The following is a 72,089-nucleotide window of genomic DNA, read 5'->3' as shown; positions in this document are numbered from 1 at the left end:
TGTCAGTGAGAAGTCCAAAATATTCTACATTTCCCTCAACAGGATTATTGTCCCTAGCACTAGCATAACTTGTAATTAAGGAATTAACAACTATTCCACAATTTTGCGTTCTCCTCAATCTCTCGCGATATTTTGTATGAAATCTGAATCCATTGATGAGGAATGCACTATATCTTTTAACCACTCGATTTGGACCTTGGGAAAGCCATTTAACTTCGTCGTTGACGTTCTTCCCACTCCAAACCTATTGAATGGAAAGTAAACTGAGTAATTAAAAATGTTATGAGAAAACATTATTATTTGTCGATGAAAGCTCCAATTGCATACCGTTTGGCTTAACCATTCATGAAAAGATTCTGTGAACAACTTATTGATATCTCGATGTTATGTTCTTCGAGAACGCGAACGAGATCTCAATATTTGTTTGTACTCACTATGTTAAATAATGTTCACTTTGTTAGAAGATAAACAATTTTTAATTTGATAAATATTTATCAAATTTGTAGAACTTACTTCCGTAAAGGTTCCATTGATTCGTGGTGAAACAGAACATATCGATGTGCTTGTACCCACGATAAATTATCTAATTCTGCAATTTCAACTTTGACGATTGGTTCTCCAAAACTTTGGAACAAATAAGTATCGACGAAGTTATGGTCCGTGAGTCTAGCATTTCTATTTGGTCTGTTCAACCTTGTTTCAACATCTTCCAAATATCTTGAGCAGAAGGTCATACATTCCTCTGCCAAGTAGCCTTCAACAATCGATCCTTCTGGATAACGCTTGTTGCGGCAGTAAGACTTTAATTTGGATAGGAACCTAAACACGATATACAACATTATCAAAAGTTGTAACTAAAGGCATAGAGGTGAATGAAGGAAAATTTTAAAAAATTTAATTAACACCTTTCTATGGGATACATCCATCGATAGAAAACGGGTCCGCCAAGAATTGCTTCATGCGGGAGATGGATTATCAAATGAACCATAATGGTGAAGAAGGAATGTGGGAAGATTTTCTCCATGTTGCATAAAGTCAAAGCAGCTCGATCCTGTACCTTCTAAAGTTCTTGAATATCCAAAACTTTTCCACAAATGGCTTTCATTATATTGGATAGTTCAATTATACAAGACGTCACCTTCTTAGACATACAACATTGTAGAGCAACTGGCAGTAAATCTTGCATCAAGATGTGATAGTCATGTGATTTTAGCGAATATAATCTTCGATCTTTAACACTAACACATCAAGATATATTTGATGCATACACATCTGGAACCTTTATATCCTTCAACACAGTGTAGAACACTTCTTTCTCTGTCTTCGACATTGAAAAAATAGAAGGCGGCAATCGATATTTCCCATTCAGAAGTGGATTGGGATGAAGATCAGGCCGAATTCTCATTTGGACTAAATCAATTCGACTCTGAAGATTGTCTTTTGATTTTCCGTCGACATTCAAAATTGTACCCACAATGTTCTCGCAGACATTTTTCTCAATGTGCATAACATCAAGATTGTGTCGTAAAAGGTGATGCTCCCAATAAGGCAACTCAAAAAAAATACTTTTTTTCCCACAAGTCGGCCTCATTAGGATCGTCCTCTTCATCAGAGTCATCATCAGCTTCATCATTTGATCTTCTATTTCTTTGCGTGTTTGGCGGTTGGTTCATCTTCCCATAAATGAAATTCATATCTTCCAACATGAACAAGATTTCAGAGCCAGTGGTTTGCGAAGGAGCTTCTCTGAACTCTTCAGTACTGTCAAATACAGAACTCTGAAATCTAAATCTATGATTTTTCGGTAACCACCGACGATGCCCCATGTAAGAGAACTTCTTCCCATTGTACAACCATTGCGAACATGTTTGTGCAGCAAAATAAGCACACACATAACAACCCTTGGTACTCCAACCGGATAAATTGGCATAAGCGAGGAAGTCTTTAATGGTCCACATCAAAGCTGCACGTAAATTAAAGTTCTCCTTTCTGAGCACATCGTATGTCTCGACACCAGCCCATAATTGTTTTAACTCTTCAATAAGTGGCTGTAAATAAATGTCGATATCATTCCCGGGCCCTTTCTCTCCAGGGATAATCATAGATAAGATAAGGGAAGATTGCTTCATGCAAATCCACGAAGGCAAATTGTAAGGAACAAGCACTACTGGCCAAGTACTGTACGCAGTGCTCATGATCTTGAAAGGATTAAATCCATCAGATGCTAGCCCAGGCCTCACACTCCTAGGATCGCTTCGAAAGCTTAGAAATTTATTGTCAAATGATTTCCAAGCTAAAGAGTCTGCCGGATGCCTTAATAATCCATCATCGGTTCATCCATCGTGGTGCCACGTCTTAGACTCCGCTGTCTTCGACGACATGAAAAGCCTTTAAAGCCTTGGTATCAGCGGAAAATACCGCAAAATCTTGACTGGCTTCTTTCTTGACTATGCATCATTTTCATCGTCGTTTCCATCTTCTGTGTTTCTACTTATCCAACGGGAGTTGCCGCATACATGACAACACTGTTGGTTTCTCCGATCGCCCCAATACAACATGCAGTCATTTGGGCAACTATGGATTTTGTTGTACCCAAGGCCTAAATCTTTTATCATTTTCTTCATATCTTTGCATGACTGAAGAATTTTTGCAAACGGAAACATTTCTCTCAAAAACTCTAACAGCATTGTCAACGAGTTTCCGGTCCACCCTCCCAAACATTTTAATTGAAAAAGACGAACACAGAAGGACATTTTTGAAAATTTTGATCCCTCATACAGTTCTTCATTCATGTCATTAAGTAGCGCGTAGAACTTCGCCGCTTCTCCATTCGGCTCTTCATAAGGTACACTACTTCCCAGTTTGATAAAAGCATTTCCACTAATATTACAATCATCAGATGCCACAAAGTCCGCTGGGAACGACTGGACACCATGATTGTGCATATTAAATGCATCCCGCAACATACCTTCCATGTCATCCCCTCTATCAGACTGATGGTAAGCAGTATCAGGATAAGATACATCCATCCTTGAAGAGGAAGTACAAGGCGGGCATTCTCCATGAAATAACCATTATTTATAACCCCGAACAAACCCATCAACAATTAGATGCTCATATACAACCTCACGATAATGCCAGTTAATGTTGACACAATTCTTACAGGGGCAAAGAATCATGTTCTCTTCGCTCGCATATTGAAATGCAAAATTTAGAAAACTCTGAACTCCATTTCGATAACTGTTGCTTACCCTTGACAAATTCATCCATGACCGGTCCATTTCTTAATTCTTGAAGTCTGATTTTCACCAGAAAATACAAGGGTACGTAAGTTCTTCACTTATATTTAAAATTAAATGAGTTATGTAAGTTATGATATGATATATATTTATGTATTAAGTAAATTATGTAAGTTATGTACTATATAAGTTATGTAGGCTATGTATTATGCAAGTTATTTAAGTTGTGTAAGTGTTGTATTATGTAAGTTATGTATTATATAAGTTTTATGTAAGATATGTAAGTTGTATTTTGTAAAAGTTATATAAGTTATGTAGGCTATGTATTATGCAAGTTATTTAAGTTGTGCAAGTGTTGTGTTATGTAAGTTATGTATTATATAAGTTTTATGTAAAATATGTAAGTTGTATTTTATGAAAGCTATATAAGTTATGTAGGCTATGTATTATGCAAGTTATTTAAGTTGTGCAAGTGCTGTATTATGTAAGTTATGTATTATGTAAGATATGTAAGTTTTATTTTATGTAAGTTCTGTATTATGTATGTTATGTAAGTTGTGTAGAATGTAAGCTATGTAAGTTATGTAAGTGGTGTATTATGTAAGTTATGTGAGTTATTATGTAAGTTATGCAAGCTTATATATAAGTTATGTATTATGTTATTATGTATTATGTAATTTATTATGTTACTATGTAAGTTATGCAAGTTTATATATAAGTTTCTATATAAGTTATGTAAGTTATTCTGGAATTAAGTTTTGTATTATGTAAGTTTAAATAAGTTATGTAAGTTATTATATAAGTTATGTAAGTTTATAACAAAAATTTATTTTTGTATTATGTAAGAAAATAATTGTGTAAGTTATGTATTATGTAAATTTATATATAAGTTATCATATAATATAATGGGATATAATATAATGCAAATATATTATGGATGCATTCTGCAATTTAAAACAAGAATAAGTACTAATTGGTAACACTGATTCTAGAACACATTGACCCATTTTCATTCGGCTAATTAAATTATAAATAGAAAGAAATGGGTTGGGTGAGAAGCATCAAATAATTTCAAAAACATCACTTCATGTTGATAAGATAAAATAATCAATAAGTTGAAAGAACATGTTTGGCATGCTATTCCTTGAATTATACTTGTATCCAACCCTGGTTTATTATTTCCTTTTTAATTAATTTAATGTCATAAGCAAATGTTAATTGCCTCTAAATCCCCGCCCTTACCAATAAATCCACAAAATTTAGTCTCTGAATTAAACAAAATTTCCTTGAATTTTAGTTTCTTTAATAATGTATCACTTTGATATTATCTCATTTCATCACTTATATATATATAAGACGGTAAATGACAGTTTCCAATCCAATCTACTTTATATAATCCAACATGACAACCAGAAAATGGATGAAAGACAATTATAACAAACAAACAAAGGGTATATATATCGAACTTAAAAATCATACTTAAAAACAACATGGCGTAATAGAAATAAACTTCAAAATCCAATTCATTACCTGGAAATGTATTCGGCTACACCACATGTAACAAAACATTCTTATAAATTAATAAATTAAACCCTAAACTACACATCAAATTTTCATACTAAAAAAAACAGTACCAGATGATTTCACTGACACCAACAGAGAATAAAAATTCACTTAACATTTAGTCCAAGCCATTTAACCCATTACAGTGATAATGAAAGCAATGATATTAAATGAAAGCATGAGTTCTGTACCTTCAGAACGATGAAGAAAACAGGCTGACCAAAGCAATGAAATGGATTGAAAAGAAAACCTATACAGAAACAACATAAAATCAGTTCCTAACCACTGAAACCATTCACAAAATAAATGAACAATCGAAGCAGTAAAGTACCTTCAGGAGGACTCACAAAATAGTAGAAGACCGAAAACCCTAAACACAGAGAATATTTTTTTTAATTCCAGTATCACCAACCAATAACAAAGCAGCATCAAATTAACAAATACCACAAAACCCAATGTATAAATACGCAGAATTGGACATTCGAACCTTAAATGATGTTCCTCGACGTTCTCCGTCTTCTTCGCCGCAAATAAAGTTAAAACGTACCAACAAATCGAATGTATGAAGCTTTTTTTATTGGTTTTTTGCAAGAAATCGAAAGAAACAAATAGAAATATGAAAGACATTGAGAAATTGGATGAGGGGAATTCGGAGACCATTCATGAAACACTTAGGAATTTGAGTGAAGAAGGGGATTTGGGGCTGGGTGCACGGATATACCCCAAAATTGATATACATACAAAACGACGCTGTTTAATTTTAATATTTTTTTGGTGCTTAAAGGAAAACGCCACTAATGTTACAGATTTTGCGGCGTTTTGAGAAAAAACGCCACTACCCAATAAACTCGTCAACGATACGGCGCCATTTTGCTCAAATTTAATTGTGTATTTGCGGCGTTTTGCGTAGAAACGCCACTAGATATTTTGATTTCTAATAGATTTTTAAATTGGATAAATGTTATGACATTATTTTAAATTTTAATATTTTATAATGAAATTATCCATTTTATTTCAATAATATTATTTTAAAATATGATACAGATTTAAGATATTATTTTTAATTATACAAATTTAATAAATTTCTAAATATTCAAATTTATAAATACTATCAATTTAAATACTATCAATATTCAAATTTATAAATATGTTTGCGGCGTTTATCTAAAAGCGCCACTAAAGCAATATACTGAAAGAAAAATGAGCTTTTTCGGCTAAGGGTTGGGATGAAATACAGGAATTAAAAAATCGACAGCGTCTTACCAGAATGCAAACTTGCAGCATTTTTACCCTAGCGCCAGTAATGCCGTTAATAGATAAGATAAAACGAAACCATTTTGTTTATACTAGAAAGAAACTTTGCGGCGCTTCTACCACAGCGCCGCTAATGCCTACCTTTAGTGGCGTTTTTAAAAAACGCCACAACTTATATATAAAAAACGGCACCATTTTATGTAAAGCTTAAAACATATTTGCGGCGTTTTAAGGAAAGAGCCACTATAGATAATGCCAAACGACGCAGTTTCTTAACTCATAATACACTTTTTTGCGGCGTTTACAAAAAAGCGCCAGCAAAAGCAAAGAACAAAATGGCCATGTTTTACTAACATTTGAATAAAATTTGTGGCATTTTTATAAAAACTCCGCTAATGCCTCACTTTTTGCGGCGTTTTCATATAAACGCCGCTAATGTTTATAATTTCTTTTAAATTAGAGAGAAAATAGTAACTAATAAGAATGAAGAGTAATGCATTTTTAAAAAATAATTACACATTTTAAAAAATAAATACATCAATATATTTTTATATTGAATAAATTTAAATATTTATGTATGCAATATAAATAAAAAATTATTTTAATTATATCAATATTTATGTTACTATTTTATAATATCTGGATCAAACTAATTAAAAGTTAATGTATACAATTGAACAATAAAACATTGTTCATGTGTGCTTTTGGGATTTAACCCATTTTGATATTTTTTTAAAATATTAATTTATATTTATATTTATATTTTTTACATGTATATTCTAAAATATCCAAGATTAAACACAAAGCTCCAAACCCTAAAGTGGAAACCCTAAAACCATCAACAATATAAAATACCAAACCATCAAACCCCAAAATCCAATCCCCACTATACTTAAGCCTTAACCGTAAATCTTAAACCCTAAACTATAAACCTTAAACCCCAAACCCCAAACTATAAACCCTAACATGTCAATTAACCATAAAACCCCAAACCACCAAACACCAAAATCCAATCCACACTATATCGTAAACATTAACCATAAATCTTAAACCCTAAACCATAAACATTAAACCCATAAACCATAAACAACAACCACCAAATCATAAACTCTAAACCCTAAAACTAGCCAAACCCTAAAGTCTAAACCGTAAATCATAAACCATAATCCTAAACCATATCTTCGGGAATTCGAGTGGCCAATGTTAGTTTAGTACAAAAAATATATTTTATATTCTTAATTATATTATAATAATATAGGTGTGCTACAAAGTGGCATGAATCCCAGTAAAATTCAAATGTTATTCTTTAATTAGTTTTCAAATAGTATCTTTAAACCTTGAACATCAAACCCTAAAACTCTATACCATTAACATTAATTCTTCAATTCTAAATCCTAAAATGGAAAAATAAATTAATTTTATTGCGGCGTTTTTACCTAAAACGCCACTGAAGTACTAAAAACGGCGCGGTTTTAGTTAACAATTTAGCGGCACTTTCCCTAAAGCGCCACTAAAAGTTGCTTTATAGCGGCGTTTTCAAATAAGCGCCGCTAATGCATCTAAAGGTCAAGCTGGAACGATGCGTTTTGGTCAAAACTTTTGTGGCGCTTCAGTAGAAGCACCACTAATAGTTTATATATAGCGGCGTTTTCTGGTAAGCGCCGCTAACGACGCTATAGCTCAAGACGAAACATTGCATTTCGGTTTAAAATTTTCTGGCGTTTTTTAGTTAATCGCCGCTAATTGCGGTAAATAGTGGCATTTTCAACAACCGCCGCTATTGGCTCTATACCTCAAGACCAAACGATGCGTTTTGGTTAAGATATTTTGCAGCGCTTTTTATAATGCGCCACTAGTTCTAATATACCTCAAGACCAAACGCTGCATTTTGGTTAAGATATTTTGTGGCGCTTTTTCTATTGCACCGTTAATGCTGTGCTTTAGCGGCGTTTTTTCATAAGCACCACTAATTCTAATATACCTCAAGACCATACGCTGCATTTTAGTTAAGATATTTTGCGGCGCTTTTTATAATGCGCTGCTAATTCTGTGCTTTAGCGGCGTTTTTCCATAAGCGCCACTAATTCTAATATACCTCAAGACCAAACGCTGCGTTTTGGTTAAGATATTTTGCGGCGCTTTTTATAATGCGCTGCTAATTCTGTGATTTAGCGGCGTGTTTTCATAAGCGCCACTAATTCTAATATACCTCAAGACCAAATGTTGCGTTTTGGTTAAGATATTTTGCGGCGCTTACAAATAAACACCGCTAATTGTGCTATTTAATGGTGTTTTTATAGTGCGCCGCTACTGCCGCTATTCCTAAAGATTAAACGATGCATTTTGTCAGCATTTTTACGGCGTTTTTGTTTAAAAACGCCACTAATGATGTTCTTTTACGGCGTTTTTTAAAAAACGCCACTACAGGCTCGACTTTTTGTTGCGTTTTACAAAGAGCGCCGCTAATGCTCGATTATTAGCGGCGTTTGTTGTTCAAATGCCACAAAAGATGCCGCTAAAAGCCTGTTTTGGTGTAGTGTAAGTACTATGAAGGAAGTGTTGCAAGTTGAAATGTGGCTTCTCTTATTCGTACCTTAATAGTTATAAAGGTGTGATGAGAAATATTGGTTAATAGTGGTTTAACTATTGATTGGAAGTCAAGTTGACTTTGTTCTGATAAATGAATAATATGTGGATATCATATGATAATACTGAGATCGAAGTAAAACGTAAGGATCCAAATTGAATATCGGTAAATGCATTTGTTTTTGAAGTGAATTACATATGTTCAATGATTACAGATTAAGATTGAGCCTTTCGGGAGACTCATAATGGATCTTATGCTAGGTGTCATAGAAGAAGTAAGGTGTATTAAGACTGAAAAGAGAGCCACCATTTGTCGTAAATTAATGAGAACATTATTGAGTTATATTAAGAGATTAGTTTGTCAATGGAAGTCAATGATATAAGAGACGTTGATGAGGCTTGCAATTCACAGTATACGAAGTCAATGATAAGAGTTCCATATGGATTTTAAACGGAAAATTCATCCAATTGTCATTGTTGTGGAAATTGAAAGTGTCATTGTGAAGAAAGACTCTCTACTTTGGCATTAAGGGAAACTAAACTCCAAATTCGTTAGACCATATTAAACTTAAGATAGACTAGATTATGCAATGTATTGTTTAAATGGGTAATCATAATTGAAGTGAATCCATAACGTCCTCTATGAGTAAGTGTTTTGAAGGAATAGATCTAATCTCTAGCTTGTTGTAATCACCAAAGTGATAATGTCATAATTTGAACTAGTATGTATAAAGTGGAACCGGTCAGAATTTTTTCTCGAGAAATAAGGGAAAGAGAATCAGAAGTATATAATTAGTTAAGAATTCCTTCGAAGGAACCATATTGTAGAGAATGCTACCTGGAGACTTAAGAAAGTTACTCGACTATGCTATTCTCAATTGTTTTACATAAGTACAAATTTCGAAGATGAAATCTTTCAAGAATTAGAGACTTGTAATATCTCAAATTTTTAGTATGGTAAGTGGTACTGAAAAAGTATAAAATATAATTTTTGGAAAATTGAGAAGATACTAAATAATTTCTTTTAAAGAATTTAAGGAAAAATTTGGAAAGGTAACTTGAGAACGAATGTGAATTTGTGATGAATTTGTTGTAATAGTTAATGGCATAATGATGATAAATGCAAAGTCAACTTTCATGTTTTAATGGAGACATCTTTATTGGTCTTCCTGGTCGAAGTGAAAAGACAATACATACTAACCATGAAGCCAAAATTAGTTGTATAACGGCCATAGAAACACTCAAAGAAAATGACAACACCACGGAAACGCCTACCACTGCTAATATTGGTGGGTTCAAATATATAATTGCCTCCCAAACTCTTTTTGCTGATTCTATAATTATTTTCGTGTAATAATGGCTTCGGCTATTTTCTTGTGTGTGGGCCTTCATTTGATGGTTGTCACAATTTTTAAATATAAATATGTGTTTAAAATAATATACAACGAATAATAAAATGTAAGATTTGAAATTAATAATAGCACACATGTAATATACGAAATTAAAAAAAATTGTGAGTAAAAGAAAATTGAAATTGATACATCATATTAATAATATTAAATGTACTCGAATTATTTTTTAGATATTTTTTTTCTATAGCAAGTCAAAAAATTCTCAAGCTAGTGAAAAAATTCAATATTAAAAAAATTAAATATCAAGTTTATACATAATCGGTAATTTTATACAGATACATAAATGGGTGAGAGAAAACATTTTATATTAAAATTTTACTTAAGAATTATTACCGATGTAATGGTAAAAAATTTGTTTATAAATCTATTAAACATGGGCATGTTAATTTTAGTTCTTTTATTTAAAAGCTATGTAAAAGCATGAAAAGACAAAAAAAATGTCATTAAAATAATAATTGTAATCATTTATTAAAAGAATATATTAGTGATTTTTTAACCGAGTTGTTGCTCGATTAACTCGTGACACCAATTCAGAAATTTTATCGATAATATAGATATTTTTAAATTTTAATAGTTGCATCATTAATTGATTAGATTAAATTTCATATTTAACTTTTTAATCCGTTGCACCAACTCAACCAATAATTTTATTAATAATATAGATATTTTTAAGTTTTAGGATTATATTTCGTATTTAATTTTTGACTTAAGGGTGTAAAAAGCCCTCAAACTTTTTCAAAAAGAAAAAGAAAAAATTAAGCTCCTATTTTTTTTTTGCACTCAATTGAGTACTTGAACTTTCAAAATGCATTAAAAAGATCCTCAAACTTTTAAAAAAGACAATTAAGTCCCTACTTTTTTTACACTCAAGGGATACTTCAATCGCCAAATTGCATCAAAAAGGCCCTTTGGCCGTTAAAATTAATTGCCCCTAAATTTTTTCAGTTAAAGCCACCACATGTCACAACCACGGCGTGACATGTGGCAAAAAAAAGATAAAAATAAAAATAAATAAAAGTTATAAAAATTATAAAAATTATTAAATTTTAATAAAATATATATTTAAATTTTATTTAGAATTAGAAAAAAAATATAAAACTCATAAAAAATTATAAAAAAAATTGTAAAATTTTATAAAAATCGTAAAAAATTATAAACTATATAGAAATATAGCAAAAATTATAAAATTTTATAAAGTTGTAAGAAAATTATAAAAAATGTAAAGAAATATAAAATTCGTAAAAAAAATATAAAAATTATTGTACCAAAAGAATCATTTTATATTTTTCGATAACTTTTATTGATTTTTATTTTTTATCATTTTTCTTCATATGTCACGTTGTGTTGTAACCGCCTCTCCCCCAATCAATGAGGGAGAGATAAAATCAACACTCGAGAATGAAAATAAAATATAATAATTGCGATTTTACTGCAAGTGTGACAAGTCAGTTGTAATATTTGTAGTGTTACAATGGAACATTAGAGTATTCCAAGGATCGAACCCAAGAGAATCGTGGATTGAACGATTTCTAAATAACGTGTGCGTAAAATAAAGAGTCAAACCAACTAATTGCAAAAGATTATATTACAGCAAATCATGAAGTCAAGAGAAATTAATCTAATTTACTATCTAGAAAGCAAGGACTAAATTGTAAAACGTGTAAAGTTATGAAATCAACAATTAAATAACAAACGGTGGTTGATTGACATTGATATGGTTCACTAATCCTCGAATTAGTGATCCAAATCGCTAAAACTCCCAAAATGACTCCATTTTACCTATCGGTCTCAACTCTACCAAGTTAGACAAATTAACCTAGATTATCTCTTGGTCTCACCGGTTAATCTCAATCTCACTTGCCTAGATGTTCCCTTATGGTCGTCAATCCTAAGTTTTTAGCTTCATTCAAATTAGTCCAATTTATTATGATCTGGTCCTTCATCCAAAAATTAGCTCACCACATCTCCATCAGTCAACCCCCCTTAAAGGTTTAGCTACTCATGCTTGAAATAAAGCTAACAACAATGAGAATGAAAAACATGGAAGCTATTAAAGAAAGCTTGAGAAAAATATAAAAGTTGAGATTTTTATGCAAGAAAACTTAAAAGGCAAGTAAAGAGAGAAATTCGACAATAAAATCTAAAGTAATAAACATAAAAAGAACAAACTTTAAAAAGTGCAAAGTAAAAGAAACTAAAACACATTAAACTAAATTTGAAAATGTCTTACAATCAAGGTACAGAAACTAAAAATGCAAATAACCCTAAGCTGCAATTATAGTTAACTTAACTAACACTAAGAACAACTAAAACAAGAAGAAAAGTTGCTAGGAAATGTAAAATCTACAACTAAGGAAATGAAAATAAGAAACCCTAAAGGAAGAGGAAGAAAAACTAAGAGAAAACCTAGAGAAAACTAAACCTAAACTAAGATAATGTGACCTTTTTTTTCCCTCTGAACTAAAATTTTGCTGATGTAGCAACTATTTTGACCCAATTCTTGCACCCAAAATACCTTTGAATGGGTCTTCTATGATTGATGCTTTGGGTGGACAAAGACTACCCTTTTCGTCAATTTTTGCCCCCTCAAAATTTCAGTATCGCGATACCAAAGAAGAGGATATTGCGATACCTCAGATAGTTTCAAACTTGGGGGTGCTTCTTGGCTGGTGAATATCGCAATACCACTGAAGGGTGGTCTCCAATCTCATGTCTGTTGGAGGTATCGTGATTTCAAGGTTTGGATATCGCAATACCCTCTCTTTTGGTGTCATTCTCACCCAATTTCAGCCTCCAACATATCCCTACATCACTCAACCATAGGTTAGGGCCCCTAATGACACTATTGGTCAAAGTGGGTCTCAAAATGAGTAAAAACAAGACATTTACACTTATTAAATTAAAACCTAAAAATTATGAAAATAACACTACTTTGCTTGAGAATAAGCTCCTTAAGTACATCGAAAAAGCCTAATTTGTCATATCAAATTACGACAAGTCATGTTGCGGCGCATGATGGATTTAACTGGAAATAAAACTAGAGTTGTTAACTTTAACCGTCAACGGTTAAAGTTAATGGTTAAAAGGTTTTTTTTATACATTTTATACTTTTTTATGATTTTTATAATTTTTTATAGTTTTTTTACGATTTTTATAATTTTTTTTCTAATTTTAATATTTTAATATTTTTATATTTTTTATTAAAATTTAATAATTTAATAATTTTTATTGATTTTTATTTTTTATCATTTTTTTGTAACATGTCATGTTATGGTTGTGACACAGGGTGGCTTTAACTAAAAAAAATTAGGGGCGATTAACTTTAACAATCAACTATTAAAGTTAACGGTTAAAGGGTTTTTTGATGCATTTTGACATTTTAAGTACCCAATCGAGTGCAAAAATAGGGGCTTAATTGCTTCTTCTTTTTTGTAATTTTTAGGGTCTTTTTGATGCATTTTGAAAGTTTAAGTACCCAATTGAGTGCAAAAAAAATAGAGGCTTAATTGCTTTTTTTGAAAAAGTTTGAGGGCCTTTTTGATATATTTTGAAAGTTCAAATACCCAATTGAATGTAAAAAAAAAATAAGAACTTAATTATTATTTTTTAAGTTTGAGGGCATTTTACACCCTTAATCCTTAATTTTTTGACAATTTTTTCTAGCCGTAGGGTGAGAATCCTAACCATATAAAGAAAAAAGAAAAAGAAAAACGATTGATAGTAAAGGATTTACGTGAAACAAGGAACAAATCTAAGCAACAAAAACTACATTAAGAAAAGTTTAATGCACATTTTAGTCCCTAAAGGAAACCGTTTCGAATTTTAATCTTTAATATTTTTCTTGATTTTAATGTTATCAAACGTTTTCAATTTAATTTTTTGAATGTTAAAAATTATCGAATAAGATAGTCAACCAATCATACGCTATAACATACCATATTGTGATGTCATCATGAATGACATCATTCGTGAAACCTTAAAAATATTTTAAAAAGTTGGAAAAATATAAAAATACAAAAATATAAAAAAGTTACTACAATTTTTTTTAAAATATTAGAAATTTTATAAATTTTCTAAACCACATTTAATAGAGCTTGAACATGAGATTTTTGTCTCTTGGAAGGATACTCATCTACGATAATTGTTGTATAATTCAATAAATCGAAATTTATAATTGGTAAATCTTTTTAAGTGACAAATTTAGATAAGTTTTTTTAAAAAATTATTTAAAAAATAAAAATAATGTTATTTATATTATTTAAATAATTTAAAAATTTGTCCAAATTTATAACCTAAAAATAACTATCAATTATAAATTTTGATTTATTGAATTTTAAAATAATTATTGTAAGTGGATATTCTTCCATGAGACAACAGTTTCATATTCAAGCTCTTGTAAATGTGATTTATAAAGTTTTATTTTATTTTTTAAAAAGATGTTAGTATTTTTTCTATTTTTAATAATTTTTTGTAAATTTTAAATATTTTGTATTTTTTATAATTATTTGTATTTTTTTCATTTTTAAAGATTGTAAAGGTTTTTTGGATGATGATGTCACAATGACATCATTGTATATCATGCGGTAACATATGATTGAATGGATATCCCAACAAGTGTTTTTTTTTTATGTGTAAAGGATTGAACTAGGAACGTCTGATAAAGTTAGGGACTAAACTGAAAATGTTTGATAACATTAGAGATTGAAGTGGACAAAAGAAATTAAGAACTAAATTGGAATAAGTGGTATACTTTGGGAACTGAAGTGTCCATTAAGCCTTAAAAAAATCCTAAACATCAACAAGTTTTAGTTGTAATGGTAATATACATTATACTCCTAACAAAAAGATCTAAGTTAAACTTAAAAGATGATATTATTGGAAGGGGCAACCAAAAACTTCGAAAAAAAGTAATTTGTATGGTAAAAAGACAAACAAAACAAATTGATTGCTTTGTAAATTGTAATATGTGGTTGATATATTTCATAAGTGAAGTTAAAACGTGACCATACGATCCCCTTTCCAACTGAAAAGAGCAAGCTATTATTGACTATCATCCCATGGCTACAGTGCAGGTCGATGCTTTAAGCCTTCAACTCACGGATGCCTTGCCAGCCACATTAGCCTTCAAGATTGAAATGGTAAAAGAAATACATACAGTTGAATACAAAAATGTCAACGAACAGTAATGTTTTGATTCGCCTTAATCATTGTCGATACGTACATACATACTCTTTTAACACGTTTCCATTAATCTTTAGAAATACATAAACTCGACTGTGTTTCGACCCACGGACACCTTGCCTTAAGTTGTTGTGCTTTTGTTCTTTTTGAAAGTTGTTGGTCATTGATTTTTTGTTGGAAGCTTGCAGCCTATTCTATAGGTGTTATATCAATTGACTATGGTTGTAGTTTAATATAATATCAAAAGTAATTACACATGTTAATAGGTTCAAGATATGGTCTGATTGATCGAATCCCAAAATATTATTTTACTAATTAGAATATAATTAAACATTAATATGTGAAATCATTCCTGCATTAATGTTTATATACTTTTATTATTAAATTTAAATAATGATTTTATTTATTAAAATTAGTTTGGCTCTATTTTCTCTCTCATTTTAGACTCAATTTTGATAAAATTATCTTCATTTAGGCTAAAAATTCAACAAAAGATCTAAGACTTTTAGTTGGGTTGGTCCATATCATCGTTAAGATGATATTAGATGTATTTGGATTCTTAACATTTTCAATCTTCCTTTTATGTGTAAGCTTTGATTTTCTTTGTCTCAAAATAATTCACAATTAAGGGTGAAGATACAAGATTTGAACTATGAAAAAATATGGATAATTATTAAATTAATAATTGATTTCTCTTTCATTTTCTCAAAGAGAATTCAAACAAGATGGCCTAGAGTAGGATTAGTGATGTGGTGGGAAGGGGAAGGGGTTTTATCTACCCTTTTACGTGTTTGAAGCAGGGTACCACTTTTCACATCCCTAGTTCGGTTGGAGTGTTGAATGATTTTGGTATTTCCCTTAGATAATTCCTGGTTCTAAGAAGAGAGCTCAAAGGTGGCCTCGCTTGAGAAGTAGAAGGAAAAATTGCAAAAGCAAGTCCCGGAGTTTGATGCAAAGTAGGGAAGATGGTGAGGGAACACCCCCCAAGAAAGTTATGTTGAAAAAATCAGTTTGAAAACAATTTTAAGGCACATCAAAAGTTTAAAAAATTTCAATAAAAATCGATTGGTTGTACTTGTGTTCTTAGATAAAGCGGAATTTATCGTTCTTGTCTTTCAACCTCATGATCTTCTCTGCTATTTTCAACCTCAATTTGTTAAAGTGTTGGTTCTATTCGCAAACCGATGAAAACTTTAGTGAAATTTATAAGAGTTAGAAACCGAAGATATGGACCATTACAAATGTCTATTACCATTACAACTAAAACTTGTTGATGTTTTGGATACTTAACAAAATTTCAAATTTTTTAACAAAATATATCATAATCATAATTAAAAGAAAATTTTATTCTGAGAGGAAATAATTTCAATTTTTCGGTCCCCCTACTTAAGATGAACAATGTCCTCATTGGTAGAAGTGAATAAATACTATACACCAGGTAGGATTCTAGAAAAGATGAGGTGAGTCAATTTGACTGCTTAAGTACCAAGCTCTCTCTAAATCCAATCCTAGACATGTATATATCTATTGCCACACTTTGTATTTTGCAACTTGTTCATTTTTATTTATGATTTTCACCTCTTGCTTTATTATGCGAAAAATAAAAATCCTAATAGAACCTAATCCTAAAACATTAAATAACCTAGGAAAGAAAAGAAAATAAAGTAAAGATCCCCCCCCTTTTTATTTATTTGCAGATCTCTTAGAATTTGACTCATCTTTTTCCTTCATTGACATTAAAGTCCATGGTTCGAGTATAAAGTCTGGAAATTCAGGCACAAAAACAAACGGGTTATGAAATATATATTTTTCAAATGTATCTCTGACTAATTCATCTCGCATATATTTGGTATCTCCAGTAAGCTTGTTGCTGCAACTGCATGTGTTGCAGCTTAGCCATTATATCAAACTGTTCACTTCGTGAAATGGTGCTAGATAAAAGGACTCTCAGCATAGAACTTAGGAAATCTGTTAAGAGTGGTTTCAGTTTTGGGCAGGTGGGTGAGTAGCTGGGGGTAAGGTTTAGAGTTGAAGAGGGTGGTAGTTTTAAGGATAGTTTAGGTGCGGTAGTTGGTGACTTCGAATGAAGATGTTTGGGGTGGTGATTCAGGAGTTAAGGGCTGCAACATCAAGGGGTTAAGTTAAATGCACTATTGGGCTACTTGGGAGTAGAGGTGGAGCAAGGTAAGGGCTATAGGTTTGTGCGGAAAGTGGTTGAATATTTCCCTTCCTAACAGTATCTTAAGCCTAATGGCAGCTCCTTTTTGGATCCTAAGCTCCTATATTGAAAGTAAACTAAAAAAAACTCAAAGAAATTAGTGCTTGGCTTCAAACTTAACCCTTTATTTAACAAAACAAATACTTAAATTCTTCAGTCTATTAAGAAAAATATATTTCAAAAAATTACATTAAATTAAACTCTCAGGAAAGATAGAAGGGGTCACAGATGGTCCCGCTTAAGTCCCAATCTCCTAAACAAATTTTTAATTAATGTAATGAACCAAAGAAAATTTTATCTAAGTCTACCATTTTATTTAAATGAGAAAAAAACTAAAAATATAAAATAACGATAGAGAAAGTGAAGAGAACTCCCTCTATTTTATTCAAGATCGTCATTGACCATGGTGGTGTCAAATGGCCATTTGTCATACCAACCATAACCATCTAGGAAGAAATCATATTATTTCCCATCAAATCTGTCTAACATCTTATTAGGGAAAGAAAACCTGGAATGATCTTTCTTGGTGGCCTTGTTTAACTTCTTGTAATTCCTACAAATCCTCCAACCTATGACACGAATATCTGCAATAATCCATCCAACATCCTTCTTGTGCTTTTCCAAAACAACAAATGACTCTTCTTCTTGATTCTTGGTGAACTCAACCGAAATCATGATAGGTAAAAATGAAGATAAACTCAAATAATCATATTTCAAATGAAGAGGCAAAGTTTTCAGTTCCAATTCGACTGGCTCTTCAATCAACACTTTTGGATGTGTGTACTCTCGAGATAATAACTCTAATGATTCTAGTGGAACTTCCTATGTGAATCCCTTCGTTTTAGCTTTTAACAAAGCCAAAAATTCCTCGTCTTCATCATCACTTGACGAATCCACTAGCAGAATACATTTTGATAGATCATCTACAGAATTGAGCTCTAGCTCTATAAAAGTCAGCCATTCCATCTTGGAAATAGTAGAATAGTCTTCAACTATATTTGGGGATTTAGCAGCATCGAAGTCACTAAAAGTCACCTCCTCATCAAAAATTTCTTTCAACTGAGTATCCCATTGCTGCTTCTAAAATCGTTGAGGATATGGAAATGGTGGAATCTTAACTTTAATCGGACAACTCTTCTGTGGAGATTTATCTGCATCCGACAAGAGTGTTAGATAATCAAAACTAATTGGTTTAGAGTTTACCTCATCAAGGATCACTAAATCTGACTTCTGTGATACAAGAATTTCAACACTTGGTTGAACTTCCTCTTTGTCTTGAGCTACAATAGGCTCATCTTGAACTTCAACCACCTTGGGCTCCAATGTCTTTCCACTTGGCAAAGAGGTTGCTTTGCAATGTTCTTTGCCTAAAATTCTTGGATTTTTTGTGTCACTCAGCCAAATACCTCGGGGTTTATTTCAAAGTTCATTGGTTAGCTGACCTATTTGATTCTCCAGATATCTTAAAATGGTATCATTTTTCGTTATGTATGCCTTCAACAGATTCTCAAGACCACTTGAAGATTCAGTTGGTGAGGGTTGTTGCACTTGTTGAGAATATTCCAACAGATAATTTGGTCAAAATGGCATAACAGAGTCGCTATGGTCTGCCCATTGATTACTTCATGGAGAAATTGGATGATTCTGCCATGAAGAGTTGTAAAAATTTGATTGCGAACCATTCCAATTCTGATTTCCCATGTAATAATTTGACTCTTGATTCGATGGACAATTTTCAAAGAAATGGCCATCTCTACAGTATTCACAAGAAATATTTTCGAACTGGTTCGGTTGCTAACCTGACAGATTACCATTGAAACCATTAACAATTATGTTCTTAAGCATAGAAGACATAGAGGATACCTGGGCTGCCAAAGAAGCAGGTGTGTCTGCTTCATGTACTCCTACTACTCGTCTTTCTGAGACTGCTCGGTTGGTTGGCCACTGATAGTTATTGTTTGCAATTCTTTCAATAATCTTGTAAACATCATTATAAGACTGAAAAAGAAGGGTTCCATTTGTCGAAGCATCCACCATCATTCTAGCATGAATATTGAGACCAATATAGAAAGTCTCCATTTGAACGCAACAAGGAATGTCGTGATGAGGGCACTTTCATAATAACTCCTTGAACCGCTCCCATGCCTCATATAAAGATTCTTCGTCAAGTTGCTGAAATGAAGTGATTTCATTTCAGATCTTGGCGGTTAAAGATGGAGGGAAATATTTCATTAAGAAACGTTCAACCAACTCTTGCCATGTAGTCATAGAACCGGGCTGTAGGGAGTCCAACCACGCTCATGCTCTATCTCTTAAGGAGTATGGAAATAATCTAGGTCTCAAGGCGTCCTCAGTCACCCCGACTAGTTTAAATGAGTCACACACTTCCATGAATGGTTGAAGATGATGATGTGGATCTTTAGTAGGAATCCCACTAAATTGACCCATATTTTGCGACATTTGGAACATGACCGGCTTCAGCTCGAAATGTTGTGCTTCGATTTCCTAATACTCAGATTGAGCTCGTTGAATAGAGGAATGGCATATTATTGAATGACACAGTTTCTGTCATCGGCAAGAATGATCGGATTGTGAGTATTATAAGCGAATGTTCTTCTTATATTTTGGTTTGGATTTTCAAAATTCATGTCTTCGGTCCTTCTTTAGTTCGCTTGTCTTCTCCTTTGTCAGAAAGTCCTTTCAATTTCAGGGTCTACGGGGAGTAAGTCAATAATTTGATCAATACTCATAAACACCCGAAACAAACACAAAAAAATGGAATTAAAATTTAACAGAAAATAGACCAAAATGCAAAATTAACAATTTCATAAATAATGTCTTTCAAAACAGTCCCTGGCAACGGCGCCAAAAACTTGGAACGACAGAAATGTGCAAGTGTACACAATCGCAACATGTAATAAAGTGACAAGTAAATGTCGAGTTATCATACCCATAGGGACTGTGAAAAGAATTATTTATGAATGAAATTTTAAAAACATTTTGGTGAAGAAAAATATTTTTATTTGAAGAGGCGATTAAAAACTAGGATTTAAAAAAAGTAAAATAAATAAAAATACAATAAAAACGATTTCAAAATATGATTTTAACCAAGATGACACAACTTTGTTAGATTAATTACATTTCTTAACTTAGAATTACTAAACTCATGTTTATGTTGTTACGAATAAATTCACAGCAACTCGGTATTTGCTAAATTATGAACATACTTACCTACCAAAATCCATTTATCTCTTGACTATATCTCTATGTCAATTCAACCGATTAAACAAATTTTAATAAGCAAATGTGTTGATGCACATACATACTTATGAAATTAAAATAATCTCTTATACATATCTCTATGCCAATTCAAACAATAATTCAATCTCATAAGCACACGAAAGATTACGTGAGGTAACAATTTATTTCTACCTTGAAAAAGTTTAATCACAATAATCTTGCAAGTTATGCAAGGCTAATGTATCGTTGGATACCGTTGCTAATTTAACCTTCACTTATTTTAGATGATTAAACATGCACTGATTAAAAATCATGTCAATTAATTATAATTTCAATCCGTTTAAATATTTAATTCATTAGTTACCTTACAATTGTTATGCAAGAATAACTTAGTCATGGTTTTACTTAATCAAACATCTTACCGATGCCTATAATAACACAAATACAATTTTAATAACTCAAGTAGATGAAATGCAATCAACCTAACACGAACTAAATTGAAGCCATATTAATTAAATTAAACATATCAACATCACAAATATTCATAGACATGTTCATAACAACAACAATAAATTTAAAAGGATAAGGAACAAGAATCAAATCCAGTGTTTCTCTGAGGCTTGACTAGTTTGCTCCACTCCTCCTTCCCCGCTTGTTCTTGTTGAGCCAAAACTTCCAAAAACACTTGAATGCTACTCCAAATGGTGGTTGAATGAATCTTTTTCAAGAGGTGAAATCGACAAGGGAATGAGAAAGAAAATGAAGAATAATGAAGAGAGAAAACTGAGAGAGAAGAGAAGCACGAATGGTTTTGAGATGTGTTTGAAGTGAGCAACCAATGGGGTATTTATAGGTTGAGAAGGCTGCTAAAAATAGCCAAAATCAGCATCCAAAGACTCCCCCCATGGCCGACCACACATGTGGCATGTTTGAAAATTTCAAACATGCTATTTTTAGGTAGGGGCAAATCTTGAAATACATGAATAGTGGAGGGGTTTAAATGCAAATTGAAGGAGTTTTCAAGGGCCATTTTGCAAGCCAAATAATCAGCCAAACAAGCTGATTGGGTCAGCATGTGGGATGGTTTTGGGCTGTCCAGTGCTCGGTTAGATCAGCTTTCTCGGTTCAGCTCAACTAGACCCCTTTTCATAATTAATTAATAATAATTTATTTAACTCAAATTAAATTGGATTAAAATTAAAATTAATTATATTATGAATTAATACACATAATTTGTACCGTCTTAGGCTAAAAATTTAATTCCCCTTGATGCTTCAAAATTGCTTCTCGATTTTGCGCTTCTAGCAGTGTCTGCCGAGCCTTTTTCGCCCTTTGTGAAAATTTGTCGAAAATAATCAAAGTTAATCAAAATTTGATATAAAATTAATTAAAATTCAACATGTTCATAATCTGAGTGCAATTTAATTTTTTTATAATTATTATATATTTTTCAACAAGAATTTGACCGAAACTACATGAATTTGAGTTAAAAATGGCATGAAAAAGTGTGTATATTTTCGTGTTTCTAGCTATGTCATGCAAAAGTCGTACACCCAGTGTACCAAATTCTGGCTCTATTACCAAATGAACTCAAACTATCAGTACATCAAAGTATATAACTCATGCACACATGAGTCATCACTTACTCAGGATTGAGATAAGTCACACTATGATCATCATTAGTAAAAAAAATCCTTAAATGGATCTAGTATTCATTCTACTTTAGTTATGTCCGATGTACTGTTAGTCCAAATAGTCGCACCTATCTATTTTCTGGGAGTCATCTACTCTGATACCTAAAATAATGTATCTCCCCATTTGGATTTGATAAATGAAATATTAGTCTTTTAATCGATTTGCTCAATCTCGATTAGACTAAGGATTTGTTTAGATTATCTACTAATACAAGTTATCTTCTCGCATTATGATTTAACCACATGATGCAATTTAGTATTAGTTAAACGTTAAATAATCAATGAGCTAGAATTTGCTTTCATTTTGTTTTTTATGCAAAAACCACTGAGGACAATGTAAAAAATATATTAATGATAATGATGGAGTTTTATTAAACCAATATGTTTGATAAATTACAAGTTCAAAGGTGTAAGTACTACACTAAGGGAACTAGATCTAAGTAGGTTAAAGAATTAGAAGAGTAGCTCACCAAAAATGTTGATGAGTACTTGAAGATTGTTGAGGGGGCTAAGGTGAAGGCTACTATTGATTTGGATGTCATGTTGGGTAAATTCTAGACTTAACAATGCTCGGTATCCAAGTAGCCCATGGCCCCTTGTATTTGCGAAATTAAAATATAAGTTTTGTTTTAATGTTCTTGAGAATTTCAATGCACATTATCCCACTAATGTTGAGTGGGAAGCTTTTAAAGAAAACTCTCAAGCACTCTATCCTCTACCCACAACTCATCATATTGTTAAAGAAAATGGCAAGGAGGAAAATGTTGTCATTAATGTTGTTGGCAATGAGGCTCCTCTTTACACTTCTATTAATCCTTTTTTATTGATAGTTCCTTCATTAATCCTTTTACGAGCAAGACCCCTTAAAATGTTTCTATTGAGATTTTCTAGTGTAAAACTTTGCAAGCAAACCTATTATATTTAGGGTGAAAATGGTGGTTGGTTGCTGTAAGTGGTTTGAGTTTGTAGGTGTATATGCACATGATCTTAATGAATGGGATCCTAAGGGTGTAAGTAATATAGATTACTATCGTCAAAGTTAGATTATTCACCATAATGGATGGGAAGAGGTTTAACTTGATAACTTTGGCTCAAAATCTCATGTTGATTGATCATTTAGGTTGGTGTTGGAAGAGTGACTAGATGGTGCTCTTGTTGTGTATTTCCTAAGATCTCTTGGTTGTGAAAGTTAGGGTTATTTTTGTTGGGTAGAGACATGGTTTTTTCTTCAGTTTTCCACAAATGACACTAATTGTTAATACAAAATTTTGAGGTGGTACACAAAGATGTGTTAAGAGCCACTATTAGAGGTTTGAAAAGTTGTAGAGAGTTGGGTAGAGTTCTAATAAGGTATTGAGTGCTTGCCCTCTTCTTAAAGATATATGGGGTTTAAATAAAGGAGATTGGTGTTGGCTCCCTCTGGATAGATATCCTAAGGTTTGGGGGGTTATAGAGTGGTACCAACAGAGCCTTGAAGTGCTCTACTAATATGTGATTGGATGAGACTTAACTCTATTCTTGTAGAGACAATGACAAACCCTAAATAAACTTTATGGGATGTGATTGGAGGAGTTTTTGAGTGGATCCTGATATGAGCTGGTGGCGGCCCACGTGAAGAGCACATGGAAATATGACAAGTGTCTCTATAAGAAAGCTTTCAATGGTCAAAGTGGTTGACTTGGCAATACCTATGAGGTGATTAAGTATAATAATATTGAAAATTGAATTTATATTAATATTTTTATATATGTAAAAAAAATTAACTTGGGAACTTTTTTTATTTTATAATAAAAATTATATATTGGTTGCGTATATTATTATGTTATGTTAAATCCCCAAATTCAACTTTTGAAATTGTCATGAAGGTGAGTTTAACTGGTTAAGTTGTAAAAGCAAAACATTAATTTGTTTATTATATTCTCAGGTTTATATTTATAAAAGAATATTGTTTAAGTGTATTCTTATTAGAGGTGGGTCGGGCCAAGTTCGGGCTAGACCCAGAAAAAATTTTGGCCCGTGTTTTAGGCTCGGGCCCAGCCCGGCCCGAAATATGGGCTTGAAATTTTGTCCAAGGCCGGCCCAGGAAAAAATTCCTAAGCCCGAGCCTGACCCGACCCGGCCTATTTTTTTAATAAACACCAAAAAATATTTTAAAATAAAAAAAATAAAAAAAAAGTATTTTAAAAATATTTTAAAAATAAATAATATATATTTATTATATATTCAGGTCGGGCCGGGCTGGGCCCGGGCCAAAAAAGTAGTGCCCGAGGCTCGGCCTATTTTCTAAACGGGCTTTGTTTTTTTGCCCAAACTCATATTTCGGGTTTATATTTTTATCCGAATCCTCCCATATTTTGAGCAGGCTGTCGGGCCGGGCCGGAACGCCCGGCACATGAACACCTCTAATTCTTATCAGTTCACTAAAAGACTTTTCAAACTCAAGAAGCCATGCCTAATTCACTTCAACCTTATTATACCTTTTCTTATTTGACAAATACTTAATTAGAGGCACATCACTCACTTTTATCATGTTTATTTTGAGATATTCATTTCTATCCTTACTTTTTAAAATTATTTCATATAATTTAAACATTTCAGTGTCATTTAAATCTGCATGTCATACCACATAAGAAACAAATATAATCTTTACCTATGGGATTAAATAAAATAATATATATTTAAAATCTTTGGAACAATTTTATCAGTTAATAGTTAATCACAAAATTGTTCCTCCAATTTCACTCTCCATATCACTAAAGCTGAAAATAAAAGCAGCAGGCAAATGTACCATCGATTACCCAAATAAATATTCACAAAAAATTATTGATCTACCACTGCTACATTGCTTAAGCCTAAATTTAAAAATTCGATCTAAATACTTTATATGAGATTAATTTGACTCATAAACACCTCTAACTATATTTGAATAATTTTTATGATAAATGTAATTAAAATTTAATGTTAATACTTAATACTAAATATAAAATATTTTTAATAAAATTTTAAAAAAATAGCAACAAAAGTGGCAGCTCCTGTGACTCGTCAACGCGAAGCATGCGTAAACAGGCCGCCGCACTTAGCTTAGCTAGTCATTGGTCAGTCACTTACCAAATTGCTATTTTATTCCTAATAAAGCATGATGTGGCAAAACAGAAACGTGTAAACAATACACTTTGACACTCCATCATAATATTTACTGCAGCCTTGAAACCTCACATTTAGTCGCATTTCAATACGGATAAAGTCATAATAAATTTTGAGGGTTGGAATAAAATTTTAATTTTTTATAGTTTATATTTTTATAATTTTTAAAGTATTAAATTAAATTTTTATAATTTTAAAAGTTTAAAGTGTTATTTTATTTTTATTAATTTAAAATTTTAAAAAATTTAAAAAGTTTAAATAACAATTTTTTATTTTAAGAAGGTCGAAGTCAATACCAGCCCTTTAAAATCGCCTTTTGAGCCCCAATATAAAATTTGAGCCAATACATAAAATAAAATTTCGTCGTGATTTTTACATACCACCCTTTGATTATAGAAATTTAGTAAAAAAAAAAGTCATAAATTTATTTATTTTTGTACTACTTCTATCAACAAAACTTTTGCATTGAATTTTCATTTTCATAAAATGGAATAAGATAAAGTTATAAAAAGAAATAAAGGAATTTCTTTTAACATCTGTTTTAGTATTGATATTTGGAATGTTTGAATATTTATACATGGTAGGAGTGGTGCAGGTGACAACATCTTCCTTCAAAGCCTTACGCCAGCTTAATGTTGATTAGTAAGGAGTAAGGTGTCGTAAACATTTTATGCAATGATTCACATTTTAGTACTTACCGGTTTTAGAACACTTGCGATCAATTATTCCCAAGTCCTTTATTAATTTTCACAAATTTTAAGAAATATGTAACATTAAACTTCTTTAATATTTCAAACCTTTTAATCGCAAATTAAAAAGAAAACAAAGTGTTTAGAATGAATATATATTAAATAAGAATTTATATTTGATGTACTCAAAACAATATAATTTTATAAAAAAGTATTATTATTTGAAGACAATGAATGCAAAGAAAGTCAATTTACGCTATGTGCATCCATAGTCCGTGACATTTACAAGCTTAGAACAGTATAACCCAGCATGCTCAGCTCCCTGCTATAAATCCCCGCTTTCCTCTCTTCATCTTTCATTCCTTCCACACCATTACTGCATGTGATCAACAAATTAAATTGACCCAAAGTTATCCCCCCCCCCCCAAAAAAGAAAATGGGTGTTAACGTGACCTCCATTAAGACCTCATCAAATGGAGCTTGGCAAGGTGATAACCCTCTCGATTTTGCCTTCCCATTGTTAATAGTTCAAACCACTTTGATTCTTGTCCTTAGCCGTTTCCTTGCTTTTCTTCTCAAACCCCTCCGCCAACCCAAAGTCATTGCTGAAATTGTTGTACGTATCTGGATTCTATGTTTCTTTATATTAGTATTAAACTTGATGATTATGATGATGAATATTGATTCTATGTTTTCAGGGGGGGATTCTGCTTGGGCCCTCAGCTTTTGGTCGAAACAAAGACTACTTGCATCGGATATTTCCATCATGGAGTATGCCCATACTGGAAACCGTGGCAAGCATTGGTCTTCTTTTCTTCCTTTTCCTTGTAGGTCTCGAGTTGGATTTAAGCTCTATTCGTCGAACCGGCAAGAGAGCCTTCGGCATAGCACTTTCCGGGATATCCCTTCCATTCATCTGCGGCATAGGCGTTGCCTTTGTTATTAGAAAAACCGTTGAAGGAGCTGACAAAGTCGGCTTCGGCCAGTTTCTTGTTTTCATGGGAGTCGCGCTCTCCATCACCGCTTTCCCCGTTCTCGCCCGAATATTAGCTGAGCTCAAATTGTTAACAACGCAATTGGGAGAAATCGCCATGGCAGCCGCCGCATTCAACGATGTCGCTGCATGGATTTTATTAGCTTTAGCTGTTGCTCTTGCTGGCGATGGCCCTGGTGAACAGAAAAGCCCCTTAATATCAGTATGGGTCCTCCTCTCGGGTGTTGCTTTTGTCGTTTTTATGATGATCGTAATCCGACCCGCCATGAAATGGGTCGCTCGCCGATGCTCACCCGAAAGAGATGTCGTCGATGAGGCATATATTTGTTTAACATTAGCTGGTGTAATGGTATCCGGATTCATGACCGACCTGATCGGGATCCATTCCATCTTTGGTGCCTTTATTTTCGGACTAACGATTCCTAAAGAAGGAGAATTTGCAGAGAGATTGATAGAGAGGATTGAAGATTTCGTGTCAGGTCTGCTCCTTCCGCTGTACTTCGCGTCCAGCGGGTTGAAAACCGACGTCGCTAAAATCAGCGGTGGGAGGGCTTGGGGACTACTGATGCTGGTTATATCGACGGCTTGCGCGGGCAAAATTATAGGGACATTCGCGGTGGCTCTGATGTTTAAAATGGCGGTGAGAGAGTCGTTGGCGCTTGGCGTTTTGATGAATACAAAAGGCTTGGTTGAACTCATCGTCCTCAACATCGGCAAGGAGAAGCAGGTGAGTGCGCATTATTCTTTATTTAATAATATTTTTATGACTTTTTTTTTTCATTTTTAACTAATAATCATATTTATTTATTAAAAAATGAATAAATAATAAATTTAAATTTAGTAATCAAAACAAATTTTAGGACTTAAATTTATAACTTTATATGTTTAGAATCCGCAATGAGAGAAGACTTTGATTTGAATATTAGAAATGATATTATTAAGATCAACAGTAATAAGCTCTGAAAGAATTAATCTTTATAAACTGTAAAATGGACATAGAAAATATTTTGATTCCACTAAAGTTGATGAATAAATTACATATAAATTAATTTAATTTGTGTATAATTAAAAATTAATCTTTTTAATTAACAATTTTCAAATATTAAAGATAACATTATTAAGAACGAAAATCAAGAAGTCTTAATAATTAATCAATATTAATCATAAAAGTAATTTTTTTGTCAATAAAAAGTTATGCTTTTTAAAAAAATAATTTAAATTAACTTTTAAAATTTTATTTTGACAATTTTTCTTTTTTTGCCCTGATTATGATATATTTTCATCACATTGAAGAACCTGAATCTAAAGCTTTGCCGATCCTCTAAATTCGGAACCAGACACACTATGTCATGATGTCATGTTTTTCTTTTACATAATGTATAAGCACACGTAAGCGGGACTTGTATTACAAAGTTGAGATTTTTGAGTTACCCTTTGCCTCCTTCTTGACAACCTTGTGTCGGCCATTGCCATTTTAGACTAACACTCTACAGCGCTGAAATTTCAAATTTTGATGGTAAATAATTCTCCTACACGTCAAAGACAAGTTATATATAGACTTCATTAGAGTTTGATTAATTTAAGATATATTGGACATAACGTGAAGTTTAATTCAACTAGTTGATATCATAATATTAATAAAAAAATGAGGTTAAAATAAAATTTTCCATTCCCACGACCAAGGAGGCTTTAGGACAAAATGGGACCCATTTTATACTACAATTTCTTTAGAAATATTAATGGTGTTGGACTTTGCAGGTACTTAATGATGAGGTTTTTGCTATACTAATTCTAATGGCACTCGTCACCACCTTTATCACAACCCCAACCGTTATGGCTATTTACAAACCGGCTCGTGGTTCGTCCGCCCTTACTCACCGGAAATTACGTGACTTGACCAACACCGATGAGTCAAAAGACGAGCTTAGGATCTTGGCTTGCCTCCATGGCCTTGGCAACGTACCCTCCATCATCACCCTCATTGAGTCAACACGAAGTACCAAAAAATCCCAACTCAAACTTTTTATTATGCACCTTGTGGAACTCACCGAACGTTCTTCTTCAATCATCTTGGTCCATCGTGCTCGGAGGAATGGACTTCCTTTCGTTAACAGACTTCGAAGGGGTGTGTGGCACGACCGAGTTACTGGAGCTTTCCAAGCCTACAGTCAACTGGGTCGAGTCTCGGTCAGACCCACAACAGCCATCTCTGCATTGTCTACCATTCACGAGGATATTTGCCATGTGGCCGAGACCAAAAGGGTGACGATGATCGTCTTGCCTTTCCACAAACAACAATGGAGGGGAGAAGGTGATGAGCAGACGGTAGAAAATGTGGGCCACGGGTGGAGACTGGTTAACCAAAGGGTGCTAAAGAACGCACCATGTTCGGTTGCAGTGCTCGTGGACCGTGGGTTCGGGAACGGAGCCCTGACCCCTGGGCCCACTGCCACTACTACAGCTCAAAGTGTTTGCATTTTGTTTTTTGGTGGAGCTGATGATCGTGAGGCTTTGGAGTTAGGTGGTAGAATGGCTGAGCACCCAGCAGTGAAAGTGACCATTGTAAGGTTCGTCGAAAACGAAGGATCGGAAAGAAATGGTGTATTGTTGAGACCTTCAGCAAGCAAGTCGAATGAAAAGAATTATAGCTTCTGCACTGCCAAATTGAACCCTGAAAAAGAACAGGCAAGTCCTTTTAACTATTTTTATTAGATTGTTTTGACCTACGTCGGCTCTTCCGAGGGTCCTAGAGATTCAAAATCAAGACATACTTGAGTACTGTCTCCTAACAAATTTATAGAATAGAATCGTCTCGAGTGATAGCTCTACTGGTAACACACTCCTTATCAATAATATATATTCCGTCTATTTAAGCATTTTAAAATGTTATAATTTTGTGAATTCGTTAGAGTTCTCAGCAGAGATACAACTCTGACAGAAGATAATATTAAATTTGTTGAGCGTTTTAACATCTTGTAATGCCGCTAATTGGGTTATGCTAAGAAATGTTTTTTTTTTTGGTTAAAACAGGAATTAGATGAGGCTGTAATAGCAGAATTCAAAAGTAAATGGGATGGAATGGTGGGGTATACAGAGAAGACAGCATGTAACATCATTGATGATGTGTTAGGACTGGGACAATGTGGGGATTACGATCTCGTAGTCGTCGGGAAAGGGAGGTTTCCATCACCTATGGTGGCAAAATTAGCAGACCACCAAGTCGAGCATCCGGAATTAGGACCTGTAGGAGACTTGTTGGCCTCATCGAGTCACCGTGTTTTATCGTCGGTGCTGGTAATTCAACAGCACGATCCGACACATACTGAGGAGACACCAGCAACCAAAGTAGCTCAAGATGACGATGACGAGCTTAAAGGCGAAGTAACATCAGGTGTGGGAGAAATTTCAAAGGTCGTGTAAATTACAAATTTATAATGATATGGTAATGGTATATGTTTGAGATGTGTGACCCAAATTTTAAGAGATTATTTACAAGTCAAGTTAAATAAAATATATTTTCTTTCTAGAAAATTTAGTATTTATTAGTATAATATATTTAGCATTTATTAGCATAGTTTATTTGACCTACTAATTTAGCCTATAAATAGGTTCTTTTACAACCTTAAAAAATACACCATTAGAAATTAAAACTCATAACACATTTAAAGAATTTTGTGTTTATGTTTTGATAGTTCTTTGTTTTTCAGGTTTTTCGGGGTTTAGTTTTTTATCTCTATCTTTTGTACTCTTCGTTCTTTTGCCATTATAGTAAAATTATCATTACCTGCGGTTTTTTTATCCTCTTTGGAAGGGTTTTTCCACATTAAATTTGTGTGTTCAATTTCTAAATTTATTCCGCTATTTTTTTGTTACTTATTGTTTAATCGGGTCAATCCTAACAGTATATGCAACAAATGTATAATATTCTTATTAAAAATAATAAGTAAAACCATCAATGTTTGGGTGCAGAAAGGCTTGCATTCTTTAATAATACGTAAGTTCAAACCTTAGAAACGATGTTATTGAGAGGAACAACAATAAATATTAAATACAAATTGTAAAATCAATATGAAAAAAATATATAAGTAAAAATTTATATTAAATTAGGCATTTATGCCATTTTTTTAAAATTAAGGAAATATGTCGTTTTTGGATAGAGAGTATGAAAGCACACCCAACCAACAAGATTTGGTTGCAATAAGGCACATTGCATTCTTTAAGAATACATAAGTTCGGATATTAGAAACGATGTTATTGAGAGGAATGACCATAAACATTAAATACAAATTGTAAAATCAACATGAAGAATAAAAAAATATAAGTAAAATTTAGGTTAAATTAGGCATTTATGTCTTTTTTTTTAATTGGGGAAATAGGTTATTTTTGGAGAGTGTGTGAAAGCACGCCCAGCTGGACGAGCTTTCCTCCAAATGTCATTTCCCCAGTGGCTTTTTGAATGTTGGTAACGGTAAAATAAGGGCCAATGGTAAATTTTTTCCCTATAAATACCAAGCCATTTTTTATTCTTTTCACTCAAATCCAACTCTCTCTATTCTTTCTAAACTCTCAACTCTCTCAATTTTCTCAAGCTTTGTTCTAAATTTTCCGATACACTTGTTTAAAAATATTATAGTTTTATTTAATTATTTCGTATGTTATTCGTTTCGATTAAATTTTCAAGAAATGACAAGCTCTCTAATTCGTTTCAACGATAAACACATTTCCGCCGCTTAAGCGATAATGGTAAGACAAAATTCTAAATTTCGTTAGTTTCAATTAAGTTAAATTTAATTTTTTTAATTTTTTAAAATATTTTAAATTAATTTATTTTTCGATGTAAATAGGCGGATGATTGTGCTTTGGAAGGGTTCATACATAACTTGTCAAAGAGCCTAGACACCAAAATTCGTGGTTACTTGCAAGACGCAGGATTCTTGCATGCGTCTCGTATGCTCGTGGGATGCAAATTTGATCCTACACTCATCAGCGCGTTAGTGGAAAGATGGAGACTCGATACACACATTTTTCATCTTCCATGTGACGAGTGTACAATCAAACTCGAGGACGTAGCTTTACAACTTGGTTTACCAATGGATGGGTCAGTCGTTCCCAATAAAGAGGACCTTTGCGAGGCACTTTTGGGGAAGGTGCCGAATAAGTTTCAAGGTGGTTGGATAGATATGAAGTGGTTGGAAACCAATTTCAAAGATCTTTCTCTGAATGTTCCCAACAACTGTAAAGAACAATACACCCGAGCATTTATTCTGAGGTTAATTGGGGACATTCTAATGTCTGATAAAACTCGAAATATGGTAGACATAATGTGGCTACTACACCTAGCTGACTTCAAAGAATGTGGACGACTGAGTTGGGAATCAACCGTGTTGGCCATATTGTATCGAGAGTTGTATCGGGTGACGAAACTGGATAAGATGTCAATCGGTGGTTGCCTGCTCCTGCTGCAGTCATGGGCGTGATGGCGACTACCATTTCTACGTCCCCGAGTGAATGACTCATATACGATCCTATTGGTGACAAAGTAAAATTTATTTGATAATAATATGTAGTTAGTATAATAAATGTTGTTTATTTATTATATGTTTGAATTAACATATCGCTGAAGTGGAACTATGGGTCGAGTTACGTGTAACTATCGGAGCAGCTCAAAGATATTTGGCTACTGTTAGATCAACGCTCGAAAGCCAAAGTTAGCTACTATTTTTTTCAAACCTATAATAATTACGCAATTATTTGTAATTTAAAATTCCGTACATAACATAAATTACAATTGTGCACTGTAGTTTGAATAGATGCCATATGCCGATCCAAATATCGTAGAATGCATCCCGCCAGAATTTTTGGCCATTTAGAGCATGTGAGACGTGAAGGTTCCATTGATAGTGTACGTGACGGTGGAGATGCACGACTCAAATTGAGTGATGCGATAGTTCGGGTGGAGGAAAAAAAATTTGTTGCCATCGCGAGACATGTGAGTACTACATAAGCTGGATCTACAGGGAAAGACCGACAAGAATTGGCAAGATTACCACAAGGAGTACATCGATATTTGGGATCGTAGGATGAAATTCTTACCCATCCGCGAACCCTTTTTCTCATCGAACACGACGGCCTGTTTGGAGTAAATACCCTGGTTAAGAGTCCTCAACAAACTATATCTGCTATCGATGGAGACAAGGAGTAGGCAACTTTGTTAGAAGATGCGACAACGACTGTCCTAACAACGTAGACATAGGAGGTGACACGATGGGTTCATCTCTGTCTCCGGCCAAACAAGCGCCACTGATGTCCATGTCATATCTTGGTCAGTTTACTTCACTTATTCCTATTCATTTCGCTAACCCCGTGTTTTTTCTCAAGCACTACACTATGCACCACCGTAACATTTTATATCTACACCTCCCGTAGGTACGTTTTTTGGAGCACCTCCATCCCCAACATTCTACATCCTCATGCCGACGTCAATACTGACGTAAATGCTGACACAGATGTCGACGCATGTAGTGACACCAATGGCGACACTAATATCGTCATCAATGCAAGTATTGATACCCAGGTCAATGCAAACGTATCTGGATTTTGCAACATTATATGGTTATTCATTGATAGTGTCATAAACACCCACCAAGTCATTATTTTATCGAGGTGGGTCATTGATGCAACCACCTTTTCGTGGAGTGGAGGACACAATGAGAGGCTAGGATGACACCACACTCAAGCATAAAGGAAGGAAATGGAGACGAAGATGAAGATGACGATTGAAATAAAGATGAAAATGAAGACGACGGTTGAGGTGAAGATAAGTCCGAGGGTAGAGGTGAAGACGAAGAAAATGAGGATAATGATCACGACCAAGAGAAGGAGTCGACACTAGTAGTTGTGCACAGAAATCATATATGAACCGACCAGCCACCGCCTTGTGGCACACATTTGGCCCAATGACGTCGATGATGTATTTCTCATTTACTTATTGTGTTGTAAATATAACTGACATCAATAAAAAAATGATCAATTTTTTTATATATTTATATAGCAACTTATATTTGTATTTTTTAAATTCTAATGTAAATTATACAAAATTTTCCAAGTATAATATTTTATATGAAGTATGTAACTTTGGATAGGTACCTTTATCGAACTAGCGATTAATAAAGGTACAGAGACTAAATAGTAAAAATGGTAAAAGTTCAATCGCCAGAGAAATTGTAATTGATATTTGAAGTAACGTTTAAAGTAATAATTTTCCACTATATAAATATTAGTAAATTGTGGCAAATACAATTGAAATACAAAAAAAAAAGAGAATTGATTATGTCTTTTACACAAAAAAATAAGCATTTTAATTGATTTTTAGGTCTAATAAAAATGAATGCTAATGACGTTGAGGTCTCAATGTATCCCTAAATACATATTGGGAAATCGGACAACCTTTTGGGACGCGATGCAACTTTATGTTTGGGACCAACTCGAACGGGACGCTAGACACTGGTGGCCACATACTCTCATCTGGGATGGGTGGGAATTCAGGTCTTCATACATTAATTTGTACATTCACACGTGTGACAATTACATATGCACATGAGAATTGAAATACCTAGGATCTTCTACAATCGCAAGTCCCTTCTGGTAGGTCGACATGGTATGATGCCCTTGATTGGGCCTAATGTACTCCGTGACCCAAAATCTCAGATTTGGATGCGAGTGAAACAATACATACATAATATGCACTCTCACTATTTTTCGTCTAATTTCTTTCATAACATTCTCGCACCAAACGTGATCGTCCGCTATTTGCCCAGCATATGTCACTGTTTTCTTTAGAAATAAGGCAACTAGGCGAAAGTATATTTCTTTGACAATTGAGGTTATCAGCAAATGACTTGTTCCCTTCAGCATAGAGTTGATGCATTCAGCTAGGTTCGTTGTCATGTGCTTATACTATAGACCCCCGTCATACAATTACATCTACTGTTCACAGGGTATGATGGTGAGGTAGTCTAAAACGATGATGTTGATGGAGCGTAAGTTATCCAACATTTCATGAAAACGATGTTGGACGAGCTCGTACCCTTTTAAGAAAAGTATATCAATAAATGCAAAAAATACACGATGATATGTAGTTTAGCATGATTACAAATAAAGGGGAAACTACGTACCCATGTCAATGTATTGGTCTCGCTCACTTTTTGAAGGCAATTTTGAGTGGTAGTTGAAGCCAACATGCCTTATACAGTATCTAGGTGGGTGAGATCCCAAAGGTTACCCTGCCGCTCTATAGCAGACAAGATTTCAATCCCTTGTCAGATATGACACATATGTTGGGCTGCAGGCAAACGCAACAACACAATCGGCTAAGGAAGAAATCTCAATCATTTGCTTTTTCGGATGCAATTGTTTCAAACACTACCGGCAGAATCCTCCGATTACCATATTGGGCAATGACCATCAATAATTGATGTTGATATCTCCCATACAGCCATGTGTCGTTAATTTGCACCAAAGGCTTGTAGTGCCAGAAAACTTTCTTACATTGATCGAAAGTCCAAAAGAATCAGTAAAATACTCTTTTCTCAAGGACCAAATGATCGTCGAAGTACGTTGGATGCATTTCTAGATTGGTTACGGAACTTGGTATGTGCCAATACAGTACCTGACACCATTTCCGTAAATCGTTGTACGACCTGTCCCAACCGTGATGCAACTTATCCATAGCCTTTTGTTTTGCCACTCATGTTTTGTAGTACGATGGTGTGTAATCGTACTGGCTACGAATGTTGGAAATCAACATCCGGACGAGAATCTTAATACTCACTTTCACCATAGGTAGAATAATATTAGATATCATATCAGAGTATAGCTTCGGATGATTCTAACTTACACCTGTAAATTACGAGTTATACTTACGTTATTGAAGAAAACAAAAACCCCGAAGGTCACATTACGTCAGAAAATCAGGTGATTGCATCACGCAACTGCTGCAACACAAGTATGTGGATTGGAATACTTCTTTATCATCCACAAGCCCATCTTCTTCTAAATGTGATGATTTTTCATTTGCACCTTTCGTCGTGCATTGCGCACTTTCCTTCGAATTTCTTCAAACGAGATTTTGTGATGTAATAGTTCACGCCATTCTTAAAGTTGTATCACTTTAGTGTAGCAAGAAAAACATTTTTGTTGGGGTATTCCAAGCCAACTTCCAATACTCGGGCATTTGACAATGAGCTTACATGGCCAGGTGTTCTATGCAGTAGCTGCGGAACTTTAAACCACCCTCAACAAAGAGGTTGATGTTGACCATATGGGGCAGAGGTTCATATTCCCTGAATCGAGAATCTAGATTCGGAGCATTGTTCGAACCGTCATCGTTAGAATCGTAAGGTTCTGAACCTACTCTGATTCAGAAAAAAAGTGCTGCTTTCGAACCATCCGGGCTAGATTACTAAATTGGATCGAGGTTTAACTTTGATATGTCAACTGCATCTGCTGCCTCTTCTTCCTCAGCTGCATCTTCTTCCTTATCTGTGTCTTCATTGTCAACTTCAACCAAAGCGTTCGATGTACCATTGCAAGACCTAATCTTAGGGAGTAAGTCATCAGTTCTTCTATACCCGCAGTGCCTGACAAAAGTTGCATTGAATTGCCACTCGATGTAGGTTGATGCCCCCAATATAAGTGCTTTCGCCCCAATACATCGATTCGCTGAAGTTGAAATCGTACACACTGATTGAATGTCGTGTCCAGTGTCTTGGTTCGGGTTGTGCTCATACGCAACTGATAGTGGTCATCCAAGTTAAATCGGTGCCAGGAATAGAAAAATGTCTACCTATTGATGCTTTGGAAACATCATAATAGGAGCTTTGTAGCAAACCAGTCAACCTATTGCACAACCGTGTAGTAGGACTTTCTGCTTCAGTTTCGGTTCTAACATTAGCCGTAACGGTGGCTAAAGATGGATCAGCTCCATCAACCTCAACAAACTCGACATATAACTCCATTACAATATTTTCGCTTGAGTAGTACGATGATATGACCACTTCCAGCTTGAGCTCACCTTTTACTTCAAATAGCTCATACTTAAAGGGGTCAACCGATGCAAGATATCTACATTACAAGCTCGAAATTCTTCCCTGGCTCGAACCCCCAACTTTCCTCCTGATTCTAGTCTATAGCTCATGTAATTGAATGGTACAGTTGAAAGCCAATTCCACAGACTGGGCTCCTGCAAATACTACCTTAACTTCCGTATTACAGATTTGACCATTGTAGTAAATGACGGATTTCACTCGTCGACTTATTTAAATTTAAAACGAATTGGATATTTAGAACAAAAAAATCTTTAGATGGTTATCCACAGAAATGTAGACGACACTCGCAACTCAACTCTTCAATGTTTGATATGAATTTTTTGTGTGTCTAAGTTCCGAATATTTTGGTACTTTAATAGAAAAGTAAAATAAGGAGAGATAAAATGTGTGCTTCAAAATCCATTTTTGAAGACGCACTTTCGTCGAATAATAATAATGAAACATTCTTCGGTGCTAAAAAATACATGTCACAAATTAAATAATTTCATCAAATACGTGCTTCAGAATATATTCAATGCCTCAAAACGTATATATCTAATTTAAAAAATGACCTATATATCTAATTTAGTCAAAATTTTATGAAGAATCATATTATATTCTTGTCAGAATGATGATCATCAAAGCCCTAGCCTAATATACTCTTTTTATTATTAAAAGTTGTTGTTAAATCATATCATATTTGCCTAGATTGAATTCAAATTATCTGATATTCACTATCTTCATTAGTTAAATGAACAAACAAAAGCGACAAACAAGCATGAAAGCAATCATTTCCTACTCACAATAGCTTCAGTAATAAAAAAAGAAGAAAGCAGTGCAGTGCTAGTGTAAGCTTGCCCTCCATATATTTTGGTATTTCTCCCATTCATATAAACATGTGTATATATGTACACAAATTATATTATATATATAAAAAAATACAACCATTCTGAAGGAAAAACTGTCAGAGGAATAAAATATATTATCTCCAATGAGCAGTGTATATGGCCCAAATTAGCATCTTCAACAGAGAAAGTCCAAATACTTCAAAGAAAAAAAGACCTCCTTAATCTATACACGAACAATGGCAACTTGATTATAAAACTACAACATATCAACGTTTTTCTAAACTCGGGGAGGAGAGCAACTTTATAGTGCCCCCATTAAGTGCTATTAACTAAAATCCCGTTTCCCAATAACTGATAAGAACGAACAATAAAAACAGGGAAATATTCATCCATATTCACCTGACTCACCTCTATAAAAACACTACATTTAGTCTAACTTAGCTACAAATTTTCAAATTGGCCAAGTTTTTACATGCTTAGCATTGTATCAGGTTTCACTGCTCGTACTATAACATCAGCCATGCAACTAAACACGAGTACTATAAAAACCTCGTCCGATGGAGCCTGGCAAGGCGAGAATCCTCTAAACTACACTTTCCCATTATTGATCGTTCAAATCACCTTGGTCCTCTTCACCAGCCGCTTCCTGCCTTTCTTTTCAAACCTCTACATCAGCCTAAAGTCGTTGCCTTAATATATTTGTACATTACAATACCATTTTTTTATTAACTTGTTAGTCCTATTTTGTTAGTCCTATTTTACTTTGATGTTAAATTCGCTGATATGCCATTTTGAAATTACAAAAAAAAAATTCACTTAGAGCCATGTAACAAAAAGAAAACATTAAAATGGACTAATCAATGACAATGTAAAAGTTAAGGTATCAAATTGTAATAGGCCCAATTTGCCCGGGCCCAAAAGCACAAAAAAACCAAAAATAAAATAAATAAAACCAATAGAAATTTAAATTTAAAAGTCCAATTAACAACAGTCCAATAGCAGTCCATTTACAATAGCCAATCAACCCAATAAGGCCCAAATAGTCACTAAACCCAAACACCAGCCCAATGCCCAACCCAAATCAGCCCAAAACACAAAACGACACATGGAAACCCTAACAGCAAGGGTTCCCAGCGCCGCATCAGTGACGTCCCTTCACTCTCCCTCCGCACGTGACGAGCCCTCGTACGCGCACGCCTTCACCTCCGTACCTCCACATCGACTTCTGCCCCCGTACACCTGCAAATGGGACGCAAACAACGCAACAGAAAACAGAAAATTTGTATTTTTTTCATTTTTCATTTTTGTTTTACTTTTTTTTCCGGCATATAAAACAAAAGCCGGAGCCTTTGTAAAGGTAGACGAGGCGGAAATACAAAAAAAGTAAAGCAAAAGCAATCAAAAAAAATTGCAAAAGGTGATTCTTTTTTTTTCTCTTTTCTGTTCGTTTACTGTTGTTGATAGTTCTAAAATAAAAGAGGGGAGGTTCTTACCTTCGTGTAGACGCCGCTGAAGCCTCGTTTGCTCCGCCCAAGTTGGAGTCTGATGAGGTTTCGGGTTTGAAGGCGGCGAAGGACAACGAGAGGACCTAGTTTTTTTTCTAATGGTTTACAAGAATGATCTAAGTATTAGGGATTTTAGGGTTTGGACTTGGTTTATACGGGATATAAGGAACAACACCATTTAGGGCCTGTTTTAATGGCTCTAAAACGGTGCCGTATTGGCACCGACCCGATGACCCGACCCAGAAGCGGCTGAGATCCGCGCGCTGTGGCCTTGGTAGGGTTATTTGCACATCCGGTCCCCCTCCTTCGTGGTGTGTTCATATTAGTTCTTTTTCTTTATTTATGAATTTGCACTTGATTTTGGTTTTGTTTCATTTTGGCCCAGGTTGTACGCCGCGTTTTGGAGGGACGGGATTATTTCCCATTTGGTCCCCTGAGTCATCCGCGTGCTACATTTGGCCACCCCTCCTTTGTTTTATTTTATTTTTATTTTCATTTATTCCCTTCAATTCTATCTTATTTTAATTTAATCCATACTTGTTTGATTTGATGCTCTTGATTTTCATTTTGTTTAAAAATTATTATTCTGTTTTAAATGTATATATGTGTATGTTTAATTTAAATCTAGCATTATTTTAATATTTAAGCTTAAATATTGTTTTAAAGTTTATCATTAGAATTATAAAATATAACATATTATTATTTTTAAATTGCTATTATCTAAATTTACTATACATATATCATTGTAAAATCTTCTTTCCGTTTTGTATGTATTGTTTATTTAAATTAGCATACGTATATATACTTTGAGTTTCTTTTCATGTAATATTTATTTGAAAATTCATTTATACATTATTATTTCCTATAGCATTCATTTCTAATCTTTTGATATACTTCTACATTCATTTTACTTTTTTTGAAAACTTATTACACTTTAATTGTGTTATTTCGCTTAGCTCTTCGTCTAAAATCGACGATTAACCCATTTAGTTGTTGCATGTTAATATTGGTATTTGTACGATGTGTTTTAGATATTATTGCCCTCGTATGTATTATGTTATTCATTAGTATTTGTTGGTTATTGATGATTATTAGTATATATTTTAGTTTATTAATTATCGCTCCGTGTTGTACATTAACATCCCATCGCTTTCTAATCTTAAGTACTTGGTTTCATTAAAGCACTAAAACTATTTTGTGCAAAGATTTTCAAAATAACGCAATACTCGAAATTTGGAATCCTCGAGAGAATTGAGCCCTAATGTATTGGGTTCAATTTTTATCGTCGAATCTAAATAATCGAAAATTTTCTTTAATCAAAACACATAAATAAAAACTCATTCTCGGGAATTCGATACGTCGTATCCTAATGTATTAGATGTGACATGTCATTTTCTCGAAATGAAGATTTAAAAAATAATAAGGGTCATATTCAATGCTAGGAATTTTGAGAAATTGTGCCCTAACGTATTGAGTTTCAAATTTTTTCATTTGACTTAAAGCAATTGAATATCCTTTTTAACTTCACAGCAAGGGTTTTAAAAATCAAAAGACAAGCTTATTCTGGAGGACTAAAAATGTCGCGTCCTAATGTATTGGGCGTGACATTTTATTACTCTGAGTCGAGAAGGTCTTCAGCATTCGCCTCGATTTATCTGAGCATCTTCTATAAAATTAACATTAACAAAAAAGGGAAGAATCGTATTTTAAAATCTTTTTAAATTCTCGATACTAAGACATTAAATAATCAATTCGGTACCAATTTTGGGCGTTACGGGTGTTAACCCTTCCTCATGCGTAACCGACTCCCGAACCTATTTTCTCAAAATTCGTAGACCTAAAATCGTTTTCAAGGTGATCCGATCACACCACTTTAAAGGGTCGGTGGCGACTCCTAATTGGCGTTTTTAAGTCGACAACTAAAAGTTTGTTTTTTTCAAAAAAAGTGGTTTCGACAGCTTGGGGACTCCACTGGGGACATTAGAGAGTCAAGCCGTAAAACTGATTGCTTTTTGTTTTATCGTCAAAATTGAAAATTCGATTTGAAAAATTACGATCCTTTCTTTGCATTTGATTGTATGATTATTGTGAACTGGGTTTTATAATTTGGCATCATATTGCATGAAGACTGTTTAGTCTTACCCTTTTAAGTGGGAGTGGGAAACTAGTCCTTCGTGAGGTTTTCACCTGTGTGCAAAATAGTGGACCGCTTCCAGGATACATCCGTACCTATGTCTTCGTGAGATTTTTATCTCCGTGCAGCCATAGGGAAATGTGTTCCCCTGAACCAAAATCACTCCGTAGGAGCGTATAATGGGTGAGGATCTAGGAATCTGCTGGTTCGGGTACCTCAACTCTAGATCCAAACTGCATATAGAAAACCTTAGGAGCCCGCCCTTGTTCGTATTGCGGAAACCCTAGCGGTTACCCAAATAGGTGTTTGATGCCTTTTTTTTTACTTACTTGAAGTGGTGTATTTATGTTGCGCTAACTTATGGTGTTTTTGCTATGTTTGCATGTCATTTCATATTCAAAAGAGTGTCAATTCAAGTTCGATTACTAAATTAGAAAGCTTGGCATGGAGAACGGATTTCTTGATAAAGTAGAGGACTACTGTTGTCCGTATGTGGTCAGAGACAACACAATTAGAGAAAGGATATAGTCTAGCCGGGGAATACACGTCAGAATTGTGGAACTACACCCGTATCAGCGTAACGCAAAATAGCCTTCATGAATTAAAGGCAATATGGGATCATTGGAATGACGAAACTAAGCAATTGTTCAACTTTAGTTATGGGGATTTGCCGTATTTGCTCGACATTAAAGTAGATGAACATCTGTTTCGGGCCTTTGCTCAGTATTGGAACACTGCATATAGTTGTTTTACCTTTGGAAGGGTTGATTTAGTACCCACTATAGAAGAATATACAGCTTTGCTTCGTTGCCCGAAGATCCAAGTTGATAAAGTCTACTCTAGAGCCGTTAATATCCCAAACTTTGTGAAAAAGTTGATGAACATCACCAGAATGAGTGAGCAGTGGGTCACAGCACGGATCAAGTAGAAGGGGGAAAGCAAATGCATCCCTTGGAAAAGCCTGCAAGAGCTGATTTTGGCGCACCCTGATGCGAGGAAAAAGGTCGACGTCTTTGCTTTGAGCATTTATGGGATAGTAATTTTTCCTACGGCACTAGGGCACGTAGATGAAGCAACCTCAGATCTCTTTGACCGACTTGATAAGAGGGTTACCCCAATTCCAGAAATTCTGGCAGAAACCCTCAGGTCACTGAATGCATGTCGAAGAACAGGTGAAGGCAGATTCATCGAATGTGTGCAACTTCTACTTGCATGGTTCCACAACCATTTTTGGAAAATTGATAAGGTTTCGTATCGAGTCTTCTCTGAAAGTTATTCGCCACTGAAAGAGATAGCAGATACGCTAAGGAGGGACGACATCTCGGAAGAGAAATGGATGGCCATTTTTCAGGATCTTCATGAGGAGGATATCGAGTAGAGAGCCCTGTGGTTACTTCCGGATGAGATCTTGTACCGATGTGGTAATTTTGATTGGGTCCCGCTACTTGGAATCTGGGGAGCTGTTGGTTATGCTCCATTGATGGTGCTAAGACAGTATAGGTCAAGGCAGTTTATACCGATAACCCAAGGTTTAGCTGAGTTTAAATTCTCGTATAAAGACAATGGCTATAAAAAGAAGATTTAAGAGGTAACCAGTGTGTGGGACCAAACTCGTCGGATGAAGAGATTAGCCGTAGGCCCAACAACGACTCCTAAATGAATGGTGGGTTAGAAGAATCAATGATAATATCCCAAGGCCAAGTCAAGGAGATCGTCAGTCGATAGAAGAACATTTGCGAGTTGTCCCCTCTGAATTGGAAATTATAAAGCAAGATTTTGAGAAGAAGAATGCAGAGCTTCAAAAGAAGATCGAGCAGTTAGAGGAGGAAAAGATGCACCTAGGGTTAGATGTGGATGTTCAAAAGTTAGAGACAGAGAAATTAAGAAAAGGTAAGAACAAAGCCGAGGAAGATCTTGACAGTTTGAAGACAGATTATAAGAAGTTGAGGCTATTAATAAGAACTGTTGGGCTAGGGAAAACTTCAGAATAGTGGCGCCAAGAGATTCGGGAAGAAAAGGTCAAGACTGATGGATGGGAAAAGAAATTCCGAGAGGTTCAGGCACAAAATGGAGCGTTGGAGAAAATTTTGTCAGAGAACCAAAAGGAAAAATGTGAACTAAAAGATAGAGTGGCTGAGTTAGAGAGATCCCTTCATCGGTATCAAAGTCAAAATTCTGCGATGGAATTGAGAGCGATTTTGAGCAAGATTGAAGAAATGAAAGAAAGGGTAGAAGAGTTGGAATTGGCATTGCGAAATTGTGAGATCCGGATTGAGTACCTGAAAGCCAATGAAAGTCGGAAGAGCGAGCAACTTTACCATCTTTAGAATCAAATAGAAAACAGAGATCGTATTATGGGAGAAGTTGTAGTTCAAATTCAGGAGGTAGCTGATCACCTGCAGACTCTGGCGGTACAAACCGACACGCTGAGCGTAAAGTATGAGCTGGAATCAAGTCGGGGACAAGAATTAGCTTCGTTACTGAGGAAAATTAAAATTCTGAGCACTAGGGCAAAACCATATATGTAATCTGTTTTATGTAAAGAACTTTGTTTTCTAGTAAAGTTTTCTAAATGAAATTGAATTAGAATCGACGCCTTCTTGCATTCATGCATTGCATTACATTGCATCATATGCATTAAAGTCTACCGAAAGACCCCAATTGGTTAAAATCATTACAGTTAACTTGGAAACCGATAAAAGCTCACCAATTAAGCATCAATACGGTACTCATTGGAAAACTAAGGAAATGGACCAAAGATTAGAGAAACTGGAGAAAATGCAAAAGGATATGCAAGAACAGTTACAAGTACAAATGCAAGAGCGACTAGATAAAATCCAAGAAGACGTGATGGAAAAATTGATCAAGGCTCAAAAAGATGCAATGGCTGAATTGACCCATCTACTGACGGGAGGAGTAGATAAAGGAAAGGGCCCTATGGCTGATCATGGAGAAGGTAGTGAGGATCCGTTATATCCTCTGGGTTTCACTCCACCAAATGTACGAACCCAAACTGAAATATACCCAAAAGGACCGTCTGTCACAATTAGGCCGCAACAATTACAAACTGGTGTCACAATCCCCACAATTTTCCAGGGACGATCGAGTTTAAGCCCGGGAGAGAACCCAATCAATCCTATTATTCCAGATTTTGATGAAACAACTGAAGAAGGAAAGGCGAACGCGGAATTGCCAAAACACTGGGAAGATAGGTATAGCTGGTTGGAGGAAAAATTCAAAACCTTGGAAAGCGCTTATAGTAATTCGGGAATTGACGCTAAAGATCTAAGCTTAGTCCCAGATTTAGTACTTCCTCCCAAATTCAAGATGCCTGAATTTGAAAAATACAATGGAACTAGCTGCCCCAAAGCCCACATCACCATGTTCTGTAGAAGAATGACTGGCTACGTTAATAACGATCAGCTGTTAATCCACTATTTTCAAGACAGTTTAGTAGGGGCAGCGTCTAAATGGTACAATCAATTGAGCCGTACCAAAATAGGTTCATGGAGGGACGGACCTAGCACAAGTATTTATGAAACAGTACAGTTATGTAACAGATATGACCCCCGATAGAATTATACTACAAAATATGGAGAAGAAATCGGGTGAGAGTTTTAGGCAGTACACACAAAGATGGAGGGAAGTTGCTATCCAAGTCCAACCACCGCTCCTAGAAAGGGAAACTACGATGCTCTTTATCAATACCTTAAAGGCCCCATTTATCACGCACATGCTGGGAAGTGCAACAAGAAGCTTCTCAGATATAGTAATGAATGGCGAAATGATTGAGAATGCCATAAGAAATGGGAAAATAGAAACAGGAGAGAGTAACAAAAGACCAGCCTCGAGAAGGAAAGAAAATGAGGTAAACAACGTGAATGCGTACAACAAGTCGGTTACAGTGAACTAGCCAAGAAAGGTGGTTGCTAGTCAACAAGGTTCAGCAAGACAAGAATCTGGCGTAAGACAAGGTACTGAGAAGCCCCAGTTCACACCAATTCCGATGTCATACAAGGAGCTGTATCAGAAGTTGTTCAATGCACACGTTGTCTCTCCCTTTTACTTAAGCCTTTTGCAACCCCCGTATCCCAAATGGTATGATACGAACGCACAATGTGATTACCATGTGGGAATTACAGGGCATTCAATAAAGAATTGCACGGCTTTCAAGAAGGTAGTTGAGAGACTCATTAGCATGGGTGTTGTCAAATTTGACGACTCACCTAACGTAGAAAATTTATTACCTAATCATACCGATAATGGGGTGAATATGACGAGCGAAAGTAAGGGGGAAGAAGTCAAGAATGACATTGCTAAAGTAAAAACTCCGTTGAAATGGGTTTGGAGAGAGATGGCGAAGAGAGGGCTAGTTATTTCAGATTTTGAAGAAAGGTATGAGATTGAAAATTATTGTGAATTTGACCGTGAAGTAGGACATGAGATTCAAGAATGTGAGGGATTCAGGGCTCTGGTCCAAAACATGATGGATAACAAAGAGATGAGGTTTTATGAAGAAGTGGAGGGTAGAAAAAATATTTGCGCATTAGAGTCGGCGACGAAGACTCCGAAAATGAATCATCCTGTGGTCATCATTTCATGCCCTCGGAGCAATGAGTCTAGGGTTCAGATAACACTAAAAATTGTAATCCAGAAACCATCAAATTTCCCATATAAGGATAGCAAAATGGTACCGTGAAATTATGGGTGCAATGTGACAATCTTGGGAAGAGAAGCAGAGAGAAATCAGGAAATAGGTTTTTATACGTGCAATGGGAAGCGATATGACGCTCAGGCAGAATAGTCAAGAGAAGAGAATTGAAAGAAAGAGCAGAGGAAAGAGAAGGCAGTGGAAGTTGAGCCATTGGTTAATGAACCAATACAAGAAGAGGAGGCAAAGGAGTTTTTGAAGTTTTTGGAACACAACAAATACAACGTTGTGGAACAACTGCACAAACAGTCAGACCGTATTTCTATATTAGCTTTGCTCTTAAGTTCAGAAGTACATCGAAATGCACTATTGAAAGTACTAAATAAAACCTATGTGGCTAATGATATTTCAGTAAACAAGCTGGATCGGTTGGTCAACAATATAAGTGCTGACAATTTTGTCTTCTTCAGTGATGACGAAATACCATCGGGAGGAAGGGGTTCTACTAAAGCCCTGCATGTTACTACCCGATGCAAAGGGTACACACTCCCGGGGGTCTTGGTTGATAACGGATCTGCACTGAACATATTACCTTTATCTACTTTTAGTCAGTTACCGGTGGACAGTTCACACATGAAAGCGTGCCAGAGCATAGTAAGGGTATTTGATGGAACGGAAAAAAAGGTTATGGGGAGAATTGAGGTACCGTTAAGGATTGGCCCAGTTACTTATGAGGTGGACTTCTTGGTAATGGATATTAGGCCTTCCTACAACTGTTTATTGGGAAGACCATAGATACACTCAACCGAGGCAGTACCTTTATCGCTTCATCAGAAGGTGAATTTAGTATCAGAGGGTCGGTTGATAACAATAAATGCGGAGGAAGATATCATCGCAACAGTAACTGGTGATGCACCTTACGTAGAAATTGACGATGAGGTAGTGGAATGATCTTTTCGGTCATTAGAATTTGTGAACGCGATGTTTATTGCTGAAGGAAGCAGAATTCTGGTACCGAAAATATCCAGGATCACAGAGATGGGGTTGCGATTGATGATTATAAGAGGAGCTTCACCCGTGAAAGGATTGGGAAAATATCTTCAAGGAAAGATTGAAGCACCGATGCTGAAGGTAAAGTTTAATAGTTTTGGCTTAGGATACAAGCCAGACATGAAGCAAAAGAAGAAAGAAGTATAGAAAAGACAAGAGAGAAGAATGGCACGTTTGAGCGGATATGAAGTTAAGTGGGAACCTTTAACCTTTCCCCACAGATCTACATCTTTTGTGTCGGGTGGGTTTATTCACCCAGAGCGAGGAGTGTCTAGAAGCGAAGGCATTGAAGAAATGTTGGAAAATGTTCATATCAACGCTATAGAAACAACGGAGAAAAATGCCCTGTTTGAGATCTGCCCTTATGAACCTAGGAGCGAGCTAAACAATTGGACTGCGGAAGAAATCCCTGTAGTCTTTAGGGCTTATTCAGAGTAATGCTTAGAACATTCTTGTTATTTTAGCCTGGAAATGATAGGAAATCCTTTGTGAAAAAAGCTTGAGCTTGAATATCATTATTCTAATGAAATACATCTTTACATTCATTACGAGCAATTATTCTTTTTCTTTTCATGCAAGTAAATATTTTCCATTTGATTGATTGTCTTCCAAATAATTCTTTCAGTTGTAACCTTATTGTACAAATAATTATTCATAAATTCTTGGTATATTCTTTGATATATTCCCTCATAGGTCCTCAGATGTCAATAACATGAGTGACGCTACTTCAAACACGGAGCCTCTTTTTGAGCAAGACATGTGTTTAGAGAGATCTCATGACTTTGAAAATGACGAAGACTGTGGTATATCTCCGAACCTGTCGAGAATGGTAGAACAAGAGGATAAGCAGATCCTACCTTATAAGGAATTATTAGAAATCATGAGCCTAGAGGAAGGAAAGGAGGTGAAAATTGGAACTGAAATCACCGCAAAAACAAAACAAGACCTCATTAAATTACTCCGAGAGTTTAAAAATGTTTTCGCGTGGTCATACCAAGATATGCCCGGGCTAAGTACTAGCATTGTGGTACATCGTCTGCCCATAAAAGAAAATTGTAAACCAGTGCAGCAGAAGCTCAGGAGGATGAGACCTGATGTTGTGCTAAAATTAAAAGAAAAAGTCAAAAGGCAGTTCAATGCTAGTTTCTTACAATAGATCAAATATTCAGATTGGGTAGCAAACATCGTCCCTATTCCCAAGAAAGATGGAAAGGTACGAATGTGCGTGGACTACAGGGACTTGAACAAAGCTAGTCTAAAATAAAATTTTTCGTTGCCTCATATTGATACTTTGGTAGGTAATACGGCAGGCTACTCATTATTTTCTTTCATGGATGGCTTTTTGGGATACAATCAAATAAAGATGCACCCCGAAAATATGGGGAAAACAACATTCATTACCTTATAGGGAACATTTTGTTACAAAGTAATGCCCTTCGGATTAAAGAATGCGGGGGCAACGTATCAAAGAGCTATGGTGACTTTGTTTTATGACATGATGCATAAGGAGGTCGAAGTCTATGTTGATGATATGATTGCAAAGTCTAGAACTGAAGAAGAGCATGTTCAAGTCTTAAAAAGATTATTTTTGAGATTGAGGAAATTTCAGCTCAAGATTAACCCAGCAAAATACATGTTTGGAGCCAGATCAGAGAAGTTATTAGGCTTCATAGTTAGTAGAATGGGGATTGAGGTTGACCCAGACAAAGTGAAGGCAATCCGAGACCTACCTCCTCCGTGCACTCAGAAAGAAGTCCGAAGTTTCCTAGGAAGATTGAATTACATTGATCGATTCATTTCGCAATTGACTGAGAAATGTGATCCAGTATTCAGTCTTTTGAAGAAGCATAACCTGGGTGATTGAGATGAGGAATGTCAGGAGGCTTTTGATAAGATAAAGCAATATTTGGCTAATACTCACGTACTATCACCGCCAAGTCCGGATAGGCCATTAATATTGTATCTAACGGTGTTTGAGAATTCCATGGGATGTGTATTGGGCCAACACGATGAAACAGGAAAGAAAGAAAGGGCAATATACTATCTCAGCAAGAAATTCACTGGTTGTGAAATGAGATACTCGTCAATTAAGAAATTGTGTTGTGCTTTAATCTGGACAACACGAAGATTAAGGCAGTACATGTTGTATCATACGACTTGGCTGATTTCAAAGTTGGATCCTTTAAAATATATGATGGAATCAACTGCTTTAAACGGGAGAATGGCTAGATGGCAGATCCTGCTCTCTAAATTTGACATAGTATATGTAAGTCAGAAGGCCGTAAAGGGGAGTGCAATAGCTGATTTCCTGGCTAGTAGAGCCTTGAAGGACTATGAGCCTTTAAACTTCGATTTTCCAAACGAGGATTTGATGTATGTGGCAAACACTGAAGAAAATCCTCAAAGGGATCACGTGTGGAGGTTAAATTTCGATTGAGCTTCGAATGCTATGGGTAATAGAATTGGGGCAGTCTTGGTATCCCCGAGTGGAGATCATTACCCTGTGGCTAGCAAGTTGGACTTTGATTGCACAAATAATATGGCAGAATATGAAGCATGTATTATGGGCATTCATGCAACCATTGAACGGAACATCAAAATGCTAAAAGTGTATGGAGATTTCGCATTGGTAATATACCAACTCAAAGGGGAATGGGAAACTAGAGACCTTAAGTCAATCAGTTATAGAAAGCTGGTCCTTGAATTGGTTGATGAGTTTAACGATATCACCTTCTGTTATCTCCCACGGGAGGAAAACCAAATGGCTGATGCATTGGCTACTCTGGCTTCGTTGATTCATGTGAAAAGATTTGAGGTAATGAGGCCTATTCAGATGAGTATCTATGAAACTCCAGCTCATTGCTACAGTATTGAGGAGGAGGGAAAAGATGATCATCTTTGGTATTAGAGTATCCTACAGTATGTGAAGAATCGAGAGTACCCCAGGCAAGCAACAGAGAACGACAAGAGAACTCTAAGAAGAATAGCCATTGAATATGTCTTAGATGGGGAAGTGCTATACAAAAGAGGGAAAGATCAAGTACTGTTAAGATGCGTGGAAGCCAAGAAAATTTTGGAGGAAGTTCATGAGGGTATCTGTGGGACGCACGCCAATGGTTGCACCAAGGCCAGACAAATCATGAGATTTGGATACTATTGGTCCACTATGGAAGGGGATTGTAATAATTATGCCAGGAAATGCCATAAATGTCAGATTTATGGAGACAAGATGCATGCACCCCCTTCACCACTTCACGTCATGACCTTTCCATGGTCGTTTTCCATGTGGGGAATGGAAGTCATTGGGCCGATATCACCAAAGGCTTCTAATGGGCATCGTTTCATCTTCGTAGTCATTGATTACTTTACCAAATGGGTAAAAGCTGCTTCATACACAAATGTCACGAAGTCGGCAGTTAGCAAGTTCTTGAAAAAAGAGATCATTTGTCGATATGGAATACCTGAGAGAATCATATCCGATAATGCGTTGAATTTGAACAACAACACAATAGCGGTGGTTTGTAGCCAATTTAAAATAAAAAATCATAACTCGTCACCGTATCATCCAAAAATGAATGGTGCAGTGGAGGCGGCCAATAAGAACATTAAAAGAATTGTGGGGAAAATGACTGAAACTTACAAGTATTGGCATGAAAAGTTATCATTTACTCTCCTTGCCTATCGAACATCTGTTAGAACTTCTACTGGGGCAACACCTTTTTCTCTAGTTTATGGAATGGATGCAGTATTACCCATTGAAGTTGAGATCCCTTCTCTACGGGTGTTATCTGAACTCCAGTTGGATGAAGCTGAATGGGTCCAATCTCGATATGACCAGTTGAACCTAATAGAAGAAAAGAGGTTAAGAGCCATTCACCATGGGCAAATGTACCAGAAACGAATGATGCGAGCCTATAATAGAAAGGTTCGCCTCAGAGAATTTCGTGAATGAGACTTGGTGCTAAAAAAGATTCTTCCTATGCAAAAAGACTTTAGGGGAAAATGGATGCCAAATTGGGAAGGTCCTTATGTTGTAAAGAAGGCCTTCTCTGGTGGAGCTTTGATCCTAAGTGAGATGGATGGTAAAAGTTTTCCAAACCCCGTAAACGCAGATTCCGTCAAGAAATACTTCACTTAAAAGAAAAGGGAACCAAAGTGAAAACCCGCAAAGGGCGCTTTGCTTCCTAAAAAAAAGGGATTTGGAGAGGCCAAGGTGAAAACCCGCAAAGGGCGCCTTGAGACCTAAGGGGATTTGAGTCGAAAACTCGAAAAGGGCAGCTCAAATATTGATCGAAATGGGGCATGAGGTGATCGGTACAGCTAAATTTTTGGGACATATGATGATCTTGCTATACCTGAATCTATAAGAAAGGGTATGCGACATCTTGGAGCATTGACAAAATACTACTGATCTCCTAAACACATGTCAAACTTAGAATGGTCTTCAAAAAGTTTGTACAGAAAAATTCAAGCTGCGATAACTGGGGCACCTAGTTCTTATTTTATTTTTATGTGTATTCTTGAAAATACCTTTTTTCTTTTTGCTAAGATACATATTCTCAATCAACTTCTTTGTTATTCTTCTTTTGCTATCTTCGATATTTTATCTCTTGCGAGCTATGCTCAGAACCAACTTTTATCCATTGTTATGATCTTTCAGCAAACCTGTTCCATTGGAATAATGATTAATAGACTAATAAAAATTTTTACAAAAGAAGGTTTGCATATTACTCTGAAAAGTCTCTAAATAATGCAATAACCTGAAACATGACTATTGTTTAGAACGAACCAGGATTAAAGGTCAGAAATCTAAAAAAGGGAAGTCTGAATTAAAACAATCCCTTTTGGATTTTATTCAGAAAACATAAATTGAACAAGATGTCAGCAATAATCGTGATTTCTTCGCACACAAATATTTGATGTGGCACTTTAAGAATGGTATAAAAACCAAAGAATTACGTTTGGTATCCTTCAAATTGCGATGGGAAAGGGTTGAAAAGCCAGATCTCCTCATTTTTTAGTCACATCTTGAGAATGAAGATACAACGTTTGCATCCCGGTGGATTAAACTTGGAAGTTTACAGTGGGGGCAATTTAATTAAGTGTTCCATTGAAGGCACCAGCCAGAAAGGAAGGTGTTAAAGCACGGTCGTCACAAAAGCCTTAATAGATTTTGAGTAATACAGCAGCATCTTGCATTCATGCAAACAACATTCACATGTCTAGTTAGGAGCATTTGATTCATTTAGATCATACCATCCTAATCCTTAGGCATAATTAAGTTTATCAAAAGTTTATGTTCCTTAAAGAACAAATCAATGAGTAAGCAGGTCTTATCTCCCCGAAGTTACAGTGGGACAGATCGAAGATGGCGAATCTCATCTCCCTGAGGTTGCAGTGGAGCAGATTGAAGCCGATAATCCTATCTCCCTGAAGTTGTAGTGGAGCGGATTAAAGTAGTAGATCTTATCTCTTTGAAGTTGCAGTAGAGTGGATCGCATCAAATCTTATTTCCCTGAGGTTGCAACGAAGCAGACTGAGTAAGCAGGTCTTATCCCCCTGAAGTTGCAGTGGGACAAATCGAGGATGACAAATCTTATTTCCCTGAGGTTGCAGTGGGGTAGATTAAAGCCGATAATCCTATCTCCCTGAAGTTGTAGTGGAACGGATTAAAGCAATAGATCCTATCTCCCTGAAGTTGCAGTGGAGCGGATCAAAATGATGGATCTCATCCCTCTGAAGTTGCAGAAGAGTAGATCACATCAGAATTATATTTAAAGCTTCAGCAGAACAAGTTGAAGCTACAAGTATTATCTCCCTGAAGTTGCAGTGGAGCAGACCAAGTATAGCGAATTTCGTTCTTTGAAAAACTACAAGTTACAAATCCTATCTCCCTGACGTTGTAGTGGAGTGGATCGAAGCACCAATTCCTATACCTCTGAAGATGCAGTAGGTTGGAATGGGGCTACGTGAAGAAGAAGAGCGCCAAAGTCTAGTACGACCGGACAAATTTGGCCTTTTTTAAGTCTTTACTTCATTCCCGTTACACGACAACGAGCAAAGTGGGGCAGTTATAATAGGCTCAATTTGCCCGGGCCCAAAAGCACAAAAAAACTAAAAATAAAATAAATAAAACCAATAGAATTTTAAAATTAAAAGTCCAATTAACAACAGTCCAATAGCAGTCCATTTACAATAGCCAATCGACCCAATAAGGCCCAAATAGTCACTAAACCCAAACACCAGCCCAATGCCCAACCCAAATCAGCCCAAAACACAAAACGACACATGGAAACCCTAACAGCAAGGGTTTTCAACGCCGCATTAGTGACGTCCCTTCACTCTCCCTCCGCACGTGACGAGCCCTCGTACGCGCACGCCTTCGCCTCCGTACCTCCACGTCGACTTCTGCCCTTATACACCTACAAATGGGACGCAAACAATGCAACAGAAAACAAAAAAAAATGTATTTTTTTTATTTTTGATTTTTGTTTTACTTTTTTTCCGGCATATAAAACAAAAGTCGGAGCCTTTGTAAAGGTAGACGAAGCGGAAATACAAAAAAAGTAGAGCAAAAGCAATCAAAAAAATTTGCAAAAGGTGATTCTTTTTTTTCTCTTTTCTGTTCGTTTACTGTTGTTGATAGTTCTAAAATAAAAGAGGAGAGGTTCTTACCTTCGTGTAGACGCCGCTGAAGCCTCGTTTGCTCCGCCCAAATCGGAGTCTGATGAGGTTTTGGGTTTGAAGGCGGCGAAGGACAACGAGAGGACCTAGTTTTTTTCTGATGGTTTAAAAGAATGATCTAAATATTAGGAATTTTAGGGTTTGGACTTGGTTTGTACGGGACATAAGGAACGGCACCGTTTAGGGCCTGTTTCAATGGCTCTAAAACAGTGCCGTATTGGCACCGACCCGATGACCCGACCCAGAAGAGGCTAAGATCCGTACGCTGTGGCCTTGGTAGGGTTATTTGCGCATCCGATCCCCCTCCTTCGTGGCGTGTTCATATTAGTTCTTTTTCTTTATTTATGAATTTCACACTTGATTTTGGTTTTGTTTCATTTTGGCCTAGGTTGTACGCCGCGTTTTGGAGGGAAGGGATTATTTTCCATTTGGTCCCCTGAGTCATCCGCGTGCTACATTTGGCCACCCCCCTCCTTTGTTTTCTTTTATTCTTATTTTAATTTAATCCATACTTGTTTGATTTGATGCTCTTGATTTTCATTTTGTTTAAAAATTATTATTCTGTTTTAAATGTATATATGTGTATGTTTAATTTAAATCTAGCATTATTTTAATATTTAAGCTTAAATATTGTTTTAAAGTTTATCATTAGAATTATAAAATATAACATATTATTATTTTTAAATTGCTATTATCTAAATTTACTATACATATATCATTATAAAATCTTCTTTCCGTTTTGTATGTATTGTTTATTTAAATTAGCATACGTATATATACTTTGAGTTTCTTTTCATGTAATATTTATTTGAAAATTCATTTATACATTATTATTTCCTATAGCATTCATTTCTAATCTTTTGATATACTTCTACATTCATTTTACTTTTTTTGAAAACTTGTTACACTTTAATTGTGTCATTTCGCTTAGCTCTTCGTCTAAAATCGACGATTAACCCATTTAGTTGTTGCATGTTAATATTGGTATTTGTACGATGTGTGTTAGATATTATTTCCCTCATATGTATTATGTTATTCATTAGTATTTGTTGGTTATTGATGATTATTAGTATATATTTTAGTTTATTAATTATCGCTCCGTGTTGTACATTAACATCCCATCGCTTTCTAATCTTGAGTACTTGGTTTCATTAAAGCACTAAAACTATTTTGTACAAAGATTTTCAAAATAACGCAATACTCGAAATTTGGAATCCTCGAGAGAATTGAGCCCTAATGTATTGGGTTCCAATTTTTATCGTCGAATCTAAATAATCGAAAATTTTCTTTAATCAAAACACATAAATAAAAACTCATTCTCGGGAATTCGATACGTCGTATCCTAATGTATTGGATGTGACATGTCGTTTTCTCGAAATGAGATTTAAAAAATAATAAGGGCCATATTCAATGCTAGGAATTTTGAGAAATTGTGCCCTAACGTATTGGGCTTCAAATTTTTTTATTTGACTTAAAGCAATTGAATATCCTTTTTAACTTCACAGCAAGGGTTTTGAAAATCAAAAGACAAGCTTATTCTCGAAGACTAAAAATGCCGCGTCCTAATGTATTGGGCGTGACATTTTATTACTCTGAGACGAGAAGGTCTTCAGCATTCGCCTCGATTTATCCGAGCATCTTCTATAAAATTAACATTAACAAAAAAGGGAAGGATCGTATTTTAAAATCTTTTTAAATTCTCGATACTAAGACATTAAACAATCAATTCGGTACCAATTTTGGGCTACGAGGGTGTTAACCCTTCCTCATGCGTAACCGACTCCCGAACCTGTTTTCTCAAAATTCGTAGACCTAAAATCGTTTTCAAGGTGATCCGGTCACACCACTTGTCGGTGGCGACTCCAAATTGGCGTTTTTAAGTCGACAACTAAAAGTTTGTTTTTTTTCAAAAAAAGTGGTTTCGACACAAATTATATAAAAAAGTTAAAAGTATATAGATTAAATCTTAAATTTGAGTGTAGCACATAGATCAAAATTGAAATTTGCTCATTGTTATATAATATTAAATTTGATCTTAACATAGGGACCAAAATTAAAATTTTTCCATTTTTTATATGATGCAAAAAAAAAAAGAGAGAGAGGGAGAAAAAGGTGACCCACATGTAGCTGAGGGTAAACATAGGGATTAGGATTTAAATTTTACCATTTTTCTTTATAATGTAAAAAGAAAACAAAAGAGAAAGGTGGCCACGTGTAAACTAAAGGTCCAAACAAACACGTTCCTTTTATGTACGGGTATATAAATAACATTACGATCTCACAAATCTAGTATTGGTATTAAAATCACCCGTTCTTAATGGCACCTCCTGTTGAGATGGACTATTTGCCTCAAATGCAAATGAATGCTAAACGAAAAGCCATGTTGCCAACAGGATGGCTCAGGTATTCCAAGGAACCGAGTTCTGGCTTGTAGCATGCAACTATGTCTTAGCTTAAGAGCACATATGGCGTAGGCTACAATGGCAAAGATGAAAGCCATTTTTAATAAAGGAAATCATAGCAACTTAGATCATAATATTTATCATAGAACAATGTCTTAAAAGTTTAAAAACATGAATAATACCCCACCCCCCCCCCCGAAAAAAAAAATCACAGTAACTACTGAAGATTGGTAAAAATCAATTATAACAAAAGGGATGAAAAAATAAATATATAGTCGGTACATATCAAAAGCAATTTTGAATTTCATTTCACAAATAATGTTTTTACTTACAACCAATCCTCTTCCCAATTTGGGCAAATTTAGCATTTTCTGTCCACAGCTTTACAAATATAAACTACTTTCAAACATGAAGATTACGTAAGAAATTACATTAGTAAAATCTTTTGAAAGATAAGAGCAAAACAGAAGAAAAAAAAAACAGGTAAAAGAGTTGCTAAAGATACACTAACTTCACGAAAAGCATTCCCCTTCATTTGGAGATCTAATTCACCAACAATTTTCTTAGCAGCTCTATTAAGTTATATCCAAACCCCGTATGCATTGTCCGAATAAAAATCAATTGTGCGCTTGTGACCCTTTGTTGGTAATTAATATAACTATAACATAATTCAAGTTCAACCTGACTACACACCAAACAATTTCATTTATGTATTAGAACGCATATAGAAACTAATAATCTAATACTATATAGGAAATGCGAATGAGGATATATATGAGAAATTAACCTTAAAGAAAGCCTCCACCCGACCATGTGACATCTGATTTTCCATTGTCACCAACAGCTCTTTTATTAGATGTGCCATTATAGAAATTATCATATCCATCATCCTTGGCTTCGTCCCAACCAGCCCAAGCATCATTGCTATGAGAAGTAGTCACCTCTGTAGTACCTTCCTTCCTGTTGTCTTTGGTGTCCCAGTCATCCCAAGAACTTGAGGTACGAGAGTTAGAATTCCCACCAGAGGAGGATTGTCCTCCAGAAGTAGAATTCCATCCTTTATTCCCCTGGTTAGAGCCCTGATGATGTCCATTCTTCTCACTTTCATTTTGCGGCCAGTTATCATTTTTCCAGTTCATGCCATCTTTTGCGTACTCCTCGACCTTTTGTGAAGCTAATGCCATGACTCCTTTCACGATCCCCCATGTTCTATGGCCAATCTCAGTTGTCTTTGCAGTGACAACGCTGACAGTTTCGTTAACCTTGGTATCATAGCCACCCTCTTTAACCTGCAAAAAGAATAGGTGCATCATGCCCCAGCATATGTAACTCCAAATCCCCATACCATATTTTTATAAATAGAAATACGAGGAAACAAATCCATCATGTTATACTATAACATCAGCAGCTTAGCCAAATGAAATGCCAAAAAAACAGCAGCATGTTTTTGAACATTTAAAAGGGCACAGAAAAAAAAAAGAAACGAAAACTAGTAGCTAAGTAATCAACTGAAAAGTAGGTTAAATGGAGTGAAAGTTATTTTCCTATTTCGTTTGGAGTTTGGAAGATTCGCATGCGAACATAGATAATACAGATTCAACAGCAGAGAATATGTCATAAGTAAATATAAAATGTCAACTTGAAAAACCGTCGTAATAGAACTCAAAATCCAAATTCAAAAAGACAAAAATATAATAAAAAAAATACCTTGGAGGTGAACTCCTTCGTTCCTGCTTGGACAACACTTGCAGCAGATTGGGCTGCGGATGCAGCTACTGATGATAACATCCCAATCCCCTGCACCAAAGACAAATTCAACGAATAACAAATAAGTATCTATTATCATAAAAAGAAATCACCAATTTCATAAAAAATTATAAAGAAATAATTTTTTAACCTGAGATACAACGGAGAGCACATCCCCCTGAGAATCATCATTCCTCTGGGTAGGCATAGGACTCGATCCAAACCCAACATATTTCCCTCCTTGAGAAGGTGGTAGCCCTTCAGGCCTAGATTCATTCTCTGCCATCTTCCTCGCAAAAAAGCTCTCCTTGTTAGCCGCCGAAGCCTCCAAATCGGATTTCGTGTATATATCCTCCGTGGACCTCGACCTCATCGGAGCACCTCCATGTTTATTCCCTCCTCTAAAATCAGTCGCCGATTGGTTCCTCCTCATATCATTCGAAGATCTAAAAGAATCGTCATTATCCCAACTATCCCACCCTTCATTATTATTTGCATAATTACTGCCCCTGCTACCTCCACCGCTCAACGGAGGCTTTCTACTACCAGAACCTCCGTTGAGAGTCTCGTTCAGAACAGGTGGATCCCGCCATGGGCGGCCCTCAGCTAGGGCTTGGATACGATCGCGATAAATACTGGCAGCATTAGAATTATATTTGGTAACGATATCCGTTTCTTTCGGAATCCCGTATTGAGCCAAAAAAGCATTGAGATCCTCGTTACCGCCCGATTCCATTTTCTTGATTTGTATCTCGGACCATGAATCCATGGTAACGGATCGGACGAATGAAATGTGGACACCTAAGCCACGGTGTTTCCCGGAACATTCTAAGCACATGAAAATACCGTAGGAAACCGAAGCCCATTGGGGATTCTTTTGGTTGCAATCGACGCAAGTTCTGTTACCTGGCTGCGATTGGAGGTCGCGTAACCGTCTCGTTGCCGCCATTTTTGAATCCGATCTAAATCGGATTCGGTGAAAAAAAAAGAATTAGATCGAAAAAGAATTCAGAGAAATGGGTCTATAAAACAAAATCTAGGAAAATGGTCTAAAAAGAGAAAAAAAATGAGAAAAAAAATAACAAAAAATAATAATGGGAGGCTAAAATTTATTGGGGAGGAAGGACATCAGCGACACCGTTAAAACATATTTTAGGGGGGAAAGGTTGAGATTGACTGGTGGTGTGGTGTCCTCTTTGTTGTTGAAATACGCGATTTTTTTTTTGGGTTATTATTTAAAAACTATAATTAATCCCAAAATATTTTAATTAGTTAAAAATAAATAATACAATGTAAAATTAAATTTATCATAATTATTTATTCATATTTTATGTATTATATTTTCTATGAATTTTTAGAAATATTTTAAATCTTATTGTTTAATTTATTTATTTTATTTGTAATAGGTAAATATATTTTGGGATAAATCTCTATACATGAATTATGGTTTAATGTGTAATTGTATACATGAATTTTGATTTTGTATAATTTTATTCATGAAATTTTGATTTGATCCAATTTTTTGTAAATTATTAACACAATTATTAATATAATATCTTTTATGTTTATATATTGCATACATAAATAATTATATTTATCCAATATAAAAAAAAGTGATGTATTTATTTCTTTAAATGTGTATGATTAAATTAAAATTAAAATTTAAAATATATATTTGAACAATAATTAGAGTTTCACGTATATAATTACACCAAATTAAAGTTCATATATAGAATTGCACATTAAATCAAAGTTCATGTATAAATTTAAGATTTATCCCTATTTAAGATATGCACCAATTTTTAAAATATATTATTTAAAATAATATAATTAATATATAAATAGATTTATTTTAAAAAAAATTCTTCGAGCATTACATGTAAATTCAAATCAATTTGTGAATATAAAAATAAACAACTTACAGAATTTATTTGGTTTGATTCGTAATAGAACTAGGAAAATATAAAATTATAGTTGGAATATAAGATTATATTGTTTAGTTTGATTGGAACGGGGGATTTAAATATTTAGTTGATGGATTGTAAGATTACTCAAAAATAAATTTATTATATTGTCTTTGTTATAAAATTTTTTGTTTTTATAAAATCACTTATTTTAACATTTTTAGCCTCAAATTTTCATAAAATTATAATAAATTAATTTTTATTATATTTTGATTTTATCAATGAATTACTATTCAATAATTTATTTATATGGTTGATTGATTATTTTTAATATGAAAAGCGAAAAGAAATTAAAATATTTAGAAAATGCATCAATAAGTGAAATTGGCATCTGAATCTTAATTTCCATCATCTCCAACCCTAAAAATAAGAATTACCACAACTTACATCTTTTTCCCTATCGCTAAACAAGCCATAATTGTATTAAATAGGTAAAACACTAAAATATTATTGTGAATAATAATATTAATATTATGTCAAGCAAAGATTAATAAAATATTAATCAAGCAAAATTTATTATATGTACAGCATAATTAATTTTCTAATTTAACTCGGATTTCACACAAGGAAATGAAGTATATAAAGCAACGAGTATGGTGGCAACAAGTAGTGTGCAAAAAGCAAGAAAAATGGATTTATCTTCATGCCAATTTTACATATTCTACATCACATATATCTTAATCTATATATATTCATTTAAAACATGAAGTAAATATTTGCTTAAATTTACAATATAGTTTTCTTCTCTCTCTTTTTTATACAAGCCTTATGTTTGTGCCAAAAGAAAGTATTAAATATTATAATATAATAACAAACCTATTTATCAAATAATTTATGTTTTGTGATGTTTTTTTTAAGTTATTTGAACCAGATCGGATGAGTTGAATTAGGAATTGATTGGGGTATTGGTTTATAGAGGAGTTCTAAATTAATTAATCCGATAATTGAGATAGTTGAACCAAACAAAAAAAATAACTGAACCATTTTTTTAAAATTTTTAATTAGTTCAATCAAACTTGTCAAACTGATAAATCTACGATTGACTTGTTTGATTAACTATTTGATTTTAAAAACTTTCTTTAAAAAATTTATTTTTGGCTTCTCATCCATTTTTCAAGATGTCTTTTTACACATCAAAGACAATAATTTTTCCCCACCTTTTCATACTCCTAGGTCGCTTAATAGAGTATAATCGCACGACTCTCTTCAATTCTACCTTACCTTGGAAAATTAAACCTTTCCATAAATCAAGTTCAGGATTTCATCATCAACCCTATCAATATTTGTGAATAATAGTACTTTTGGCTCTCGAGGTGGCGCCTTTAATCGGGTGGCCTCAGTTTCTAAGTCAGCATCTTCTAAAGAACGGATAGTAAATCGTCATGCTCTTCAAGTAGCCATGTTTTTATCAACATTTTCATCTTTTTCAAAATTATCATGCTCTTCATGTTCCTCGGTTTCTTCTTCCAACCCTTCATTATCAACATTCATATCCCTGAGCATATGATTAGTTTCGGAATAAACCAATTGTTCAATTATTGGCATATCTACTATCCTATTTGTCATGTTGACTAGGAGTTTCAAAATATGAAAATTCAAAAATAATACTGATGATTGATACTTGCCTTTTGTCTTTTCATGGTAGATGGTTAAGTTGCAAAGACTTACAAAAATAAAGACCTACTTAAAAATATAAGATTAATAGTAAACGGCAAATAAGGTTGTCTATAGAGACCGGTTATAATTTTATTTCTTTATTAAATAAATAAAATAAAAATAAAAATAAGGGCCTAAAATTAAAAATAAGAAGAGATTGTAAAATAAAACAAAAGAAAATCAATAATATGGGAAAAAGCTTCGTTTAATTCATAGTTCGATCATCGATGCAATGATAACTTCAATATCTTTAATAAATTAGTTCTAGCTGCTGACTCAACTGCTGACAACCAATCTCTTTGTGAAATAACTTTAGCTAGATTTTTCAATTCCCTTTGAATCGATATATTATAGGCCCAAAACGGACTTCTTTAACTCAAATTATGACCAAAATAGTGAAGTTGTACAGTGTGAAAGTCCAAACCGCAAAAAATTATTAAAAATAAACTTTAATTTTTTTTTCGAATTATTTCCTAAATAAGTACAAGTAATTAAGAAATCATATATTGTTTACTTGGTGGGAATGAATGGCGGGCATTAACATCAGTAACCAATGTTTCCTTTTCTTGTGTTGGTGTGGTTCCAAACCCATCGATTCATTCTGGTGTTTAGTGGATTGAATGAAGATGTAAACATAATTCAATGGTGTATAGTTAAAACCTCCAACTATAATCCATGATAGTTAAGTGAATAATAATGAGCCCGAAGATTCGTCCGTGTTGCGCGGAAGCGTGTGAAAGAGTAAAATTATTGTACTGAAAAATCACACTAAGTTCAATTCCCAGGAAAGAGAGGTGGATCACGAGGATCGCTTACATACCAGATCTTTCCTAGCCAGAATATCCCTCTATCGTAATTTAATAGCACAATAAATCACTACAATGACACTTGCAAAATATGCAGAACAAAAATAAAGAATACTAGAATTTTAACGAGGTTCAGCAAATTTTGCCTACGTCCTCGGGCACTACCAAATATATTTCACTCCAAAAATACAAGTGAAAGTTTACAAATAGGGAGAGAGAACAATTGCCTTAAGTAGAGAATGGCAACTGTGGGATGAAGAAAGTAAGAAATGGTTAGGCCTATTTATAGTTGAGGTTCAAGGATCAACTTGCAATGTCCCTATACAATTAGGGACCAAAATTGCAATTATCCCATGCCAACTTTTAACCCAACTTGCCAACCAATTTTACTTTCTACTTTCGGTGCCCACCCTTTTTGACTTTTCAAACAATGGGTGGGTTCCAATAATCTCCACCTTGAAGATTTGATTAGGATAATCTTATCTTCACACAATTCTTTCTGCCTTTGACAACAATACTTGATAGTGCCTTCTTCAACTGTTAAACTTGCAGGATATTAATCAAGTTCAAACAATGTTCGAACTTGGTTGCTGTTACCACCTTGGTCATCATATCTGTGGGATTATTTGCAGTCTTGATCTTCTGAAAACAAATTTTCCCCTCTTCAATAATTTCCCGTACAAAATGGAATCGTACGTCGATATGTTTTGTACGTGCATGATAGACTTGATTCTTTGCTAAATGAATAGCACTTTGACTATCACAATACACGTTAATATGCTCCTGAACCAACCCCAAGGTTTTAGCCATACCTTGTAACCAAATAGCCTCCTTTACAGCCTCTGTTACAGCCATGTACTTGGCTTCTGTGGTTGACAATGCAACTGTAGACTGTAGTGTAGACTTCCAACTTATTGGTCCTCCAGCAAGTGTAAACACATAACCGGTGGTTGATCTTCGCTTGTCCAAATCACCGGCATAGTCAGAATCAACGTACCCAATAACACCTTTACCAAGTGTATTATCCTGCTTGAACAGTAATCCAACATCCACGGTTTTCTGAATATACCGTAGAATCCATTTCACAGCTTGCCAATGTCCTTTTCCAGGATTATGCATATACCTGCTCACTATACTAACTGCCTGTGAAATGTCGGGTCTTGTACACACCATTGCATACATCAAGCTACCCACTGCATTAGAATACGGAACTTGCAACATGTATTCTCATTCCGTATTCGTCGAAGGAGATAGTTGTGTAGAAAGCTTGAAATGAGAAGCCAACGGGGTACTTACAGGTTTGGTCTGCTCGTTCATGCCAAACTGTTGTAGTACTTTCTTCAAATACTGCTTCTGAGACAAGCTAACTCTACCATGAGCTCTATCTCTACATATTTCCATGCCAAGAATCTTCTTAGCTTCACCTAGATCTTTCATCTCAAACTCGAGATTGAGTTGAGTCTTCAATCTCTCAATCTCAACTTTGCTCTTAGATGCTATCAGCATATCATCAACATATAAGAGCAAGTATATGAAAGTTCCTTCTTGTAGCTTCTGAAAATGTACGCAATGATCAAATTTACTTCTTCTGTACCTTTGCCCTTTCATGAACTGATCAAATCGCTTGTACCACTGCCTCGGAGATTGTTTCAATCCATAAAGCGACTTTGTCAGTTTGCAAACCCAATTTTCTTTATCAGCAACATTGAATCCATCAGGCTGAGTCATATAGATTTCCTCTTCCAAATCACCGTGTAAAAATGCTGTCTTCACATCAAGCTGAACTAGTTCAAGATCATATTGCGCAACCAAGGCTAGCAAAATCCGAATAGACGAATGCTTCACAACTGGAGAAAACACTTCATTGTAGTCTATTCCTTCTTTCTGAGCGTAACCCTTTGCTACCAATCTAGCCTTGTATCGAATTTTATTTTTACCAGGAAATCCTTCCTTCTTTGCATATACCCATTTGCATCCAATTGCCTTCTTTCCCTTGGGCAGTCTCACCAACTCCCAAGTCCTATTTTTATGAAGAGACTGCATTTCTTCATTCTTAGCTTGCTTCCACTTTACACCATCAGAGTTACTTATTGCTTCTGTGTAAGTGGAAGGAACATCATCATTTGCAATTGGAAGTGCATAGGCCACCATATCGTCAAAGCGAGCAGGCTTACGAATCTCTCTTCTTGGCCTCCTATATGCAATTGAATCTTGTTGCTGTAGAAGTTCTTGGGTCAAAACTTCTTCATCATTTGTTCTTTCAATATTAGCTGGATCATCATTAACCTTTTCAAACTCCACCTGCTGCAAAGTACTACTGGTTTTGTCATCCTTTTGTGAATCCTCGTTCTTCATCATGGTTGATTCATCAAAAGTTACATCTCTACTGAAAACAATCTTCCTTGTATCAGGACACCAGAGACGGTATCCTTTTACACCACCAGTTATACCCATGAATAATGCTTTCTTTGCTCTTGGGTCTAACTTAGATTCTTTTACATGATAATATGCAGTGGAACCAAAAACATGTAAAGAATCATAATCAGTAGCAGGTTTACCAGTCCACATCTCCATAGGAGTTTTTCCATTTATTGCAGCTGATGGCAATCGGTTAATTAGATGGCACGCATATGTAACTGCCTCAGCCCAAAATTCCTTGCCCAATCCAGCATTGGACAACATACATCGAACTTTCTCTAATATAGTCCGATTCATGCGTTCTGCCACCCCATTCTGTTGTGGTGTATCTCGAACAGTGAAGTGTCGCACAATGCCCTCATCTTGACATACTTGTAGAAATGGATCATTTTTGTACTCAGTACCATTATCTGATCGAAGTCGTTTGACCTTTCGACCTGTCTGAGTCTCCACCATCTTCTTCCACTTCAGAAATGCATCCAAAACTTCATTTTTTCTTTTCATTAGATACACCCATACTTTTCTTGAATAATCATCAAGAAAAGTGACAAAATAGTGCATACCTCCCAAAGAAGCCACTTTGGTAGGTCCCCACACATCACTGTGAACATAGTCCAGAATTCCTTTCGTATTGTGAATTGCTGAACCAAATTTTACCCTCGTCTGCTTGCCCAGAACACAATGTTCACAGAATTCCAATTTGCAAGAATTTGCACCTTTCAACAAGCCTTGCTTCGCCAAAGTCTGCAAAGCTTTTTCACCAGCATGTCCCAATCGCCTATGCCATAACCTGGTAGCCTCTGAATCTGCATCTTTCGCAGAAGCTGTTGATGTTGATCCAATAACTGTACTTCCATTTAAATAGTACAAGTTATTTCTTCTAGTGCCTTTCATCACCGTCAATACCCCAGCTACTACCTTTAGTAATCCATCTCTCAAAGTGATTGTGAGCCTTTTAGATTCTAGGGCCCCTAATGAGATGAGATTTTTCTTCAAGCTGGGTACATAGCGAACATCTGTCAGAACTTGGATTGAGCCGTCATGGTTCTTCAATTTGATTGTACCTACACCCATTGTCTTACAGGCACTATCATTGCCCATAAAAACAACTCCACCTTCTAGTTCTTCAAGACTAGAAAACCAGTCCTTATTAGGACACATATGGTAAGTACATCCCGAATCCAATATCCACTCATCCGTTTGACATGCCATTGCCATGCCAACCAAGCTAAAGTCTGACTCCTCATCATGCTCCGCTACACATGCATTAGAAATAGACTTGCCCTTTTGTAACTTAGGACAATTCTTTTTCCAATGCCCTTTCTCACGACAAAAGGCACATTCATCTTTGGTGGGTCTCCCTTTGGACTTACCCCTTCTACCAGGTTTGCTGCTGTGTGAACGACCTCTTACTGTTAAGACTTCTGCAGTTGTATCTCTGTGATCTCTTTTATCTTTTTTTCGAGTCTCAGATCTATACAACGCACTACAGACTGCATCAAATGTGATTGAATCTTTCCCATGAAGCAATGTGGTGGTAAGATGATCATATTCATCAGGAAGGGAATTCAACAACAATAATGCCTTGTCTTCATCTTCAAATTTCTCATCCAAATTTAGCAAGTCTGCTAAAATTTTATTGAATGAGTTCACATGGTCATTCATCGACATACCGGGTGCATACGTGAACCGAAAAAGTTTCTTTTTCATATAAAGCCTATTTTCAAGACTTTTCGTTAGAAACTTTTCTTCCAATGTATCCCACAGCTTCTTCGCTGATGTCTCCCTCATGACGGAGTACTTCTGCTCTTTGGCCAAACATAGGCGGATTGTACCACACGCCTGTCTATTGATCTTGGCCCACTCCTTGTCATCCATCTTGTCAGGTTTTTCTTCAAGGGCTATATCCAGCTCTTACTGACATAAGACATCCAGGATCTCACACTGCCACATACCAAAATTATTGGTACCGTCAAATTTCTCTACTTCAAATTTTGCATTTGTCACAGTAGTCCTTGCTGATGACGATGCTGCTGCCATTTTTCTCCTCAATCCCAACTACTGTATACGTGAACAGTACCGTATACGTGAATAGTACCGTATACGTGAATAGTACTGTATACGTGAATAGTGCCGTATACGTGAATAGTACCGTAAACGGTCGTATTCCCCAAGTACGAACCTGGCTCTGGTACCAATTGTTGCGCGGAAGCGTGTGAAAGAGTAAAATTATTGTACTGAAGAATCACACTAAGTTCAATTCCCAGGAAAGAGAGGTGGATCACGAGGATCGCTTACATACCAGATCTTTCCTAGCCAGAATATCCCTCTATCGTAATTTAATAGCACAATAAATCACTACAATGACACTTGCAAAATATGCAGAACAAAAATAAAGAATACTAGAATTTTAACGAGGTTCAGCAAATTTTGCCTACGTCCTCGGGCACTACCAAATATATTTCACTCCAAAAATACAAGTGAAAGTTTACAAATAGGGAGAGAGAACAATTGCCTTAAGTAGAGAATGGCAAGTGTGGGATGAAGAAAGTAAGAAATGGTTAGGCCTATTTATAGTTGAGGTTCAAGGATCAACTTGCAATGTCCCTATACAATTAGGGACCAAAATTGCAATTATCCCATGCCAACTTTTAACCCAACTTGCCAACCAATTTTACTTTCTACTTTCGGTGCCCACCCTTTTTGACTTTTCAAACAATGGGTGGGTTCCAATAGTCCGAAAAGTCGAAAGATTTGGATAAAAATATAGGCTCAAAAGATGAGTTTGGACAAAAAAAAGGTTTGCTTAAAAAACGGATCAAGTCTTGAGTAAAGTATTTTTTATCTAGATCGACCCGACCCATCCAAAATTCACAAAAGGGCAAATAAAATATGTTATTTTAGGTTAAATTTAGTTTGTGAATATCCAACAGTAAAATTTTGCCCAAATTTAGAATCAAATTAATGCCAAAGAAAGCAGTTTCATATAACAATTTTCTAAATCCAAAACATAAAATCATAAGAGGCATAAGAGTTCTAGCAAACACAACACATATCCCTTAAAAAAAAAAGATAGATACCAGCCACCAAATACTCAAATTTAGTTTTAATTGATAAACCCTAATTACTATTTAACTTACAACAAATAATATGAAAATGAAGAAACAAACCAGTTGTCCTGACCAGTTTTTAATCAAAATTTAAAAGTAGTTTTGCAACATTTAAAAAATATACGAGAGTTTATATTTCAGAAAAAAACGACAGTTTTAAGTTAATAATATAGAGTTATGATTAATTTTTTATTAGGTGTGATCGGTTTTTATGAAAAATCACATTTTATAAAAAAATTTAAAATTCTTAAAAAAGGCAACTTAAACATTTGTGATAAAGTCAAGAAAAAAAATATCAAGTTTGAAACTCAATTACATATAATAAAAAAGGTTATAACACTCTTAGACACCCAAAATCGATACTTAGTCAAAAACTTTGAAATTTAAAAAGTTTAAAATTTTGTATTTAATTATGATCCCTTAAAATATTCATATATAATATAATGATTTTAATATCCAAGTGAGTTACAATTTCAAAGTAAAATAATTTTTTATATTTCTCTGTCTATTTTCTTAAAAATCAAACTTTTATATAAAAAAAAAACTCATGAATTCACTCAAATTTAAAAAATATTTGCTATTAATAAACATTAATAATATTCTACCCAATGAGACAAAGATTAATTCAAGAGTGTTAAAAAGTTAGAATTAAATAAGAAATGAAGAATTGGAGAGAGACATAAGCATTACAAAAGTACATAGATATAATTTTCAGACCTGTATTTCTTCCTTAGGGTATACAGGCATATTTCATGTTATGGACACCTACGTTCATATAAAACAACAATAAGAGTAATGATTAATGTAATATCATTAAAATATGTTCATCACCATTAACAACAAATACGATACACATTTGTGATGATGACAGCACACTACAAATAACGTTAATAATTGACCATTTCAAAAAATTAAAACTAATTCACCAATTTAACCTCTATAACAAATATTTATAAATGAGTTATTAGTAAAAAGGTTAGGGAAGTATACCCAAAGCGGCTGGAGACTTGTGAAGCCTGAATTTGCTAATCTGTAGATCGTGGGCCGCAGGTGTCCGGTTCTTACTTCTTGGATCACCGTCGGATAAGGCTACACTATAAAAGAAAAACACTAGTGCAATATGGAATAAAATAGTAGTAAGAATAAATGGGAAAAATACTAATTTTTATTGATTCTAAACTACTAAAAAAAAAAAAAGCAAAACATAACAAATTTATAGGCTAAAATTACTAACTAATTGCTCTTAAAAAAGTGCAACTACTCAAAAACAAATTCTTTTGTGAATTTACTATCAAGTCTTTAAGAATTGACCAAGTCTCTCATAGTACAAAACTAACTTATTTGACTGAGTAAAAACTAAAATAAAAAAAAATTTATGTAAGATGCACTAAATTTTTTACACTTCCCGTTAATGCAAGCTTACAATCAACAACTCCAAGTGGAACTCTAAACTTTTCAAACTTAGGCTTTCCTAGTGCTTTTGTGACAATGTCCCCCATTTGGTTATTTGTAGAGATCCCTTGCAGCTCAATTTTTTAATTCAACACTTTCTCTCAAATGTAGTGATGACGAGCTTCTATATACTTTGTTCGAGCTCGAAAGATAAGATTGAAAACAAGTTGAACAACACCTTTATTATTACACTGGATCTATACATCATAATCAACTTTGCACAACATATCTCCCATCAACCTCTTTAACTACATGCATTCTTGAGCAATCATGGTTACTGCCACATATTTAGCTTTAGTTCTAGACAAAGAAACTACATTTTGCTTCATGTTACACTAGGATATCATAGTAGAACCAGTGTTGAAACAATAACCTGAAGTTGAATGTCTATCATTTGCATCTCCTGCCCAATCTGCATTAGTAAAGCCTTTTAATACAAAATTCTCACTTCTTGCATACATCAAACCATAATGAACAGAGCCTTTTACACATCGCAAGATTCTCTTTGCTGCATCTAAGTGAGTACTCATTGGGCACTACATAAATTGTGATACTACACCAACAAAATAGGCAATTTCTAGTCTTGTGATACTTAAATAAATTAAACTACCAACAAGTTGCCAAAATTTTATAGCATCCTGCAACAACTTTCCTTCATCTTTCATTAGCGTAAGATGTGGCTCCATTGGAGTTGCTTTTTCTTTTGACTCCCCCATGCCAAAACGCTACAAGAGTTTCTTCGCATAAGCCATACATACAATAAGACACACAGACGTGTGGTGTGACCGTATGTGGCACATGACCGTGTGGCAGCCCATGTCCCAGCTTGTGTGAGGTCCTGAAAGTGTTTGGATATCACACGGCCTGAATGTCCTACCGATGGTTGAGGTCCTGCATCTATTACAGATTCTCCACAGCTCGTGTGAGTAGCATCGTGTAGCTAACATTTCGACCCATAGCTCGTGTAAGCAGGCCCATTTCATAGCTCGTTTGAGCACTATTGGAAAGGAAAGGTTACGATTACATGAAAAGACACACTATGTGTGAGCATTCCTGAGTATCCAATGTAATTCTAAATGGTTCAACGGGTAAGTAAAGGCTAATGGAAAGGCATGTAAATAAAGTAATTGTTGTTAATTATTTTATGAAATGGTAAATTTGGTACTTGCAAATGGATGGAAAAGATTACCAATCAAACATGTGGGAAATGTGAAATGATGTAATCCATTTAATGATATGTGCCATGTTTCTTTGATGTTATATGTTTAAGTTCTTTACTAATGATGTGGATTGTTGTAAATAGGAAAGTCAAGTACCTGTATGATTTAATGAGAATGATTGAATGATTAATGTTGTGGAATGGTATGTTTAAGTTTCTTTTATACGAGCTTACTAAGCACTAGTTGCTTACGTTGTTATTTTTCTTTGTTTTGTAGATCATCGGGAGCTCAATCGGTTGGAATCTTGTTGGAGTACTATCACACTATCTAGCAATCTCTTTGGTAGTTTTTGGTTATTTTGGTTATGGTTATAAATGACATGTATAGGGCTTTTATATATTGAAAGTTATTATGTATGCTATTTGGTTATCATAATGTGTATATTTCTTTCGTGTACATAGTTGTTTGGAATTATAATGCTTGGCAAGTATGCATCTTTTGGTCACTTTTAAGTATAAGGTAAAAATATGATTTGAACTATGTTTATATGAGATGATAATGGATGAATTATAAGTGTGTGATTTAGATTGATTGTATAAACCATGCTATTTAGTTGAGTTGTTTAGATGTGTATAATGTGGTACCAATGAGGGTACATTGGTTGATTGATGAAAATGAGTTGTACATGTGTGATTTTGGCATGTTTTGATTTTGCTTAGATGTGTATTGAATAGGTCTTAAGGTTGGAAAATGGTATGCTTAGGGATCAAGAAAACATTTTTGGTAAACTTGAAATTGAAGGCAAATTTTGGAACACACGGCCTGAAACACAGGCTGTCACACGATCGTATGACCACATATAACATGGGCACAGTTAGTTACATGGTCAACATACACGGGTGTGTGTCACATAGGCGTGTAAAGTAACGACACGGTCGTGTGACCCTTATTTTCAAAATTTTTAGTTTTTTTTTGTTTTGTTTCAATGATCCTTGGATGTTTTTAAATTATTTTTAAGGCACTGAAAGCTCGATTTAAGACCCAAATATGTATGTTTGCTATTATTGGAATGAAATATTGGAATTTATATTTAAGTTGAATTATTTGTTCTATTTTGAATTTAAAGGTTCTGTTTTGTACAATAACCCTCTGTAATCCTAATCTGACGACGGAGACGGGTTAAGGGTGTTACAAGTACCCGAAA

General features: G+C 34.8%; 4 protein-coding genes and 1 non-coding gene across 7 annotated transcripts; 4 read left to right on the top strand and 1 right to left on the bottom strand.

Moving 5' to 3' along the window:
* The first annotated feature begins 19,548 nt into the window (after window positions 1-19,548).
* On the top strand, window positions 19,549-19,655 carry LOC121216515 (small nucleolar RNA R71). The gene has a single exon (XR_005912696.1). It is a non-coding gene; the product is annotated as a small nucleolar RNA R71 (small nucleolar RNA).
* Window positions 19,656-26,587: 6,932 nt separating this feature from the next.
* LOC107899299 (cation/H(+) antiporter 20) lies at window positions 26,588-30,751 on the top strand. Its single transcript, XM_041091229.1, has 4 exons — window positions 26,588-26,836; window positions 26,919-27,941; window positions 28,973-29,899; window positions 30,245-30,751. The coding sequence occupies exons 1-4, from the start codon at window positions 26,657-26,659 to the stop codon at window positions 30,632-30,634; spliced, it is 2,520 nt and encodes an 839-aa protein (XP_040947163.1). The 5' UTR covers window positions 26,588-26,656; the 3' UTR covers window positions 30,635-30,751.
* Window positions 30,752-32,304: 1,553 nt separating this feature from the next.
* On the top strand, window positions 32,305-32,691 carry LOC107898176 (protein MAIN-LIKE 2-like). Its single transcript, XM_016823715.1, has one exon. It carries the CDS (start codon window positions 32,305-32,307, stop codon window positions 32,689-32,691), a length of 387 nt encoding a protein of 128 aa, XP_016679204.1.
* Window positions 32,692-50,086: 17,395 nt separating this feature from the next.
* Window positions 50,087-50,395, top strand: LOC107898175 (uncharacterized). Its single transcript, XM_016823714.1, has one exon. It carries the CDS (start codon window positions 50,087-50,089, stop codon window positions 50,393-50,395), a length of 309 nt encoding a protein of 102 aa, XP_016679203.1.
* A 5,922-nt stretch (window positions 50,396-56,317) lies between these two features.
* LOC107899297 (probable ADP-ribosylation factor GTPase-activating protein AGD6) lies at window positions 56,318-59,528 on the bottom strand. 3 transcript variants are annotated; one of them, XM_016824973.2, is made up of 4 exons: window positions 58,471-59,492; window positions 58,281-58,370; window positions 57,361-57,862; window positions 56,318-56,646 (listed from the first exon to the last, which is right to left on the bottom strand). In XM_016824973.2, exons 1-3 carry the CDS (start codon window positions 59,266-59,268, stop codon window positions 57,362-57,364), a joined length of 1,389 nt encoding a protein of 462 aa, XP_016680462.1. In that variant the 5' UTR covers window positions 59,269-59,492; the 3' UTR covers window positions 56,318-56,646; window position 57,361. The 3 variants fall into 3 exon arrangements, with proteins under 3 accessions (XP_016680462.1, XP_016680460.1, XP_016680461.1); XM_016824971.2 differs by lacking the exon at window positions 56,318-56,646 and adding an exon at window positions 56,859-57,258 and having other exon boundaries at window positions 58,471-59,528; XM_016824972.2 differs by lacking the exon at window positions 56,318-56,646 and adding an exon at window positions 56,859-57,254.
* Window positions 59,529-72,089: the final 12,561 nt, after the last annotated feature.

This window comes from Gossypium hirsutum, chromosome D04 (assembly GCF_007990345.1).
Source record: "Gossypium hirsutum isolate 1008001.06 chromosome D04, Gossypium_hirsutum_v2.1, whole genome shotgun sequence".
In the NCBI taxonomy this organism is placed as follows: Eukaryota; Viridiplantae; Streptophyta; class Magnoliopsida; order Malvales; family Malvaceae; genus Gossypium; species Gossypium hirsutum.
This window is presented reverse-complemented; position numbering and strand designations above follow the sequence as displayed.

Bases quoted from the DNA above. Each gene is read 5' to 3' on its own strand.
- LOC107899299 (XM_041091229.1), top strand. From the start codon at position 26,657: ATGGGTGTTAACGTGACCTCCATTAAGACCTCATCAAATGGAGCTTGG. The intron at 27,942-28,972 runs GTGAGTGCGCAT...TGGACTTTGCAG, and splicing joins ACATCGGCAAGGAGAAGCAG to GTACTTAATGATGAGGTTTT. The intron at 29,900-30,244 runs GCAAGTCCTTTT...TGGTTAAAACAG, and splicing joins TGAACCCTGAAAAAGAACAG to GAATTAGATGAGGCTGTAAT.
- LOC107898175 (XM_016823714.1), top strand. From the start codon at position 50,087: ATGCTAAAAGTGTATGGAGATTTCGCATTGGTAATATACCAACTCAAA.
- LOC107898176 (XM_016823715.1), top strand. From the start codon at position 32,305: ATGGATGGGTCAGTCGTTCCCAATAAAGAGGACCTTTGCGAGGCACTT.
- LOC107899297 (XM_016824971.2), bottom strand. From the start codon at position 59,268: ATGGCGGCAACGAGACGGTTACGCGACCTCCAATCGCAGCCAGGTAAC. The intron at 58,371-58,470 runs GTTAAAAAATTA...TCTTTGGTGCAG, and splicing joins TGCTCTCCGTTGTATCTCAG to GGGATTGGGATGTTATCATC. The intron at 57,863-58,280 runs GTATTTTTTTTA...TTCTTTTTGCAG, and splicing joins CGAAGGAGTTCACCTCCAAG to GTTAAAGAGGGTGGCTATGA.